Consider the following 61,365-nt stretch of genomic DNA (forward strand, 5'->3'; position numbering starts at 1 on the left):
TTGGCATGAGCTTGTTTGTGCATGATCTTGTTTATGGCTGGCCAAAGTTTAAATTAGAGCAGACTGTTTCAGAGTTCGGAAAAAATATCTCACAGGAATATCCGGTGTATGGGTTCTTGACCACACCGGATAGTCCGATGGTACGGTGAAGTGAGCATCGGAGCATTTTTAATACCGAAGCAAAAATGGAAGCAAACACTGGATAGTTCGGTGTTTCAATGTGAGCACCGGAGGATATCGCCGAACCTTTTTGTTACAGAGAGACTGCAGAAGGGTAGTTTGGTGGATTTGCACACGCCGGATTATCTAATGATGGGCATGAGATCACCGAAAGCTTTCATCGAACCCTTTCTTGCAAAGAGCAAAAAATTTCTAGAACAAATAGTGCTACACTCACCAGATGGTTCGGTGTTCAGAGGCAAAACATACCAGATCATCTGATGTTCACGTTTTTAGTACAATATATTTTGAACTGAGGATTTCTAATTTTGGTTTTGAACTAACTTGGTTTGGAGTTGGAGAAATATGTTTACTTGTCTCCTGATGTGCAGGTGATGGATACAATTTAGTGGTCGATGGCGTGATGATTGGGGCCAAGTGGGAGGTTTGGCACCGGACGATCAAGGAGGTCGAGCGGAATCAAAGGTGATCCTAGCAGTAAATATGGAGGTTAAGCAAATCATGAAACAAAGGATGAAGACGGCGTATTGACAAAGTCAAGTGAAGAGGACGCCGATACAAGTGACAAGACGGACTGAGGGATCGAGAGCGAGAGAGACTTACATGTGGTCAAGATTGTAAGATAGATGACACGTGTCATCATCGGAGTACTCGCTTCAGGTGGAAGCAAGTGGCGACTGGTCACGCTTTGAGAAGCGTGCTAGGGTTTCACGGTTTAGCCTCAAAACCGTGGGAGGACTGGAGGAGTATGTGATACTATTACGAAGCTTGTGTCGAGATGAAGCTAAGGCGTGATGGTGTCGCGGCCGTTCGATGAATGCAAAAGAAAATAGATTAAAATACTTTTGATGCTAGGTAGGAGTATACTATAAGGGAGTGGTATTTAGAGAAAAAGTTAGAAAACTTAGGTGTCAAGTTTACTTAGGCCTAAAAAAGAGAGGTATGACTATGAGAGGAGGGGAACCAGTCATTTTAAGTCTATTGTGTCATACATATGAGAGCTTTGTGCTAGGATTTTAGAGGAGATGAATGATTGCTTAACCTATATATTATGTGAGAGTTTTGTGAGAAAAAATCTTTGTAATCTGCTTAAAATAGGATTGATCTCTGCTGCAATGAAGTTTATTTTTCTTTATGTTATTGTGTTCACCTCCTTCTAGTTTCTCTTTATTACAAGTTTGCAAATTTTTTGTTTTTAGATTTAATTTTCGTTTTGATTTTTGGGCTGAAATTGTAGCACATTGTGAGGTCATTCTTCTTATTGTTAGAGGTATAAAATTTATATTCACACACTTATGTGATGAAGTCTTAAATTCTTTTGTCTCTAGATAATCAACTTGGAGAGTTTCGTTACTTGATATTCATATTTTCTTGTTTCTTTGTAAGTTATGATCTTTCAAGTATTAAAGCACATGCATTAATTTTAAATAGAATCTGTGGTTTATATATTATTTGTGAAGTCGTGTTGTCTCGATTTTTTCTTGTTAATTTTTTATTATTTTTATTTCTACTTAAATTTTGATGTGTGTTTGCTGATATAAATAGAAAAAAACTACCGATTTTATAAGAAAATTTTTGAGACGTATGTTTACCTCTCGATTCGCCAATTTCCTTCCTACGTCCTCCCACCCACCCGCGGCCCTTCCTCCGTTGGATCGATGCCTTCCACGCTAAAAAAATGTTGCCTTCCGCGGCCCTTCCGCGCTGTCGTTGCATGGATTTGAGCCACTGTCCTCAGAATCGACACCCTCTGTACCGCACCATTGTGAGGATTAACGCCTTCGGTGTCGCCGCTGCCGCCATTAGGATCGACACTTTTCGTGTCATCTCACCGTAGTTGCTTGGACTCTGGAGCCACCGTGGGGATCGATTTTAGCAATTATCACTGCTGCCTCCTAGTCTAAGTTTGGCTTCATCGTATAGCAGCACCAGCTAAAAAGGATGGATGCGAAGGTTGGTATAATTAGTTTCCCTATGATTAATAGTACATACACAGGCTGGAAGAGAGGACGTACACCTGCAGACAATCTTTTGGCGAAAACCAATCTGAAGGGAAAGAATCATATACAATGAAGAAAGCCTACATGTAATCTTCAACTTCTGTCAGTCTTGCCGCATCGAAATCGTTCCTTCCTACACGGAGACGAAGAAGCAATGCAGAACCAATGCATAGGTGTATCTTTTAATATATAGGCCTTGGTACTGAAACAATTTTTGTTACCGAGTCGGTTACAACTAATAACATCAATAGGTGCCTGTCTCCGTTTTTACTCGAATTGGTTTTGGAAAAAAAAATCCCGTACGATGTCAAATCCATTTAGTTTTGGAGTTTCTTTTTCTCCCTCTTGTACGATGGCAAATCAATTTGTACCGCCGTTTGAATTGTAATCTATCTCATACTCTTTTCCATATTTTAAATTTTAATTCCGAAATTACATAATTATTAATCGTATTTGATATGGATTCTTTGTTAGATGTTCATAATAATAAGTGAAGCGTCCTGGGTCATCTCTGGTGCTTAAAACTTTATTATACCCGTTTCTAAATCAGTCGCTGGTAAAATCAAGTCTTATAACATGTGGTAATATAGTCATACAACAAAGAAAGTTATGAATAACTCCGCCAAATTAATAATATATAAAGGATTATGCTAAGATTTATAAGAAACATAGTCCACGATATCAAAGTGCACAACAGGATCAGCATGACGAACACACCATTCTACAGGCAACTCGGGTGCAGACACAACTGGGACCTACTCGTCAGCCTCACAGTTCGCGTTGATGAAATCCAGATCTTCCTTCGAAAACACAAGTAAGGGTGAGTACAAATGTACTCAGCAAATCCCAACATTTGCCCTATTACAAGGGATATAAATACATGCATATAGTATAGACAAGAGTAAAGCTATACGGTTGACTTTTGTGAAAAAGCTAAGTTTACGCATGCTAAGGGTTTATTTTCGTAAGACGGATTTTATGAAAACAACATATCGTCATTATTAAGAGAAAGTGGGTTTCAGCCGTGATGAAAGGTCACCAGAGTCCAAGTTTTATTGTTGTTGGACACTCCGGCCGTAGCAACTTACAGTACACTATCGGACCTATTCCAAAAAAGGGAATATCTTGCCCACTCACACTCCAAGGAAACACACGCAACCCACGCTAGTTGTTGTGATCGAACTATCATCTGTCTATAACCATGAACATATCTATTCAAATAGTTTTACCTCTACAGAGTGATACATTTTACCCACAAACTGAGTTTGGCAACATACCACCATAGTGATAGTACGACTCAACAAAGCCATTACGCGCCCATGCATCATCTCACTAGCCGCCTACAGGAGCTAATAAGAGGTTCTTAACCTTTAACTAGGCCTCCAACTAGGTCACCAAGCCTACACCTACTCTATGGTCTCTCGTTGCACTCATGCCTCTGTACGACCAGTAAACTAGCTAGCGGCGTTTAGATTATACCCTGCCCCATATAGGGTCAAGTTGTTATACGGTGAAGACTAGATAGAATATCACACCAACTCGATCCTTAATCGAGCCAAGACAAATATATCTACACTAAGCCTGCCATACTGGCAGCACTTACACTCTCAAAGCATTCCCAGCGGGAACCCTGATTTACCCCTGTTCTAACAGGTTCTCATGTGTTTATCGTTACTCGGTAAACTTTCTCATCCCAACAACTCACACAACACCAAGCTCCAAGTTTCACCCATTTCACAAAACTAAATGTGATTACTCATAAAGTAATAGTAAAGATTGCAACCCTAAGCATACTAGTACAAGACGTTCATCTTAGCGTAAATAAAGTAGCCAAGACGAAGGTCCTAGGGTTACCAAGATTAATACTCAAGTTGATAACAATTAGACTGGCTAATCTACAATAGGTCATAACTAGATCAACAATTTAAATTAAGTCGATAAGTAATACTTCATGCATTTATTTGGTGGAAAACAGTTGCTACGGAATATGGTAATAAAATCGGGGTTCAATATCAGCAACAAGGGAAATAGATTGGAACTTGCTTCCCCGTTGAAGTCCTCGAGGGGGTCATGCTCAAAATCTTACGCTCCCTGCTCGTCCTACTCCTTCTCCTTGAACTCTCCGGTCTCTAAAATACAGACACACTAGCAACACAAACACACAAATAAATACAAACAAAATAAAATAAATATGAAACTGATGGGGAATGATATGATTTGAATTTAGATAAATATCGATGGAAGAATCATATAAATCAGATTTAATACGGAGGGGATATGGGCTTTGGAAGCTGACCAACAAATTAAATAGAGAAAAACAAAAGGGGACAATATTCCCTAGAATATTCCTCAAAAAAAGGATTTGCAGAAAACGAAAAAGGTTATTGTGCTAGGGTATTTTTTATTGGGGCAGTTTACTATGTAACTGGGCTTTTACTGCACGAACGGGCTGTCGGGCTATGTTGGGCTGGGCTACTGTTTACTTGGCCTATGTGGACTGCTCGGATTTGTAGGCCACTAGGTTGTTGCAGTCCAGTATGGCCCAGGGGAGAATGGCACCTGGCCGAACGGGTACCAAGTGGCGCCGCCGTTTGGTCGCCAGCTGACGAACTTGCTGACGGATCGCCGGAATGGCCTTCCCGGCCTGTTCTCAACGAAGAAAGTACTGGGAGCAAGTGGGAGATGAGGGAAAACCATTTCGGGGGTTCCCTAGTTGCGGAGGTGCAGAGGCATGTCGGTGGCAAGCCACCATTGCCGTAGGCCACAGAACATGTGGAGAGCTCGGTGGAGGATGAGGAAGAGGAGGATAAGTGGGGGAGAGGGTGACGGTGGTGCCTGGGATACTCTGAGTGGTTGGATAGCGGCGGAGTCAGGCCTGTGGAGGAGATCTAGAGTGAGGGGTGGTCAGAGCTCGTTGGTAGGGAAAAGATAGAAGAGAGTGAGGGTGGCTTTGTGCGCGACGACCTCGTAGAGAGGGGCGGGGAGACAAGGCAACAAGGGCAGCACAACAACTGGTTACGATGGCGGCTATTTGTTAGGCTCGGGCGCTCGGGGAGCAGAAGAGTCTGGTGTGGCACACGCGTGCGACGCGAGGAGGAAGAAGACGATGGTGCAGGGGGCTGGACCAGCGCAAGCAGACACGGGAGAGAGGGAAAGAGTGGGAGATGGGCTAGGCCGAGAGGGAGAAAACGGGCCGAAGGAAGAAACGAGCCAATAGGGGAAAAGGAAAAAAGAAAGGATGGGGTGGGCTGAGAGAAAAAGGTGGATTGAGCTCAGGAAGAAAAGGGAAAAGGGTTTTGACTTCTGGAATTGATTTGGAAATGTTTTGAACTGATTTATTTTGAACAAAATTTGAAATTCAACTTTTTTGAAAACTGGGATGTTACAATAAGTGGTCTAGATTCATTTCTTTTTTAGATCTACATGGTAATTTCGTGTCCTTGAGAGTAAATGCGTGACTCCTTTTCTCCTTAAATACTAAAATAATGGACTAGCAAGGTAACCTATGCTAATAACGCGGCTATATTCATTGCAATATTTTGTTACTATAACCTTTGATTAACATTAGACTCCATAGCTTTTTTTTTACGAGGTTAGTGTTATTTAGTTACAAAACGCATAAATTAGAAGAAAAGATGAAACTTATGTTAATCGAAGAGAAAATTATTTATGCTCCAAACTTATACCTGAACTATATATACGTATTGGTACGATTCATATACGCTTTGATCAATTGATAAAATTGTGCGTCAGATGTAGGTAACTTAACTAAAATTAGAATAGGTTTGCCTTACTTGAGTGTTATGTATTGCCTGCTTTCTGTTTGATGGGACAACCTTGAGTTACATTGTGCTTCTTAATATATTATATTAGTAAGAATTTTGAATTTTTTTAAGAATTTTGAATTTTTTTCATTATTTTTCATTATGAATTTTAGTTATTGATCAATTGTATTTTACATGGGCTCTTTATTTATGTATTTGATTTTTATAATAATTTATTTTTTTCTAATACTATATTTGATATGGATCTTTCTTTTTTTATTCTAACCCTAATTTTAATTATTATTTATTTTATTTGGACTCTTTATTTATATATTTTTCTTCCCAAACTGTATGGAAATCAAATAGCTATTTTTCATAATTTTTAATTCTAAATTTAGTTATTTATTAATCGTATTTGGTATGAACTTTTTATTTAATCTAGACGGTTAGATGTTCATAACAATAAATGGTCTAATAATGAGTGATCTAGAATTTTTTTATTAATATGGTAATTTTGTAAACTTGAGAAAGAACCTAATGACTTATTTTAACACTCAAATAATAATATAATACTTAGATAGATCACTCACGGTACACATCTTTCAAGTTTTAAACATCTTTCAGTGATGTATATACCCTTAAAAAAAGTTATTCGAAATACACACAGGTAAACAGAATGTCACAGAAATCACGTAGACCGGATGAATCAGACGCAAAAGATTACTGCTCCATCCATTCATGAATACCTACCGGTGAAAACCCCTGATCAAACCGACAAGCATTCATGAATAGCACCCACCGCTCGTCGGTTGCACAGCTCAGACATCTTTACTCATCGTCGCTTTCTTGGTCAGGACTCAGGGGACGATCGATGTGCCGTACTAAACATGGCCGTACATGGCGCCGGCCTCACTCACCATTACTGAACTGAAACCCACCGAAACTGTTTCGACACGACGATCCATTTTTTGCACCATTTTTTTTTACAGCAGTTCATGGCACTCTGATCCTTAACAAAAAGATAATTTTTCTTTACTTCGAGCGAGTGGCCACAGGAATTAAACATCTGCTAGTGAAGACAATTAGAAGAAGGCGATTAGGATAGCAAGATCCACCGCCGTACAGTAGCGTGGTCAGTCGGAGACAACGGAAGCAACCAAACCAGCGAAGCGAAGCTGTGATGAGTGGCCAATGATTCCCTCGCCAAATCGCAACCTCCACCCGCTGAAGGAAAGCCCAAGCAGAAGATGGATTAACCGGCGGCCCCCGTCCATCGCCATCAACGCCCCCGCTGCTGCGCTCGCTCGTCCCTCCTCCGCGGACCACACGCGCTAGAAATCAAGAAGAGAGTGGTAGTAGAATAAGCTTAAGCTGAGCTGCCGTGGGTTGGCAAGGCATCGCTTCCCTTCCACTCCAGTCTCCAGTGGAGCACTTGCTTGCTTGGCTTCCCCTCTCCGCTTCGTCCTCCTTGTTTGTTCCCCTCGCTAGCCACCGCCCACCGGGACGAAAGAAAGCGAGGAATGCAGCCGCTGCGCCACGGCCCGCCGGCCGCCGGCGGCTGGGGCGGAGTGGCTGGGGTGGGCCCAACCACCGTCGACGAGGCATCCATGGAGCGCAGCAAGAGCTTCATCAAGGCCCTGCAGGTGAGGTGCCGTTCCCTGGTTCTTGCATTCCCAGATCCCCCACACGAAAAAAATAATCTTTTTTCCCTTCCTTGTTGTGCTGTTTCTTCGATTGTTTCGTGGATCCGGCGCGTTCTTAGGGATCCGGATTGTTGTTTCAATGTACTTGACGGTGGTGATGGGTTCGTGCAGGAGCTCAAGAACCTGCGGCCGCAGCTCTACTCCGCCTCCGAGTACTGCGAGAAGTCCTACCTCCACAGCGAGCAGAAGCAGATGTGAGTCAGACTCAGATTCCTAAGCCTGCATTACCCAGCTACCGGCATCTTCTTATTGCCAGAAAGAATTGCTCGCATATTACTGCAGCGGCCATGTTTTCTCCTCGTACGATTGCATCTTGCATGCTATCTAGCTCCATTTAGTCATTTGGCATAGGGTCTGAATTAAATTGAAGCATTGGTGCAGCAAGTGTATGAGTAGCAATTACGTATCATAGGTATAGGACGGCTAAGCCACCTTAGGCAAGGACAACAACAAGCGTGAGTTATTGATTTGATGTGGAGATGTGACTAGAAAACAAATTCTACGGGCTAGAAAAGAATAAGGATTTTTGTTATTATCTGGAATTTTGGAATTATCTGACAACTGTCTGTGGACTGCGTACTTGTAATCCATTTATTCCAGAGCTTTGTGATCTCAATTTTGTCATTTCACTGTAATTCCATAAAAGGGGCCGTTTCATATTTGACTGTGCGAAAGAAATTTCAGAGGGATAGAATGTGGCAAAAAAATTATATACTGAATGTCTGAACTGGAAAGTGTAGTGTACTTTTGTTTCATAACACAGCATATTTTGGTAGTTCTAGATTTACTTCTAGTATTTTGACAACTGAAACTTTTTAATTGACATCAGGGTGCTGGACAACTTGAAAGATTATGCTGTGCGAGCCGTTGTCAATGCGGTCGACCACCTGGGCACTGTTGCCTACAAATTGACAGACCTGTTCGAACAGCAAGCTTCTGAGGTTTCAAGTCTGGAGCTGAAAGTTTCACGCCTGAACCAGGTATTGCTACCTACTTATCTGCAATGTATGCAGTATATGCGGATGATACTATGACAAGTAAAATAGTGACCTATCGTCAACTCTGTAGCAAATTTTCACATGCCAAATCTACACGGACAAAGAAGGCCTCAGGCAGCAGCAAATGATGGGAACAAACATAAAACACCACAAGCACTATATCCTACCATGTAAGGGAATGTAAAATTAGGAGCTTATTTACTGTTTGGAAATTACAACATAAAAAGTGTTAAATTTTAACTCTTCATTTTTCTTTGCCAAGCTAGCTACTGGTCATGAAAGAACCCAAGCACACCTGCAAACAGACACTTATCAGGAATCAAAACCTAGACCTTATCCCTCAGGTGGGCCTTCTTCTTTCTTGTCTTTGCTCATGTTGCAGTTTTAATGCATGCTACTCACCATACTAAACAAAAAAGATATGTTAATTTCCTCGGTGCAGCAAAGACCCTTTCCTGGCATCTGGCATCAGAGAACAGCACTACAGGAAACGGACCACATAAACCTACATTTGTGTAAGACTCCTTTCAGTTTTGTTCAGCTTTTCACAAATGGCTTCTTGTTCGTTTGCTAATGCAATGGGGTTATGTACTTCTGATCTTGTTATCTGTCATTTGCTTTTGTGCAGCCTAGGGGACACAGTATCATCTAAACTTGCATCAGGTAGTTTAAAACTTCTGTGTGATAACCATACTGCTATTTAATTTCTTGAGGACATGGAAGAACACGAATGTGGTTTCCCAATTGATCTGCACATATTTTGTTGACTCCAAAGTAGTTTTCTGATTAATTCATGTATTGAAATTGAAAGTTCCATCTGAATTCCGATGTTTCAGGTAAGGAGCGGTCAGCTTCTCCTATGCGCAGACATCTGCAATTGAATAGGAGCACCAGTTCTGATGCTGCACAAAGGATTGGTGCTAAGGTAAATTAGAATCTTATATAAGCCTAATTCATCATAATAACTTAGAAGTGCATTACCCTCATATCCTTGAGATGCACTTCATATGTATATATCTTTTAGTTAAAACTTAAAAAGGCCTCGCACTACAGATTTTGTTTCTTTATGACGCAAATATTTTACAAACCATTGTCTTTATTTTCAGAACCAGTCTGGTGTAAAGGACTTGTCAACATTTCATTCTTTTGACAACCCTAAAGGACGTGCAATCCAAAAGGCTCCTGTTGGTACTAAAAGCATGCTAGCGGCTCTCTTTATCAAGCACAAATCAGCGAAGATGAAAAAGATCACAGCTCGCTGATTAGCGCGCATTGAGTGATGTCACTGTAAATTTCATGCAGGAAGCTTGATATTGTACATCTCACCTGTTTGCGTCCGTTTTCAGCATGCTAGTGGTTAGAGCTGAGTGCCTATTGTCGTTTTCATTTCAAATTCTGTATTATGTCATCTTACTGATGACCAAAATGTAATGATCCCATGTCAACATATGCCTGGTTCCGCATGCTCGCCTTGTAATTCTGCTTGCCAGAAGCTTCGGTTTTTAATATAAAATAAAATGCATGTTGGAAATAGCTTTCAGAGTTGCCATATGATCTTCTGTTCCGGAAGAGCTGTTGCACTTGGCTAAGTTGGCTAGAACGATACGGCTTGTGTTCGTGTACAAAAACATTCCAAGATATGCATACATTCTGGCCAGTGCCAGTGATGTATGTTCTTCATGTGTTGATTACAAGTCCACAAACCTGCTTCATTTTGCACCTACTGAACATGCTAATGTGAAGACCAGAAGCAGGTAGTGTGCCTCATCCATGCTTACACCATATTGTCAACTTTTAGCCGTTCCAACTAGTCAGCAATAAAATCGGTGACTGAAAATATGCTGCAAAATATATTGCATGGTCTCCAATACGAAACTTTGTCAAGTGATTCCTAATTATGTTATTCCAGTACAATGTTGCCTGATTTGATCATTTGAAACTGTTTTACAAACCTGGTTCTCACCAAGAGGCAGAAAACACACACCTCATTCATTATTTTTTGCCTGATATGATCATTTGAAACTGTTCTACAAGCCCTTTTCTTACATAAATGACCAAGACGCAGGAAATATGACCAGAAGGCACACCCCATTAAGGTGGATACATGGCAAATCGTAAAATGAGATGGTAGAAGATGGAAGGGCCAGAAGAACCACCCACCACAGAGCACACGATACGGAAGAGTCATCCCTGATTGTTAACTCGTCCAAGCATAGAAGATCATTGTGCAGATGCCTGACTGCATTCCACATCCGAGTATCAATTGCTCTCCTCCACATTTACAAAGACCATGGAAATTTTCTAAAGCCGTTTTCACATTAAATGCAGGAGAGCCTAAAACATGCGCCGCCGATTTGGAACAATCTCAGGGCTATTATTCTTCATCATGGCAACAAACTCCTGGTAGTTGATTCTCCCATCCTAAGCAGTAAAAATAGGACATGATTTCATGATGGCTGAAGCTTACCAGAAAAGGTATGGAAGAATTTTGTTGATTCATCAAATAGAAATCTCGACTACTAGCAAAACAGGCTGGATCACTGCCTAGGACTCTAGGCGCTTGTCATTAGCTTAAATAATCTTGTTAACTTTATTTCTTAAAAATACTACTATTTTTGTTAATATCCACAATCTAAAGGTGATGATAGAAAATTTGGTATCTTTGGAAATAAAATCTCCTTCAAGGCTTCACCGTCTCCAAGATTGATTTTATTTGGTCCTATTTTGTAGACTTATATTATCCAATATCTTCCAAACAGCGATAATTGAAACTGAACAAATAGCAGGTGGGGTTATTTTACTCACATGATCTGTATCCACTTCAGCAATAATTTCTTTAATTGTTGCCTCGTCACCCATATCATACTTCTTCAGAGCTTCTTCCAACTCATCAACTGTTATGTACCTGTACAGTAATGTGCAAGCAACAAGCTAGTTAATGTAAAAGGTCAAACTTGGTCGATAAGTAACAAAAAAGTAAAGTTACAAGTTAAATTACCCGCTGTGGTCCTTATCAAAATACTCGAATGCTTTAAATATGTGATCCTCCTTCTCTAGTCTATTCATGTGCATTGTTGCTGATATGAATTCAACGTAATCGATGGTACCATTTCCATCGACATCAGCCTGTTCAAGAATGAAAGATAATGAACAAGGAGCTGAAACAGAAAGTGCTGGATCGATCAGACAAGTTCTATCAGAAACGTGGAAGATTCAATTTGATACAAAGTTGTCATACTGACTAAAGTCATATGCTATTTTTAGTTTCTTCCCTTTTCACATATAAGCACACCCACTACAACCATTTTGCACACTACTGGCATTAATGCAGAACAGAGAGAAATAAGCAACTTTCAATCGCCCCACTGTTGCATCACACCATGCCAATAAGAGAAACATACAGAGACAGGAAGAGGTAACTAAAATGTCAAAGTAAAATATTAAGGCTACAAGATATGAACTTACCGCCTCCATCAACTGCCTTAGTTCTGATTCCGAAATTTTGGTACCAAGCTTTGGTAAACCAGTTCTTAATTCTTCCAAAGTTATTGTCCCACTGTTATCAGTATCCAGCGATTTGAACATTTCTTTTAAGCCCACGATCTCTTCTTCTGACAAGTTCTCTGCGACAACCTGATTATAGAAGAAGCAGTGCCAACATGTATCATGTATCGAGGACCGGAATGGTTAGCAAGAGAGAAGAAATGCTTCAAATTCAGAACATTTGGTTACCTTCAAAGCAACCTTCTTAAGCTTGTTCATTGCCCTGAACTGCTTCATTCTACCAATTACCGTAATGTCAAGCGGTTTGTCTGGGGCCTCTCCATCCTCTCTAATCCATGGATGGTCTGTGTGCTTAACGTATTAGATTGAGACACTATGCAGACATCACAAGAATGAATATTCCGTTGCAAACACAGTATAATCAATATTTCTTTTTGGAACAAAAGGCAGTATAAGCAACTTTACCAAATAATAATAAAGTAGGTGCCTAGGCGGTGCACTTCCCAGCATGCACATGAGCATACCAATCTGTACAATATTGCCAACGAATGGGAGAGGTGAGTTTAACAATAGAAACTTACTTAAAATTTCAGCAGCAGTAAGCCGGTCCTTTGGGTCTTGCCGTAGCATTTTCTTGACCAAGTCTTTTGCGCTATTTGATATTGAAGGCCAGGGATCAGATGTGAAATCAATATGACCTTGCAAAACAGCATCAAATATGCCATTCTCGTTCTCTAGTAAAACCAGGGGAGAAATGTTAGGATAATGGCATCAAAATCTGACATATTGATTTAAGAAGCAGCGAAATGTACCGGCCCAGAAAGGAGGAACGCCCGATAGAAGGATGTAAAGGATAACCCCGGCACTCCATATGTCCGCCTCAGCTCCATAGCGCCGTTTCAGCACCTCCGGAGCCACGTAATACGCACTCCCAACAAGATCCCTGAACTGCTCGCCTGCATTAGCACCATCGCCCATTTCAGTTTGAGTGAGCACACCATGACCTGAATTGCTAAATTAAGATCAAAGAGCACTGATCTCTCCAATAGTTAAAACTCGAGGCCTTTCCCTCCAGTTGTTCAACAACAACAAAAGCGCCTGGCTTCTGAAACATTCTGTAACATTTCTTAAGGTTTCTTCTCCAATCTCTCTTTCAGTTGACAATTGACACGATCGATGTCTGTACACCCAGCAGGAGCGTCTAAGGAAGCAAAATCTCAAATTGGCACCCCCCTCAAGTATCAGCACACCGAATGATTGGTCGCTTACCGGGCTTGAAGAAGACGGATAGCCCAAAGTCGGTGGCTTTGAGCGGCGAGTCCTCCCTCTTGTTGAGGAAGAGGAAGTTCTCTGGCTTGAGGTCCCTGTGCATGACCCCCATGGAGTGGCAGCTGTGCACGACGGAGACGATTTCCCTGCACAGCGCGGCGGCGGCGCGCTCGGAGTAGTGGCCCCTTGCGATGATCCGGTCAAATAGCTCCCCTCCCTCGCAGAGCTCCATGACGAGGTTGATGGAGTGGCGGTCCTCGTAGGCTCCCCGGAGCTCGACGATGTTGCGGTGTCCCGTGAGGTGGTGCATGATCTGCACCTCGCGGCGGACATCGTCGACGTCGTCCCTGTGCGCGAGCTTCCGCGCGGCGATGGACTTGCAGGCGTAGCGGCGGCCCGTGGCCTTGTGGGTGGCGAGGTAGGTCACCCCGAACTGGCCCCGGCCCAGCTCGCGGCCGAAGGTGTAGGCCGCGCGGACGTCCTCCATGGGGCGCCCCAGCACGCGGCCCACCCCCGCCGCGGCGCCTCCCGCATCAAGAGGCTGCTGCGGCGGCGGCGGCTGTGGCGGCGGCGGCAGTTGGGGTCTGTGCTTGGGTTTTGGGCGGTTGGGTTGTTGCTTGGGCTGCGAGTTGTGAGGGGTTTTGTCGTGCGATTGGCGGTGGCGGGAGGCGCGGCCGCCCATGGCCGTCGGGATGTCTGATGATTTCTGGAGGTCCAGGCGGGCGGCTGCGGGGTCAGTGGAGTGATGAAGGGGGAGCAGAGCGGAGCCGAGCCGGGGGAGCGGAGGAGGAGGAGGAGGAGGAGGCCATCTGCGACATGATTTACTCGCCTTTTGCTGGTGCGTCGTCTGGTTTGCGCGTGGAGACAGTCGCGACGGGGAACGCACGGGTCGGCGGCCCGGCCGGGCCGTGCCCAAAACCGCGGACCGAGGGGAGGGAGAGGGCAGTTGCGTCGCAGTTTCTGGGCGTTGACGCCTGCGTTGCAGTCATTGGACGCTGCCCACAACCCATACAGACAGGCTCCTGTCACTGTCTGCTCTTTAGTGCAGCTTCACTCTCTCTCCTCTTGTGCTCGCTAACTTTTTCTTCTCTCTTTTCTGCTAAAGTAAAGTAAGTAAATCTCTAATAGACTCTTTAAATTTTACACTCTATACCTCTATATCTCTATATAGAGAGCTTTTTTATTTTTATTTTTCTATTTACTCCAACCGACTCTCTAAATCTTGCTCTAAATTCTATTCACCTATATTTTATTATATCCTATAACTAAAAAAATATTTTTAACTGCTATATTTGCAACAACTATATTTACAACGGTTATATTTTGTATATGTTTGAATTTTATTTTAATTAATAGAAGAATATCACGTGAAATGATAAAAATACATATAAATGAAGCATTAAAAAGTAACTTATTTTTCACCATATAACCTAGGGTTGGAAATAATTTTAGAAATTAGTACATCACATAATAAGAATATTATTGAATTTTTCTAGATTTTTGAGAATTTATTTGAGACACTAACAATTGTTACAAGTTATAAAAGTAGTATTTTTTAGATAATTTTAGTTTAAATTCTACATAGGCGTTTTAGGTGAATCTAGTTAAAATGGGTTGCATATGGATTATGGAACACGTATAACAAAATTCTATGATTTTTAGAGTAACATAAGACTATTTTTGAAGCGGGTCCATGAGTCAGTCTACTTCGTTTTGTATCGAACTGGATATGGCGAGCGTATAGGTGATTGGTGGAAGTGGCAAGGCAGGAGGAGCGGATAGCGAGCGATCTAATTTGGCGATTTCGATAGATAGCCGGTCGGAGACGCTTTTTTGACCGGCTCGGTAAATGTGGCGATAGGGAGCCGTTTGCAGAGTCGGTTGGAGCCGCTCTAAGTAGTAACTTATGTGGATCTTCTTAAAGAATTTGTATCGTGATCTGGTTCCTTACCTCTAACTGAATATAATTATCTTCAATCAAACATAAGTCTTGTATAGATAAAATTCAGAAATAAGATTGTATTCGGTTTGAACTCCCTGTAATATCTCTATAAATTAAAATGAAGGTCTCGTGGAAAGGTTTGCCACAAAATCCTTTTCGTCTAACATGGTAACAAAGCCATAAGACACAGTATCAATCCAATCCACCACCTCTGCCACTGTAAACTCACCTAGCCCTAGTGCTTCGTCAAATCCCAGCCTTAGTCTTCCTCTCATGCCGTCCGGTAATCAGATCAACATTAAGCTTGGCCGTGACAACTATCTGCTATAAAAAACACAGATTATGTCATACCTTTGAAGCTAACAACTCACTGGGTATGTGGATGGCACCAAGGAGTGCCCATCATGGATGATCACGGCGACAACAAAAGAAGGTGCAACTCGGGTTGTTAACCTAGAGTTTCTGATCTGGCATCAACAAGATCAGTTAGTCCTGAGCGCACCTGATGTCTGCGACAACAACACGTCAAGCATGGCTTATCCTAGAGAGGGTGTTCTCCCCTCGATCACGAGCGTGTGTGATGCAAATTCGCATGCAGCTCACCAACTTGAAGAAAAAAGATATATCGGCATCTGAATACTTTAGACAAATGAAGAGATTGGCCGATACTCTCTCTACCATAGGTATGCCGCTTCGGGAAGATGAAATTATCTCTTATGTGTTTACTAGTCTCGATTCAGAATATGAACCTTTGGTCATATCCCTCACCACAAGATCTGAGGAACTCATTCTCGATGATGTCTATGCTCATCTCCTAAGCTTTGAGCACAAGATTGAGTAGCATAACACTGATGTGCAATTTAAAAACTCTGGCTCCTCGGCGAATTTTTCAGCTTGGAATCAAGATCATGGAGGAGGAAGAGGACGTGGCCGTGGCCGCGGTGGTAACCAAAACCGTGGCGTGGCCATGGTAGCAATACTTTTAGGCGTGGTGGTGGTAAAAATGTTCAACCAGCCTGTTAGATTTGTGGGAGAAACAATCACACGGCTGAAATATGCTATCATCGCTTTGATCATGCTTATCAGGTCAACGAAAGACATGCACAGGTTGCTGCTACAACGCCCTCATATCATGTTGATCCAAATTGGTATGCCGATACTGGAGCAACGGATCACATAACCAGTGATCTTGATCGTCTCATTGTTAGGGAAAGATACCATGGAGGAGATCATGTTCAAGTCGGCAATGGAGCAGGTTTTCAAATCTCCCATGTTGGTCATTCTGCTATTAATACTACTGTCAATCCTTTAACCTTGAAAGATGTTCTGCATGTTCCTGAAATTTCTAAACACCTTATATCTATGCATAAGCTTACTAAGGATAACAATGTGTTTATTGAATTTCATCCTGATTTATTTGTTGTTAAGGATAAAACATCGAAGAAAAGCCTGCTCCACAACATATGTGAATCCAGCCTTTATCCAATCAAGACTACCACCATAAGTTCGATCAAATCAACTATGCTCAGTTCGAAGGTCAATAAAGAGCTATGGCATGCTCGTCTTGGTCACCCTTCATTCCAGATAGTTCAGTCAATTTTGCATCTTAATATGTTGTCTTTTGATAGTTAGTTCCTCTCATTCATCCATATGTAATGCTTATCAGCAAGCAAAGAGTCATTAGTTGCCTTATTCATCATCAATTTATGTGTCTTCAGCTCCTTTAGAGCTTATCTTTTCTGATGTTTGGGGTCCTGCTATACAATCTTTTGGAGGTCATAAGTATTATGTTAGTTTTATCGATGATTATAGTAAATTCACATGGATATACTTGCTTCATGCCAAGTATGATGTTGAGAACGTGTTTTTGCAATTTCAAAAACATGTAGAACGCATCATTGATAAGAGAATTAAATGTGTCCAATCTGATTGGGGAGGAGAACACGAAAGGCTCCCTAATGTCTTTGGGAAAATAGATATAGACCATAGAGTCTATTGTCCCTATACCCATCAACAGAATGGTTCAACTGAGAGAAAACATCCACATCATTGAAACTGGCCTTTCTCTCCTTTCTCATGCTAGCATGCCTCTAAAATTCTGAGATGAAGCCTTCTTGACAGCCACATATTTGATCAATAGACTTCCGACTCGGGTCATTGACAATGCTTGTCCTCTTGAATGGTTGTTTGAGGTTAAACCTGATTATTGTATGATGAAAGCTTTTGGGTGTGCTTGTTGGCCGCATCTTAGATTGTATAACAACTGTAAGCTTCCCTTCTGATCAAAAGAGTGTGTGTTCTTAGGCTATAACTCTCATCATAAAGGATACGAATGCCTTGATATGTCCTCTGGTCGGGTTAATATCTCTCGTGATGTTGTCTTTGATGAGCATGTCTATCCTTTCTCTCAACATTTTGAGATTATCTCTTCAAATGATTTAGCTTCCATGACTAGCAGTGTTCTTCTTTGTATTCCAATACCTGCTCTTGTTGTTTCTAAAGTTGGATCACCACCAAATCCCATTGGTAGTACTATTTCTAGTCATAATGATCAACTAACCCATGAAATGTAAATGTTTCTCTTTAATAGTGTTCCTGCAGATGGCTCTTCAGTGCAAGTTGCGCCAACACATCCAATGAAGACACATTTACCTGATAATATTCATTGTCCTAAGAAAACAACTGATGGAACTATGGTCTACTCACTGCATCATGTACAGGAAGAACTTGAGTCACATCTCGACACCATTCAGGACATCAACTGGAAGCAAGCTATGGATGAGGAGTTCACAACACTTCAGAAAAATAGAATGTGGCATCTCATTCCTCCAAGACCGGGTGTGAATATTATTGATTCGAAGTGGGTTTTTAAGCTAAAACGGAAAGCTGATGGTTCAATTGATCGCTATAAAGCAGGTTAGTTGCTAAAGGTTTCAAACAACGCTATGGTGTTGATTATGATGATACTTTTAGTCTCGTTGTGAAGCCTGCGACTGTCCGATTCTTGTTATCATTGGCGGTGATCCGGGGATGGAGTCTTAAGCAAATTGATATTCGAAATGCTTTTCTTCATGGGATACTTGATGAAGATGTATACATGAGACAGCCTCCGGGCTATGAAGATTGGAGATATCCAGGTTATCTCTGCAAGTTGGATAAATTATTATGTGGATTGAAACAAGCACCTAGAGCATGGTTTTCTCGTTTGAGCTCTAAACTTCAGGACATTGGTTTTGTTCCATCCAAAGCTGATGTATCTTTATTCATCCACAAGCAAGGTGACATAAGAATGTATATGCTTATATATGTTGGTGATGTAATCATTATTAGTTCATCAACCACAGCTGCAGATTCTTTAGTTCAACAACTCAGAGATGACTTTGCTGTTAAGGATCTTGGAGAGCTTAATTATTTTCTAGGCATTGAAGTAAAACACAACAAAGAAGGGATGCTACTCTCACAGTGCAAATATATTCTTGATCTCTTGAAGAGGACAAACTTGGATAGTGCAAAATCGGCTTCTACACCCATGACAACAACCGAGAAATTGTCAAGACATGAAGGTAGTCTTTTGTCAGGAGAAGATGTCACAAAATATAGGAGTGTAGTTTATCCTCTTCAATACTTGCAGTTGACACGACCTGACATATCCTATAGTGTGAACAAGGTGTGTCAATTTCTTCAATCTCCAACTGAAGTGCACTGGAATGCTGTGAAAAGAATTTTGAGATATCTTAAGGGGACGGTTTGAGATGGGATTACTTCTTCGAAAATCATCATCATTATTACTGAGTGTATTTTCTGATGCAGATTAGGCTGGATATCCTGATGATAGAAGAAGCACAGGAGGTTATGTTATTTTCTTAGGATCAAACTTGGTTTCATGGAGCTCACGCAAACAACCTAACATGTCATGTTCAAGTACAGAAGCCGAGTACAAGTCAGTGGCTAATGCAACAACAAAAGTTGTATGGATACAAGCTTTGCTAGGTGAGTTAGGAGTATTCCTTCACAGGGCACTATGTTTACGGTGTGATAACCTTGGTGCAACTTATCTCACTGCCAATCCTATATTTTATGCTCAGACTAAGCATATAGAGATAGATTATCATTTTGTTCAGGAACGAGTAGCTCGTAAAGAATTAGAGGTCAAGTTTATAACTTTAACTGATCAGCTTGCAGATGTTCTCACAAAGCCACTGCCTACTCCATTATTTAACAGATTGAGAAGCGATCTAAACATGACGGTGCCCTGTCTAGATTGAGGGAGGATGTTAAAGAATCTGCATTGTGATCTGTTTCCTGATCTCTAACGAAATACAATTATCTTCAACCAAATATAAGTCTTGTATAGATAGAATTCAGAGATATGATTGTATTCGGTTTGAGCTCTCTGTAATTTGTCTATAAATTAACATGAAGGCCTCGTGGAAAGGGTTACGGAAAAAATCCTTTTCGTCTAACAGATTTATCGTTTGTTTCTTTCAGATCAGGCAAACAAAAACACTTCGCCAACCTCGGCAGCCAGTACTGCTGATGCTGTAGCTATTAGCTAGAGTGGTCAGAAAACGTCATTACATTACATTGGTTAATTCAGCGTGAGCAGATCAAATCGGTCGTCAATCTTCGTATCCTGTGAAACCAACGACCCCGCTGCATCCCTGCATCCGCTCGTCGTGGTCGCTTCGATGGAAATCCAACGATGGAGCAGCGTTAAACGATCTCTCCGTTGTTTCTCCAGCTCGAGCGCACGCCCGAGTCGTGACGCCGTCAGCATCAAACGGAGCAGCGCCCACAACCGTCCCCGTCACGAGCGCCTTCCTCCCGTTCGCCAAGGACAAGGCCGTGGCGGAGGGCGCCGTCGCCGCGGCGCTGCCGGAGCTCGCCCTCGCGCCAGCGGAGAAAGACGCGGTCACCTCCGCCATCGAGGTTGACTGGAAGCCGTACCTTGACGCCGAAAGCAACAACGGTGTGCTAGGCTCGCAGAGAGGCGTCCAGAACGGGGTGAAGCCAGCCTCGACCGCGTCGGAAGGGCAGGCTGCGCCGTTCCCGCCGCAGACCAACCGGAAGGCTCGGCGGTGCTGGTCGCGGGAGCTGCAATGCCCTCCAAATCCTCAGCGGTGCCCAAGGTACGCATGCATCTACTACTCACACACATGGAAATCAAGCCTTAATTACCTAGAAAAAAAATACCAGATGCATGCATTATTGTGAGCTAAAGACAAATAAAAACTTGTTTGTTCTTTGCAAAAGTGGCGACCCTGAAGCAGATCCGTGACCTGATGAAGGTCAATGGATTGACAAATGATGAGGTGAAAAGCCATCTCCAGGTAATTACAATCTCATCATCCATAGATTAAATCTATGTGTTGTATTCTGAATTTCTGATGGTGCTAATATCTTGTCTGATAGGATTTGTTAGTTAAGCACAAAAGGGCTAAATTATTAGGGTCCATTGTCCAGCCATAACGGGGAATTGAAGTCTCTGACATGGAGAGCAAAGTGCCTGATGTTCTTTGGCTCGAAGTTTCTACTGGCAAGGATCCCATGGATGGTCTCAGTGATTGTGCGCGCAGATCTCTGGTGAAGCAAATGGTTGCAGTAAGGGACATGTCCAGCATGTTACTCGAATTGTTGGCAATGGAACAAGTTGAATCAAATTAGGCCTTGCCATTGCCATTGCCTAGTTGTTTGTAATGGGTAAGAAGATAAACAAATTCCTCTTCAAGCCTTGCCATTGCCATTGCCTATTGGGATTGCTACCAGTGGAGCGTCAAAGTGGTGTGAAAGCTTGAGTGAACCAATACAGATTCTGTAATGCAATGTAATTTTGTAATGCAATGAGTGGAGAAAAGTTTCATGTTTGTGAATAAAAGATTCTATAATGCAATGTAATTCTGTAATGTAATGTACAGATTCTATATGTAATGTACAGATACTATTCATATTTGTGAATAGAAGAGATGGGAATTTTCAGAAATACTCATTTAGCCTGATACATTGCGCTGTTTTAAATAAACTTCTCTATTTTGGTGAAGATGAACATATTAATGCAAGAAAGCTGCAAGATGTTGGGATTGAATCACTCAATTTCTCACTTTATTGGAACCGATTCACTTGATTCCTCTCTTTGCTCTCTGTCTACCTTGAATCACACAAGCATATGAGAGAACACAATGAACTCAAAACAATACTATATTGATCTCAAAAGCTTCATCACTTGTTACAAAAAGAGGATGTGCTACCATCCTTTTTGGCTGCACTGATCTGCACAAGGAACACCACCATTTGCTTGCATTTCATATTGCTAGTGGGCTGCACTGATCTGCACAGCTAACATTTATACATGCATGCCCTGACTTACCCTTGTTCACACAAGGCTAAATAACTTAAGACCACACATGCACCTATACATATTAACACTAAATCTGATACTATATATTTTGCACACATTATCATTCAAGCTTTTCTTTGTTTGGACATGTGCGGCTATCATGAAACCCCACTTGCTTGCATGTCTTGCATTGGCGTGCCACTTTTTTGTTAGCTTCTTTCTTCTTATTTCTTTGAACATCTTGATTCATCTCTTTCGCCCTCTTAATTCTCTTGCTTCTCCCCCTCGAATTAATATCATTTGGTGGGTGTATGTTGACTTCGGTAGGAATGTTGCATCCAATAAAAGCCTCATATTCCTCTTGCCTAGTCTTCTTAATAGCCGGAACCATATGTTGTAGAGGTGACTCAAGGTTGAACACACTCGAGGTTAAGAACTCAATTCCTTCAGCTGAGTATTTAGCCATTTGAATGAGATCTTCGAACTTATTGCGTACAGTCGAAATCTTCTTTCTCATTGCTGCATCCAATGGATCAGTGGGCTTCTCTTCTAGTGGATTGTCTTGATCATCATAAATACTCTCCCTACAAAGAAAATAAGTGCCATCAGTCATATTAATTTCAGATGTCTATGCAATAATTTGTTGAGCGTATTTCTACCTTTTACACCTTTTCCCCCATCTTTTCATAATGTAGTATGCGGGAAGCTCGTTTTGATTTTCACCTCTCAGTACTAGAATAATATGGCGACATGGAATACCTTTTGACTGAAATAACTTGCATGAACAATTAGCTATCATGGTTTCCGTTTCGTAACGGACCTCCCTAACCTTAGTAGGGCCATCTCTAAGGGACACAACTTTTACATTGCCATCATGTGTAATGCCTTGAACACAACAGCTGTCTCTTGCGGCAATAACTTCACGCTGAAATTGCTCAAACACTGCATATGTGAATACTGCACTTCCTTGTTTCTCCATTGCCCACGGTGTCATAAGTTGAGGTGTCGTATGAATGCTAGTGTTGTCCGCCATCAATTCCTCCTGTCGCTGGCATTCTAAAGCTGTATCAAATCTAAGACAAAACTCAACAAAAGCCAGCTTGCGATGAATGAAACGGTTAAAAAACGAATTTGCACTTTCTGACCTTGACGTGGTTCGAAGAATGCCAGCCAAAGATATGTCCATAAAATAAGCTGGTATCCATGACTCTCGAATGTCAAATCTATTAGCAAACCAGTCGTTCCCTTCTAGGCCAAATTCTGAAATGATAGAAGTCCAATGTGACTCAAACTCAGTCGGGGTTTCTGATCCCCAAACACACAAGTTTATCCTATTCCAAAACTCAGGGTCTTCTCTAACTGCCAGACTAACCTTTTCGGGCACCTTTTCCATTATATGCCACATGCATAACCTATGAACCGTGCTTGGAAGAACTGCAACAATAGCATTTGCTATGCTCTTAGCTTCATCGGTGATTATGAGTCTAGGTGCTACCCCTCCCATTGCTCTAAGGAATGTCTCAAACAACCAAATGTATGAATCAGTCTGCTCATTTGCTAAGAATGCAGCACCAAAAAACACACTTTGCAAGTGGTGGTTGACTCCCGTAAATGGTGCAAAAATCATGTTGTACTGATTAGTGGTGTATGTAGAATCAAAGGATAATATATTACCGAAGTGACCGTAGTTTTTCCTACTTGTTGCATCTGCCCAGAACATATGCACCAACTTACCCTGATCATCTACGACAAAGTCATAGAAAAAAGCTGGATTGACTTCTTGCTTTCTAGTTAGCTGGGCTACAAACATTTGAGCGTCTGCATTCCTAATTTTATACCTTAAGTCACGGTAATAATTCTGTAAGTCTCTTTTGGTGCATCCGACATTCTCGAACCCACCCTCGCTGACTTGAAGGAGCCTATATGCCTGGGAGGTGCCTATGCTTGCTTTGTGGCATGTGTATAGTGTATTCTTTGCCCTCTCACTGACTTGACGATTTGATCTAATCAAATGAAGTTTATCGGGAGACACAAGACCATGGTTGTGCTGTTCAACCCATGAGTCTATATTGTAGGTGTTATCACCGCTCAGCCTGACGAAGATATGCGCTTGACAACCACATCTACTGGACTTCATCTTATGCCTTTTCTTCGAGGGATCAACATTCTCATTACCCTTTTCTTTGAATCCTTCCCTATTGCACAAGAAGCGTTTGGTTCGTACCACTGCATTTTGTAATTTCTTTTGCTGCCCAACACGGACTCCAAAACCCACGTGGTGTGCATAGGACTTGTAGAATTCCTCCACAGCCTCAATACCTTCAAATATCATACCTACTTTGGGCTTCAATTTCTCGTCACATTCAGGTACATAAGATGAATACTGCAGCATAACAAATGAATCGCAATAAGCACATCTTGCAAAAATCACTAAACCAAACAACATATGAAAAATCATAACACTTACACAAAAAGGAATGCTCCCTTTCTTTTTGGGTGTACTTAATCCATCCTCATTCATTAGATGCATTTGCAAGGACTCGAGTGATTCCATCACTGCACATTTAGGCACACGATAAGCGACTTAAAATGGTAACCAAGGAGTATCTTTCACACTTACAAATACCCTTTGTGAAAAATTGGATACGTATAAACTGTCACTAAATTAAGGCATTTAGTAAAGAAACAAAAGATTATGTCAGTTTGGCATGAAAAAAAACATCTAAACAATATGGTACACCATGGAATAAAGTTCTGAGAATAATAATTAATAGTTCATTCAAAGAGAACAGAGAGACAGAATGTTTAGGTGGTTCGCAGTTATGCTTTATCGTTTAATCTAAAAAACTTGCCTACATAAGAAGGCTATCAAATCCACTGTTGATTATGGTGGCCAAATAATAATGTATTAATAACAGCAAACCATGTGGAGCTTCATCGAAAGTGATATACACTGATCAGACACACGATTATATATTCTCTGTTAAAAAATTGACATGATGTAGTAATACTAGGATCCAATCTTGAAACATAATTCATGTGAGTATCCAGCATTTAAGCAACTTGCTAACAACTTCTAAATTATTTGAAGCCCTAGTTATCACAAAAGACTAAATTCGCATCACCAGGCTGCCGTAGGGTTTCCCGCTTCGGGCTGCCGAGCGACCAGCATACCGTTGTTGCTTCCAGCGTCAAGGTACGGCTTCCAGTCAACCTCAGCGGCGGAGCAACCGCGTCTTTCTCCGCTGGCGCGAGGGCGAGCTCCAGCAGCACCACAGCGACGGCGCCCTCCGCCACGGCCTTGTCCTTGGCGAACAGGAGGAAGGCGCTCGCGATGGGGACGGTTGTAGGCGCTGCTCCGTTTGACACTGACGGCGTCACGACTCGGGCGTGCGCTCGGGCTGGAGAAACAACGGAGAGATCGTTTAACGCTGCTCCATCGTTGGATTTCCATCGAAGCGACCACGATGGGAAGAGCTACTTGTGCATAGGGTACGCCCCAACGATGTTCCCAAAAAAAAAAAATCAACCTTTTTTTTTCTTCTCGACCAGTCCGACAAAAATACCTTTTTCCCCCTCAATCCAACTTATGTCAGACTTTAGTCTGTAAATAAGTACACGGAGAGTAGTCCTGCTTCAGTTCCCGTCTATTCTTTCCTGATTCGAGAGCTGCTTTGAACTCTTTGCGAGACTGTGATGCCTGTCCTCATCGACTGATCTGTAAAGCGGGCGAGTCGTTGCTGTCGCAGTCCACGGAGCACGCATACACGGCCGGTCAGAGATAAACAGAGACGCGTCGGGGGATTGGGCCTTCCTTTTCTGCCGACTCGACTTGTGCAATCGACAATGTTGATCCATGTCAATTCTCATCTCTTTCCTGCTTCCTTCCCCTCCTCATAGGCCGGGCAGGCAGGCTGGCAATCCGTTTTGCACTCATGTCAGGGGATCACAGGGGTCAGCAGTCGCGTAGCCGCGGCCGGTGATCCTCAACGCCCTGCCCAGTGTCCCGCTCCCAACTGGCGTTGAGGCTGAGCGAGAGGTTGGCGAGGGGCGACATCCCATGTAGACTCAAGATGGGACTGGCGTTGTACATGAATGTAACTCTGAAAGATGTAGACTCAAGTCTGTCTCAACACATGTACGTGCAGTCCCTTCAATAAACAATGATCTTTGCTCATGGCCTTGCAATCCATTGATAGACCATTAGCTATTTAAGCTTCTTAAATCCAACCTAGAGCAGCGAAAGAAAGATGACTTCAGAGCACACAGCTAGAAGAAAGCAGGTTGCTGACAGTAACTCGTTTTTCTGCTTCAAAGTTCAGACACCATACTTTACAAAGTCTCTGACAGGAAATATGACAAATCACTTCACAAAGAAAAAAAGCAAGATCCTGCTAACAGCAGTCTTGGACAATACATAATGTGGACGCGAAACAATTGTGGCAAACACGGTAAGACATGCCAGGCAATGCCAACACAAGTCGTCTACCCATTATTTATGGTACATGGGACTGGCGTTTATGGAAATTCACGCATCGCGAGATCAATTCCGGCGAACGCGAGACATCATTGCCCTCACCTCGACACCAAATGAAACCCAGGAAACAGAACAAAAGCAAAGTGATCCTCGACGAAAATTGCCACCCTCACATCCAAGTGCGCATGGCAAAAGAAGTTGAGGCACCATTCTCAGAGCTACTGGCAATAACATGAGTTCTTCCGGAGAGTAAAGCTAACAGCCCACTGCCATGGACCCTGCCCTCCAGAAACGGAGCTGTGCTAGACTGCGCCAGAACAGAAGGATGAACAGAATTGTTCAGGCCAGGGTCGCTCCATCCCAGGAAAGCTTCATTGCCGTCGTTCATCATATCCCCATCGCCCTTCGTTGCAGTGACTTTCATCTCATCAGGTTTGGCGTCAGTTGTAAACTGTTTGATTGCAGGACCCAATGAGCCACCACCATGGACACAATGGTCCTCAATTAAAGCACTGTGAGCTGCACACAGACCAGTCTTGCTGCGAGCAAACTTATCACATGGCGACCCACCAACATCAAAGCTCGAGCCCACCTGGCCCCATGAGCAGCGTTTGCCTCCTCCATGTGCCTTGCAGAAATCAGTGCTCCCCTGCGCACTTTTCGCACAACCCTCAAACTTGCATCTCTTGCCACCACCATGGCGGACACAGTATTCCGTCCTCCCTCTAGCACTCTTGGTACAGCCTGAAACTGAGCACCTCTTCCCACCACCGTGAGCAACACAATACTGAGTCCCACCATGGACACTCCTTGGGCATACACCACCACCCTGATAGGAGCAGCGCTTACCTCCACCGTGCCCCTTGCAGAAATAAGTGCTCCCTTCGGCTCCTTTGGTACAACCCGAGAATGTGCAGCGCTTTCCTCCACCATGTGCCTTGCAGAATTTCGTGCTTCCCTGGGCACCCTTTGTACAATCTGGAAACTGACAGCGCCTTCCACCACCATGCGAGATGCAAAGGCCAGAATATCCTTCTGCACTTCTTTTGCAGTTCTCCCTCTGGCACCTCTTGCCGCCTCCATGCTTGATGCACAAGCCAGACTTTCCACGCGCGGCACGCGAACAGCCTTCCTGACTACAGCGGCGACCACCACCATGAGCTATGCAGTGGTCAGTGCGACCTTCAGCGCTCTTCGTGCAACCAAGAAACTGGCATCTCCTACCTCCACCATGAGCTTTGCAATAGATGGTCCTGCCCTCAGCTCCCTTCTGACAACCAGGTTTTTGGCATCGCCTACCACCACCATGGGCTATACAACGCCCAGAGGCTCCTCTTGCTCCCTTTTCACATCCTGGGAACTGACAACATTTAGTAATAGTGTTGCGTTTCTGGGGGTTAGTTACCTCAGAAGTACAGGCAGCTGGGCTTTTCACACTTGCTGTAATGGTTGATGAGACATCTAGAGAAGCCAGAGCATCATCATCTTTTTGAGCTATTTTTGGCAAAGAAAAACTGTAGGTTGCTTCAGAAGCATATGGCGATGAAGCCATAGAATACCCGAAAACCCAATTAGATGGCTCTGATCCTTTTCCTACAATATCTGTCACCGAATGAGGCACCACTATCTCTAAGCCATCACAAACATTCAGTAATGCAGTACTTGCATTGGTCACAGCTGATTCAGGTGAACCAGTGGATAAAGTCAACTGAAGATCCAAGTTTGGAGCACTTGAAGATGGCACATGCCTAGCAACAATATGTGATTTCTTGTGATGATGTACCGTATCATGACCAAGACAAAGATCAAAATTCAGGCCAAGATCCATTGATGACTCCTCATCAGTCTCTTTTACTGAAGATGGAGACATTGTGTAAGCCGTAGAGGAGCTAACCTTGCTGTTTCCAGACGAACTTGGTGAACGGCCCAAACCAAGGGTGAGCAGCGGATTGTTATGACCTTCAACTTCAGTCATATCAACCCACTTCCTTTTCAGTGCTCTTGGATTGACACTAGAAATGCTGGACTACAGTAGCGTGCCAATGGAAGTATCTTTGTATTCAACAGATTGCTGAACTCCGCTCCAGTAACAATGATTGTTTAAGGAATTAATATCACCACCAGACCCAAGGTTTCGGGAGGCCCTGTCCATTCCAATCAAGAAACATCGAGTGTTGTCAACTGTCAACCGAATATGAAATGAAAAGATCCCGCTGCCTGACTTCAAGAAATCAAAACTCTATTGTCATCTACTAGGTTAGGAGTCTCGGCAGAAATTTTTGCAACCTCCACTAACAAAGCCGGCTATATCATCACGATCCATTTCTCGCCACTTTCAAGTATGAAGGGAGAATGACGAAGTTCTGAGCCGAGCTTCAGTTTCTGCAAGGCCCAACAAACCTGCTGGTTAAGAAGCAATAGTAGATCAGAACAAGCTAAGCAAAAACTAGAATCTGATGTGATACCAGTGCTCGATAAATCACATCCCAGTGGACAAACAGTGAATACTAGAACCACAATGATTTAAAGAGAAAGAGAGGTTCCAAGTTTCTTGTAAAACTGTAAGAGTTTCAAGCTACTGCACTAAACAAGTTCTACATGGTCCGTGTAATTCATATTCAAATAACATTTCAATTAGCTACAAGAATTTCAACGCATCTCAGGCTTAATCGTCCCCTTTTTCTAATAACTCTTTCTGGATGACAAGGCCATATTTTATCAAGGCGAGGTGCTTGATAGTGTACATAAATACAAATTAAAACAATTATTTACCCTAATTCTGAGTCATTCTACTCTGTTTATGTGATGTGAAAATGGATAACAAAGGTAACGACTAAGAACACAAGAAAAGGTTTGGTAAAAATGATGGATAACCATGTACATACGAAAAAACAGTTCAGATGCAATAGATCGACAACTACAGTCTAATGCATGTAGCAGACACTATGCAGATCGCACTATACCACTTGCACTGCAAATATTTGACATAGCCACTATCTCATCTGCCATTTGCAGACAATTTCGTTGGTGCAGTACAAGTAAACAGACACTTTATCCCGCGCGTGTAAATAATTTCCCCCACCTCATCTGTCCTTTCTTTTAAAAAAAAAGTATCAACGCTAACGTACCTGTACCGCGAATGAAATTTCCAGAAAAATTTGCGAGGGAAGACAATAACACCTTGACAGTTATGATGAACAAAAAAAGGGGGCGAAGAAAAGCAATTTGGACTGAAAACTCTGTTTCTCAACTAAACTAACCAGTACAACGGATCGAGGACGCATTAAAAGCAATAACCAAGGACGTAGAAGAACAAAAAACTGTTGATTCAAAAAATAATTTTTCACACGCACGGCATGGACACTAACCACAAAACAAACAAGAGAAAAAAAACTTAGCACATGAAACCTTTCGCGCAAACGGAAAAAGAAAAGCTGGCTGGGTACAGATCCGTACGCAATCAACACTCCGTTCAACCAGCAAAGCAACAGGAATTGAGCGGCCACAAAAAGGTTTAGATCTTAATCTAATGTTAAACCGCAAACAAAATAGGACAGTAGAATATCTCTTTCTTCTCCCGTGGGAGAAGGAATTGGTTTCAAAGTTTGAGCAAACTAAACGCAAATCGCATCAAGACGGGCCGCAGGTTGCAGAGATCCTATAGATGGCACTGCACCGTCGCTACTCCGTTCCCCGACACCCCCACCACGAGTAGGACGGCCCGAACAGAGCTTTCGAGGTTCGAGATCCCCTGCGCTTCCCTGCATGGATCCGGCACGGAACGGAGAACAACACATGAAGAGCCGGTGCTCACCTGCGCCCGCCGGCGGAGTGGAAGAGGCCGAATCCGAAGCGAAGCGGAGCCGAGCCCGTGAGGTTGGAGGGGAGCGAGCAGCCGACGGGCGAGGAGGGATGGAGATTGGGGTGGCGTTTGGTGGTTTGGTGTGCGCAGAGAAAAAAAACCGAGGACGCGACGCGAGAGGGGGATATTATAATACGGCGGAGGTCGCCGGTGGAGGGAGAAGATGTGGTGGCGCCGCGGGAAATGGCTGGAGCCACCTACGCGCGGGCGCGGAGAAAAGACGATGCGTTTTGTGGCCGTTCGGGGAAGCAAATTTTACACCATTCTGAAAAATCTTCTTTTTAATGATATATATCTACTTTTTTTTCTTTCTTAATTCAATAGTTGATTAGTAGATAGATAATCAAGATAGCCTTACAAGATTTTTTTTTAGATATAGTTCTAAAAAATTTGCTTTTGGAGTTGAGTCCAGCTCATACCCATTAACTTGTTTTTTATACCATGAAAAAAAAATGATGTTTTAAGTACCACGGAAAAGATGCGATTCATTGGTATATTTTCAGTGATATTTGATGAGCTGCAAATTATTATACCAAGTTCCCTATATTGATTTGATTTGACTAAGTTCCCTAAAAAATGAGTATTTTAAGATTCATCTTGGTGTTATCTGGGAGCGATAAGATGCACACATTTGATTTGATGCGAATAGGTAGTGCGTCCACGAGTTGCAAATGAGGGGGAAAAAAAAGGCTGACGTGTTATTTTTACTGGGTACGGAGAGCAAGTGCGCGAAGCCAACAGTAGAAGGTCCGTGGCCATTACTGTCGCGCGGGCCCGCATGTCCGTGGCACGGGACACGTCCGCGGCAGCGGTTCGCCACCGTCCGTGGTGCGCGCGCCCGTGGGACCCGCCCGCCGTCTTGCTTCCACTGATGATGAGCTGAGCGAGAAAATGCATCCTCTCTTCGTATCAAAAGCCACTCTAATTTGTTTTTCCTCTTTTCATAAATTATGTGATATTCTAATAAGTGGGAATAAATCAAAGCAGTTTTTTTTTCTTTCAAACACGAAATGGACTGGGTCAGATTATCAGATATTCCTCCAATTAAATTCCACATATCATGGTGGTTTGCAATTTCTTTATTCAGGTAAATATAAGTGCATTTAGGTACCTTCTTTTGAGTCTTGACCACACCAATGGCCCGGCTTAATGAACTCTCCATGGCCGCCCCTTTTCCCTTCTTCCTGACCGAACAAATTCCTTCTTCCTGACCTTATTGGTGATGGATGAGGCCGGAGGTAGCCTTAGCCCTCCCTTTTGCCTTTCTTTCCCCGGCCGCATCAGTCATCAGATGAGGAGCAAAGCTTGTGGCGGTCGCCAATGGAGAATCTATCATCAACCCAGCCAATAGTGCATGCTATGCTATGCTATATGCTAATGCTATGACATGTCTCGTACAAGAGCACTCCATCTCGATAGCATTTGTATTTGCATCCTCTTCCTCCTGCTCGAATGGCCAAGTGTGCCTGTACATTTGGTTTTTGGAAGCTCACTGTTCATCCACTCAAAAGTGCAGTACCAATTTTAGCAGTCCTCTTTATGCACACCACTGTTCGGCCTTGCATGCAAGATTTCGACAAGATGACAATGTCAGATTGAATTCACCTGATGTTACGCATCTTTTCGTTACGCCTCCTCACTCCTTTGACCATGCATTTTTTTTTCAGTGCTGCCTCGAATCACTCTTTTCTGCTGTCTCACACTCTTCATGGGCGTGCTAAGCTTTTGCTGTGTTCTCTCTGCAGCATTGGTGAAAGCTTTTGCTGTTTGCTGGCTCAAAAGAAGCACGAGAATGTAGACCTGCAACCGCAAGGATCCTGGACAGCTCGACGCTAAATTTGCTTCCAGAGCCTCGCTTATCAACAGAAACATTGCATTGCTTACGGCTTAAGATTGTGTTATCATACTGGGGCAATGTGATGTCCATGACGATCAGTGGGGGCCCTCTTTTTCTTATAATGTTGCTGTCATGTTAGTTGATGCCCAGGAATCTTTCCTAGCAGACGACGGGGCCTTATTTTTCTCGTCGGTTTGATGCTTGCTTTGCTTTACCTGCTGATCTGCCATGCCACTTGTCGCCTTCTCTTCTCTCTGCCACGATACCGTCAATCCACATGCTGAATTAGCTAGCATCTGAAAATAATAACAGTTACTTTACTGTTCTTAGATCTTCGTTATTTTTAAAAGCTAGAGCAGTACTGTTATTGCAGGGGGGAAATGGCCAGTACCAATGCTACAAAGATCGGTTTGAACTTTCAAAAGTAGATCATATTAGAGGCTGAAAAATGCCACAGAAGACCAGTAACAGGGAACACTGAGCAGGAAACACAAACATGTGGCCAAATCTGGTCATAAACAGGTTCCTGCTGGCTTTTGTAGGAGTGGCCTCTGGCCTCGTCTATTTCCTACCCAATGTAGCATATCAAAAGCAGCACTATAACAACACGAAAGATAGATCATAATGTGACCACCATGGATGATCTCATGGCATGGTTTGTAGCAATGTTTATGGGGTGCTCTAGGCCTAGTTTAACTAGTTATTTAACCCGATGTGTTTTATGGTTTTTTCTTTATTTTTTCTTAATTAACTAAATATGTCAATCTGTGAGATTTTTTTTCTCATATTAATATAATATGCAGCTCTCGTACCGGTTCGATCCAAAAATTGGATGATCTCATGGCTGACCTGAGCCTGAGCCGGTCACATCCATCTCCGGATATAAGAAGCAAATCTTAATACGAAATTATAAGATAGTGCACTTGTTTAGACGGAAAACGACGGTGTTTGACAAGTCTAATCGCCGAGATTACCGCCTTTGTGACCACATGCATCATGCATGATGCCAAAGTGCTCAAGATCTTATTTCCGTGTTCATCAAAGCTGACACATATTTGGTGGGTGCGGTGGGCACTAGGCGTCCCTTTCATGCTGATCTTCTACAAGGATAGAAAGCTAAGGGTTCTACAAAGTGACATCTCGACCACTTGTTGTGTGTGTGGCCTCCTTTCCTTTATGATTTGATGCATGCATTGCAGTTGCAATGGCCTTTTGCTTCATCACGGAGCCACTGTTTCTGCCTTGTCGGAAGAAAGGGTCAGATTCCGTAGGGAAGTTGTTCTGCACAGATGAAATGGGTGGAGAAACAGCTTGAGTTGTGATCACAAACTCATTCTGACCATTTGTTATTAGGATGCCTCTTTGTCACTGTAATTTTTTTATAGGGCCATTACAAATTTACAATGTTATTGCATCTGATGGTAAATTGTACTTGGCCTCTTGATAGTCGCAAGTAATTTTTTATAGGGTCATCACAATGTGCAGTCTGCCTGCATCTTGTGATGTTCCACATGCCAGCAAGACTTTGCACCTTGTAATAAGACTAATCAAACACAAGCTTTCCTACTTTTCGTAGCTTTCTTGCAGGCTTTAGTCTTTAGAGAGAGGGAAAAGGCAGCAAACGTATGCCTTTCTTTTTCTCCCTGAAGTTGACACTAGAATTTAAAACAGACAAGCTCATGAGTTGCAGAGAAATCGTGTGCTAATTGAAGTGCGATTACTGGCGTAAATAAAGTAGCAAAAGCAGAGGACGGACTGAACTTGTGCACTGATCTGGTTGGTGTTCCGGTCAAACAAATACAGGCCATATGGCAAAGTAGTCTATACGCTAGATATATTTTACTGAACGCGGTTACGAGTCACAGAATGTGCCCAAGGCAACAGTTACTCTGGCTAGCTATATTCCAGTTTTCGTTTTGCGATATGATTAGAGATGAGAATCTCAAACATCTTAAAGTGGTATGGTAACAGTCAGTGTTATGTAAGTCTGTAACCAAGGGTAAAAATCCAAAAATAAACAATATATATGACTGTATTTATCAAAATAGATAATATATTGTTGTATTTATAAATTTAACATGTGTATTTGACACCTCATTTACCAAAAATCGATTTTTGATACACTGTACCCAAAAACTACGCCGGCCCCATCATTTTCGGCACACGAGGTGCCGAATATGATCAGGATCGGCTTCCATCGTGTCACCTCGTTGTTGCATCATGTCGCGTTGATGGGTCACTTTGATGATGTCGATGCTTTCGACGTGACTGGTTTGGGTGGTGCTGGATTTTGTGCTAATTACGTCGCGTGATGCCCGCTATAAAGTGGGGAGTGAGGAGGAGGAGGAGAGGCGAGCAGCGGAGCTCAGGCGAGGAGCAGCAGCACAAGGAGAGGAAGAGCAACAACGTGAGGAGAGGAGGAGCAGCAGCGCGAGATCAGTTATAGTAAGTACTTATATTATATAGATAATTAGTACTTAGATTAGTAATAGTAATTAGAGTAAGTAGATTATTTAATATGTTCAATTACATTTGATAAATTATATTAAGTTGATAAATTAGAGTATATAGATTATGTATGTAATTAATATTTAAATTAGTAATAGAAATTAGAGTAAGTAGATTGTTTAATTCGTTCAATTAATAAATTATATTAAATTGATAAATTAGAGTACTTAGATTATATATATATATATATATATATATATATATATATACACACACACACACACACTTAAAAGTAAGTATAGCAATTAGAGTAAGTCATTGTGTATCATACATACATGTAAATAGCTATTTATTACATGTGTGTTTGTTTAGCAGATACGTTATAACTATCCAAATTTATTATAGAGAACGTCTCGTTGTTTGACACGGGAGGCTCATATCAATTCAGAACCGACAGCACATAGAGAGTACAATTGAACTATCTATTGATCTAGATGATCTCAAATCATATGTTATAAGTCTTTTGCGTGTGAACCAATAGTCCTATAATATTGTCGTAGAGGATGTGCGGCCACAACTAGTTCTAAACAGTTCGGTCGTTGTCCGTACGCTGTTCGAGATAATAAGGAACAACGCATGAGCTTTGTACTCACGCATGGTATTGGAGAACATTGAAATGGGGATGTAAGTAAACATAGTATCATGACTGGTGCAAGATGATATAATGACTAGCGTGGAAGGGTCAAGTCAGCATGTGATGCATGAAGAGGAGGGAGAGCATGTCAGGGAGGGCAGTTCCGGTATAGAGGGAACTAAAGTAGACCCTTCTGAGGTAGATGCAGGATACATGGATGATGAAGTCGGTGGTAAGGAGGATGAAGAAGTTGCTAGCAATGATGTGGTGTCGGTGATCTAGTACTTTCATAGTTCTGGGCTGTTGGATTATGCCGTTGTTGAGTATAACATCGTATCTAATTAGGGATTATTTAACTATTTTTGCCACTCTTATCGTGTGCCAATTCAGTCTCTCACTGACATGTGGGGCCACCTGAGTCACTGAAAGTGGGTCAGGGTGTCAAATCTATTGCCACTCAGCTGATAAGAGTGACAAATAGTTAAATGCCTCTCTAAGTAGGGATACCAGAATAGCGACATCTAGGTCGGACAATGGTTTCTTAACCGAGAGGAGGTCATCCACTTTATTAGGAACTATGTTGTAATTATAAGAATAGACCGTAGGTACGTCTGGTCTAACCCTACAAAGTATGAGTTCAGGTGTATCAAACATCCGAAATGTCATTACTTCATACGAGCACATAAGCCAAAATATGAGAACTATTTTATGCTTAGTAGACACACCCCACATACATGCAGCGAAGAGTCTATTAGGAATGTAAGCTACGTCGTTGATGCGAGATTCATAGCCTAACTCCTCATCACTCTTGTTGGCACAGACATATGTTTATCGCTAAAATCCATTATGGAGGAGATGCAGACTAAGACGGGTATGCTGATCAATTAGCACATCGCATGGCGAGCAAAGCAGAAGACATTGAAGATGTTGTTTGGAAGCTTCAAATAGTCTTACAACAATGCTCCGATACTGCTACAAAAGATTGCCATGACGAATCCAAGAACACAGTGTGTCATGACGGATGAGCTGATCAAGCTGGATGATGGGTCATACAACATCACTAACCGATACCTCATTAGGTTTTCTAGTCCTTTGAACAATACATCGAAGCTTTCAGATATTGCAAGCCTGTTGTATGCGTGGATGCCATATTTCTTAGCGGCAAGTACCATAGTAACCTTGTGAAAATAATAGCAGCAAACACAAATAATCAGATCATTCATCTCACGTTTGCAATGGTTGAGAGTGAGAACAATAATAGCTGGTTGTGGTTCCTCACCTCGGTGAGGACACATATCGTGAGCAATAGAGAACACATTTGCATCATATTAGACCGTAACAAGGGCCTTCTTCATGTGTTAGATGTGCTACATGACAGCACAAATCTCTTCATTGCATGACCTGATGTGGAGAGAAGGTGATGCATGTGACACTTGGGCGTGAACCTGTACACAAGGTATCACAACAAGGCTTTTGTAAAGAGGTTCAAAGGGTTAAGTCTTCAGAATCAGCAGGCGAAGTTCAACGAGATGTGGAGAGAGTTAAATAAGACCATTCGCAAGATGATGACAGAGCAAGAAGCATAGAAGGACCATCTGCAGACGCAAATGATGAGGGGGGCAAACTATCATTAGCCGTTCACATGCTATGTTTAGTCAGTGGATAGCAGGAGAGCCGACGGAGCATTGGGCTCTAATCCATAACACTCATGGTGCCATATTAGCACATATCATTTTAATAATCGTATTTTACCTTTTCTTATGCAAAAATCCTTTCTAAAATTATAGTCTCCTATGTTATGCACACCATCATGGCAACGAATATAGCAGAGGCGTTCAACAGTGTCCTAAAGGGTATACAGGGCCACCCATTGTGTGCCATCATTGAGCTTACATTCTATAGAACGGCAGACTACTTTCGAGACAGTGGTATAGCTGCTATGGAGTGCAGCACGTAGTACGCAGATAAGGTGGAGGAAATCATATCCAGAAGGAGAAACAATGCACACTTTTATTGGACTAGGATCTACGACCTGATCAACAATGAACTTGAGATCATGTGCCGCCGTAGGTATACTTCAGGGTATAGCATGGGGGTCGCTGTGCAACAATATCAAATTGGATCTCACGAGGTGAAGTGCACATGCAATAAGTCGAAACTGCATCTATCTCGTGCTCCTATGTCTTCGCTGCTTGCAGGGACATGGCCGACAACGATGGATCATGGTATGTATCATCGTATTTTACGGTCGATGCATTGAGGAGCACATGACTTCCAAAGATGAGTTCCTTCAACATTGGAAGCAGCTACAATCGATCGAGGAGACTAAGTGGGTACCTTATCCCCGAACACGACGCACAGATCCTAGAAGGTCTAGAGCCATGAGGCTGTAAGGTGATATGGATGCAGTAGATGCTGTTGACTGCTTACGCAAGTGCAAAATTTGTAAACAACCTGGTCATGATAGGAGGACGTGCTCGACCTGATAGTAAACTATCAGGCCATGATCGAAATGTATTGTATTAGAGTTATTGCAATTTAGTTTGTATTATGAAGTTAATCGTAGACATGATTTGTATTCTAAATTGTTAGTCACTTATTAGTTGTACTACCTATTTTGTAATATATCGTAATGGTACTGGCATCACATATATGTTCATGTAATATATTGTATGGTACTGGTATCATTATTATTCACGTAATAGCTGTTGTCTTATGTTGTATTTTTTTATTGAAGCATGAATCTTAAAATCATTTTCATGGCTCACGGTAGTCTTCTCGAGCCTCTTCAGCTGCGGTACGACGTGAATCATAGGGGAAGGATGATTTTCACAGGGCAACAGGTACAACGATTATATGTGCTTTTGAATTTCCACGATACTTTGTTACTTACTCAGTACATATATTAGATATCTTAGCAATTGGTTCAGTTACGTGCGAGGAGTGTGTACATGATTAAGGAGTTAGACCCATGGCAGACTACTACCATTCGCTCTCATGATAGTCGGAGCTCCTATGGCGGGCATGTAAGATCTAGGATACCGACTAGAGAGGGTGGATAGACGGTTTTAAAACTAATTGATAAGCGATCGACCAAACTTGTGGAAATAAACTAAAGATCACTAGAGCAATATGAAAACAAACTAAAGATCACTTGAGAATTTTCAAGGTTTGCAATCCTAGGGTGACATGTAACAATTTATATTCTAAAAAGATAAATTGCATAAAGTAAATTGCATTAAAGTAAATAGCTCAAAAGATGACACACAAAATTTATCTCGTGTTATCGATGATTTGCCAATCACCCTTAATCCACTTTGAGATGAGTTCAAACTTCTAACCGCTTCTCTATCAAGTATCCAATTCTCACACGAGAAATGGCTCATACTAAGAAACTTAATTTTAAGCCGGCATAGAATAAGAACTACTCAGTACATCGATTTCACTAGAGTAGCACTTTGCCTCTCCGGGAATGTGTGCTTAAAGCCTATCACAATCACCATCATGGCTCCTTCACAATCCTCTTTGAAGGGCTCAACAGCGCAACAACCTTTAAGTCATCTAGGAGGCGGCAACCTACATGAGTAACAAGTCGATGACACTTGCTTGAAGGATCACTAGTGCCCTAATGCTCAAACTCTTCAAAGTTATGCACTAGATGCTCTCACATGCTCAAAAATATAACCACTAAGCCAAGAGAGGGAGAGGAGAAAGGCAAAAGATCAAATGAGTTGTGGTGAAGTGCTAGCTCCCTCCCTTGAACCAGCCAAGTGACTATATATAGGCCACACTCCAAAATGGGGACCGTTTCTATTAATTTGACACTTCTGCGACACTAGCGATTAGACCACAGGTCAACTGACGGTTAGATCGCCATCCGTTCAACGATTATAAAGTTGTGATGATTACTTCTGACATAGCATGGCAGCCAGACCGCCAACCCTCTCGGTCAGACCACGAGCAAGGAATAGAGTACCAAAACTCTCTATTCCTGGACGATCAGACCAGCCATGCCCGGTGGTCAGACCGCCAGTCGGAGCAGAGGGTCTAAACCCCTCTATTCCTTGGGGGTCAGACCGGGCCGAGCCACGGTCAGACCAGGACTAAAGTCCGAACATATCTCAAAACTCCAAGCAGTCTAGGAGGTGGCAACCTCCAAGAGTAACAAGTCGACGACACTTACTTGAAGGATCACTATTGCCCCAATGCTCAAACTCTTCAAAGTTTTGCACTAGAAGCTCTCACACTCTCAAAAATACAACCACTAAGCCAAGAGACAGAGAGAGAGGAGAAAGGCAAGAACTCAAATGAGTTGTAGTGAAGTGCTAGCTCCCTACCTTGAACCAGCCAAGCAACTATATATAGGCCACACTTCAAAATATGATCGATTCTATTGATTTGACACTTCTACGACATTGGCGGTTAGATCGTAGGCCAACTGGCGGCCAAACCACCAGCCGTCCAATGGCTATAAAGTTGTGATGATTACTTCTGACACAGGCTGGCAATTAGACCACCAACCCTCTCGGTTAGACCGTGAGCAAGGAATAGAGTACCAAAACTCCTTATTCCGGGCGGTCAGACCGGCCACACCTGGCGGTCAGACCGCCAGCCAGAGCATAGGGTCTGAACCCCTCTGTTTCTTAGCGATCTAACCAGGCCACGCCACGGTCAGATTGGGACTAAGGTACAAACAAATCTCAAATATGATTATACAGTGGTCAGACCGGCACCCTTCGATCATACCGCAACACTTGAAACTTGAACAGAACAGCATTTTCTATACAGTGGTCAGACCGCCACAACTCAAAAATACTAAAAGGTCGTCTTTCTTTGGTATCTCTCAAATGAAATTTTCCACTCTATATAAAATACAAGTTTGAGCAATTGTGGCACTTTAGATATATCAAGTAAATACACATCAACCCATCTTAATAGTACGTCACTTATCCTATCAATCTGGTAAATTTTCTTCTCTAATCTCCTTTGACCGGCAAAAGAAAATACCCTGTAATTATACATTTGCCTTGAGCTAGCCATTTTCATATTTTTCACACATGCTTCATCTAGCTTTGCAACACCTTTGTGACTAACATTTTTATAACTCAAATAAACATATTAATCCATAAATTTCTTATTGTCATTGCTTCAGGGAGGTGGCAGGACACCTCTCCCGCCGATTTAGACATCACTGCTCATAGGTCTCATCAACCGGTGATATTCTGAGACACACACGTTCCACTTTTTTTTTGTGAGATGGTCGTAACATTGAGGGACGTGCTCATGCTGACCGAGCTGCCGATCAGGGGCGCCCTGTTAGTAGTTTCACAACCAGCAAAGGAGCGATGAAAGCGTTACATTCATGGCAGATAATTATTTGTTATGTAATACATTTCATATGTTCTAGTGCTATTCATGCTTCATTGACCCTCTGCATCTTTTAGGTTTGGTGTGCAATATGACATGAAGGATGTTGGCATCTCCATGTCTTGAATTCATAGGCTGTCACAGTTCGATCTATGCCCACTAGATGCGGATGAGACTATAGTTATGCAACATTATAAGGTGTACTTATACATCCTGCTGGGAGGCATCATATTCTGTACCACGGTAGATGATTATGTCCCCCTCATATTGTATGGTTAGCAGGTCAGCTTGCGTTACGTCCTTATGAGCCGACATATTACAGTTGGGGATCTGTTATGCTGACTGTTACATACAAGCTGAGATGGAGTCAGCAGCAAGACTATGGTAAATACTCTCGGGTGATCAGTTATTTGGACGTCCTCAATGCCGATATCGTGGAGTGAGATCCATGGCATGGCATGAGTAGCCAAAATTGCGACTATAGGGAGCATGTCTATCACGTCCCAAAATTTTAATCACATGATTAAGCATTCATAATCATTATGGCATTATGTTTATGAGTATTTGTTTGATAACTTGAGTTTAAATATGTTTCAAAAATACTTGGAGGTAGTTTAGAGCCTTTAGAAAATCCCTAAATGCCTTAGAGATGAAGAAGAATAGAAAGGGGAAATAGAATCAAGTTTTCTGCACAAAATTGCTCTTTTGGTCTGACTGAGATTACCTATGGTCTGACCACCAGGGGCAGCCACGTAGCCTTACCACGTAGGCTTCCCGCGATCTGACCGACCCTTCCCTCAGTCTAACCTCCGCACCTCAGAGGCTTCACTTAAGTAAATCGGCCAAGTCTCTCACACTCTCACTCCTTCAACCACACCAAGAGAGATGGAGAGATCACCTCGATGTCTACGATGACCGGAGATCGACAGAGGGAATTTCCTCGAGCTCCCCGAAGACTTCCTAGAGCTCATCACCTTCATCCTCTTCGTTGGAGGAGTTTCTATGCGTATTTCTTCCACCTCAAACCACAAACCACCCAGGAGCCCGATCTCCAAATCAGAGCTTTCACAGAGTGATCCCCTCCAATAAAAGGCTTCCCTACGCTAAGCTGAGATGTCTCCTACCATTTTTTCATTGTTTACAAGCTCTAATCTATCCCTATTCCATTTAGACTTAAGCTTAACTCCAACCTAAGGCTTATCCATGGGGTATTTTGAGTTTAGCTCAGTGAATGTTATCCAAATCACTTTAGAATCACTCCACTAGTTCCACAGAGCATTTTAGTACCCTTCGTGATCGAATGTTTCACCGGAGCCTTCACCGATGGCCTCGCAAAGTGGAGCCAGCAGGGTCACGTGGTCAAACCGCCATCAGGGATGGTCTGACCGCCAGATGACGGTCTGATCGCCGACATACCGTCAGACTGACCGCTAGACACCAAAACCTTCTATAGGCCGACGGTTAGACCACCACCTCTACGTCGGTTTGACCACCAGCCATTCAAGTTTATATGTACTTAGGTTACCTTGCCCGAGGTTTCAAACTTCAGAACCTAATCAGTTGGCGGTCTTTTGTAAATGTTTTTGAAACACGACACTCTATTGCTATCCAATTATGCATCATTTGCATGATTTTTTATTGTTAATTTGTTTATTCAATGTATTCTTGATTCGTTTAGAAAGCATTAAGACTGAAGCATCAGCACCGTAAGTTTTCTGCAGCTCTCTTGCACGTTCGATTGGTTGCCGATCATATCGGAGTTCGTTTGGATGCGGGACAATTTTGGGCAGTTATTTATGGGCTCTCAAGGCTCGGCAGCCCAGCATTTTGTTTGGGCTTTCACATGCCGAACGCGTCATCCTTGCCCTGCCGATGTCGCTGCAGCAACAATGCCGTCAGGTTCTCGCGGTCCATGCTGCCGCCATTTTGTATCAAACGAGTAACTGTTGGAGAAATGCAAGGGCGCCAGAGGATCGATCGGTGTCCATTCTTAGCCAGCTATGGCGTCCTCTCCTTTTGCAAAGAGGAATGCCGAAACCTCGGGAGCTCGGCCCAACAGCGTAGGAGCAAGCAAGAATTCAGGATCGATCAATTCATGGAGCAGCTGCGTCAGGTGGGCGAGGCCCTCGGCGGCATCCACGCGCTCATGGCCTTCAGCGACGACCTCCGCATCAACCCGCGCCAGTGCCGCCTCCTCGCCGACGCCTGCGCGCTCGCCTTCGCTGCCGTCGCCGCCGAGGTCCGCGCCCACCTCCGCTTCGACGAGCGCATGACAAAGTGGAAGCCCCTCGAGAGCCCACTCCGCGAGCTCCACCGCGCCGTGCGCGACGCCGAGGGCTACGTCCGGCACTGCCTCGAGCCGCGGGACTGGTGGGCGCGCGCCGCCGCGGCCACCCACGGCGCCGAGTGCGTCGAGCAGCACCTGCACAACTTGCTCTGGTGCGTCGCCGTCGTGCTCGAGGCCGTTGAGGTTGCCTCAGAGGTCACGGGATCCGACCCAGACGAACTCGCACGGAGGCGGCTGCTGTTCGCCAAGGACTACGACAGGGATATGCTCGAGCCCAGACTCTTCCAGCAGAAGCTTGGCGGGAGGTACCTGGCCACGCATGAGCTCGACGCCAGGATGGACATGGCGTGGAAGGAGGACAGGTGGCTGCTGTCCCAGCTGCTCGAGGAAAGGAAGAGTCTGGCGTCGCCGGAGCCGTTGACGCGGCACGAGCACCGGCTCGCCGACCTCCTGGCGGCGCCTCGGGGGAAGGTGCACGCGGCGTCGGTGCTCCTGCAGGGCGACTTCCACGTGCGGAGGCGCCTCGTGGGGAACCTCAAGGAGGTGCAGTGGATGGGTGAGGCCTTCGCGGTGAAGCATTTCGTCGGCGCCGACGCCGACGCCGTGGGCTCCGAGGTCACGCTGCTCACGTCCGTGGCGCACCCGAACGTCGCGCACTGCCGTTACTGCTTCCACGACGAGGACAAAAGGGAGTTCTTCCTCGTCATGGACCAGCTCATGACCAAGGACCTCGGCAGCTACGTCAAGGAGGTGAACAGCGCCAAGCGCCGGATACCGTTCCCGCTCATCGTCGCCGTCGACGTCATGCTCCAGATAGCACGCGGCATGGAATACCTGCACTCCAAGAAGATCTACCACGGGGAGCTAATCCCATCGAACGTGCTCGTCAAGACGCGGCACGCCGACGCGCACCTGCACGTCAAGGTCGCCGGGTTCGGCCAATCCAAAGTGACGGCGACCAGCCCCAGGCCCAGCCCGAGGGCATCGGCAAATGCAAATGCAAATAACGCCAATGTCAACCCTTGCATCTGGTACGCGCCGGAGGTGCTCGAGCAGGAGGGCTCCGGGCAGCCTTCGGCCAAGTGCACGGAGAAGGCCGACGTTTACAGCTTCGCGATGATCTGCTTCGAGCTCCTGACCGGCAAGATCCCGTTCGAGGACAACCACCTTCAGGGCGAGCACATGGGCAAGAACATTCTCGCCGGCGAGAGGCCTCTGTTCCCGTTCCAGTCGCCCAAGTACCTCACCAGCCTCACCAAGCGGTGCTGGCACGCCGACCCGGCGCAGCGGCCAGCGTTCGCGTCCATCTGCCGCGTCCTCCGCTACGTCAAGCGGTTCCTTGTCATGAACCCGGCGGACCAGGGCCAGCCCAACGCGCCGGCACCGACGCCGCCGTTCGATTACCTCGACATCGAGGCGAACCTGCTGAGGAGGTTCCCGGCATGGCAGGGGAATGCGGCGCCGCGCGTCTCCGACGTGCCGTTCCAGATGTACGCGTACAGGGTCATGGAGAAGGAGAAGACAAGGGCGATCCTGCAGATCAACAGAGACAAGGCCTCGGACTCCAGCAGCGACGGCAACTCGCTGTGTGGAGACGACAGTGGCATTGGGTTCGGGACGATGTCGCCGGATGCCGACGCGCTGTCGGTATCGAGCCGAAGCACGACGCGGTCGCTGCCGGACCGGACCAGCAGCAGGAAGGCGTCGCCTGGGAAGCTGGATGGCAAGGTCACCTCCAGGCTAGCAGGCAAGCTTCCTGTCCATGTTGCTCCTTCACTCCATTTCCATGGTTGACCTACTGTGTAGGATGATGCTATGGAAACGGTGCTGCAGGGCCGCCGCAGAAGTCGAAGTCGATGGGCGTGGTGAGGCCGCCGCAAATCGCCAGGCGAACGCCGAGGATAAAGTCCGACGGCCATCTGAATTCTGCCGTGGTTCCTCCATCGCGGCGGCGCATGTCCAGCGGGGGGCATGCTTCAGACTCCGAAGTAGCCTAGGATTGAGAATGCATTTGGGTTGTATTTCCATGAACTTATTTATTATTATTAGACCATTGCTTGTGACAATTGCTTTACAAATATCAGAACAAGTTTGAAAATAGAAGTACAGCACGTCCGGAAAGTGTGGCATTTCTCCGGTCAAGTAATGTAAAGAATTAATCAGACTAATGTTCTACGAGTCGTAAACAAGCGACAGACGAGAAACAGGAATGCAAGAAAATGCATATGCATAGACAACATCGACCAGTCACCACAATAACCAAACATTTGAATTGACACATCGAATAGAATCACTTTTGTCATATAAGCAAACCAAACGCTTGAAAGTAAAGTGAGACAGAAAATCATTAGAATCAACTATTAGCAGCACACAATACTGCTTTAAGTTCAATATCGATACATCAACATCGAGTAAGGCAACAATTTATCCTGAAGCCAGTAGTAGGATATATCAATTTAGGATATGACTTTATGAGTAAGGCAAATGCTTAAAGCTTTACAGCCAACTTATTATTTCCCCATGATCCAGCAACAATTTAGGACCTGAAGCCAGTAGTAGGATATATCAACCTGTGCTGAGAGGGCCTCCTTATGCTGAATGGAGCCGCAGTCATATCCTTCTACTCGCCCTGCCTACAAAAACAGAACTCAACACCTACAAAAATAGCAGTTGATAACGGCCAGCACTAACACCAACTCAGTCTGATATCCTCATCTCTACTCCTAGCACATCCTTCACAACTTCATAAGTGACAAATGCAATGGCAATCGAGGGCACCACCTGAAACACAACGCACGGGCAGAATTTTAGAAACAACAAACAACGTTCAACAATTTAGCTTATAGAAATTAGAACTTTTCATTAGAAAGATTACCTTCACTGAATTTGGCACAAGACCCTTGTACAGAGCACCGAAGCCTTCATGACGAACAGTTTTCCTGAATGCATCAATCATGCCATTGTACTGGAGTGCCTCTTTGCTTTGTCCAGTAATAATAGAATCAGCATGGTTCCAACCAACCATCTGCATTCTTCTCCTGATGACATCAAGAGGATACGCAACAGTCTGGCCAATAGTTCCAGCCACAGCTCCGCAACCAAGCCTCGTAACTACATGCAACTCGTTGTCATTTGCAAGTCCAAATAGATTTGTCTGGAGTATCCAGTCCTTAAGGGACTCGTATACAGCAAAGTTGAGGCCAACATACGGAACCTGCATGAAGATGACAAAGCATAAAGTGGTAAGCGCTCATCAGCAAGGTGCAAGGCACAAGAGTATAAAGTGATAAGCTAGTTACAAGAAACCTACTACTCCGATCACAGATGGAAGCCAGCCTCTGTACAAAGCACGGAAGCCTTCTTCACGGTAGACTGTACCCAGTGCATGAAACATACCACGGTACTGGTAGGGAGACTTGTCTGTCTGCATATGTGAGTTCAGAGTCAACAAAAAAGCAAACGAAATGAAATATAAGTTCATAGCAGCTTATAGATAGCTACAGTTAACAGTCTCGTGGTGCTGGAAAGCAATGAAAACCTCACAGTACCTGAACAGTAATCCTACCCCTAACCATATCCATCGGGTAAGTAGCAGACATGGCTATTATACCAGCACAAGCTCCAGCTCCAAGGCGCAAAACTGGAGTAAGCTGAGCATCCTCTGTGCAACATAGAAGTGATTCAGAAACTTTTATCAATTTCATATGACAATACAGTCAAACATGAAACCAATTATTTAATTTCTAGATCATGCATGTAAGAAATAATTTTGCAGTACAAAGGGCATCCAATTTGCAAATGGTGATATCATTGTGAGTGAAACTTTTGAACTGTGTGTAATCTCTAAATGTCAATACATAGCAAATAACAAGTAATATGTGTTTCGAGGAGTTGCAAATGGTATCATGGAACTGAACATGCAAAACCATGTTTTGGGCATGGTATGGATGTATAGTGCATTGTGAACTGACCGAACTAGCAAAAGACGTGGTGATGAGTGCTGACATTGGGCACACAGAGGTGCTACTAGTGTTCTACCTATTTTCCCCAGTATATATGCAATCCTGAAAAACGTTAGGTTCTGTGACCTTTAGCTACATAATTGACGAGTTGATCAAGAAAGAAGAAGACACTTTCAGGCTAAAGTAGTTGAGAAACCAAGTTACATAATGTTTTCAGCCTTAAACCATTGCAAGAATGACAGAGTTGGCAACAGATGAAAGACACGTATAAGGCCATAAGAAATGAAATTTTGTAGATGCCTACAAGACATTCAATAGAACTCCCAATTCATGCATTAGGGATGTTCTCGGTTCCTAAATCCATTGTTCTCAAAACATTCACAAAAGTGCAAATAGTGCTTAGAAGTAAGACTTAGGTAAAACCAAGCTCCTATGCAACAAGAGAATCTACCAACTGGGATCTGATAAAAACTAAGAAGATATACTTAGATCTGATAAAACAAGTTTCCTATATCATTGTCACAAATTTCAACTAAAGATTTGTATAAAAAAATGTTTTTTTAAAAGAAACTCTTTGAAATGACAGTACCCTATATCGTAGTTACTGACAGAACCTGTCAATATTGTCAGATACATTAGCCAAAATTTTACAAAGACAAGATCTCCTCTAATTTTTTTTCTCACAAAAAAAGGTGAAGACAGTAGAGCTGTCACTGGAAAGGCCTGTGCAATAACATGATGACAAATCTCCACTAGGAAATATACGAGTATGCAGGAAAACTAATTTGTTCAGTGACATAATGGCAGAAAAGGCATACCATCCCCAGTCTGTTGACGGTAAAACCACAAAATTCCCCTGTGAAAAAAAGATAGAGAAAGGAAACAACGAATTAATATTGATTTGCATGACATTTAGAACATATGAACAGTGAAATAAAAAGAAAGTGCTTCTAACCAATTTCAGGACAAAATAGTTTGATCGTGCAGCAGAAAAAGGGTCTGCAAACTACAGATACCAGGTAGGTGGTGGCAGAACAGGAAAACGTAAGTCAAGAGTAATTGCAAACAAGACCATACTTTGATGCCTGCTCGTAGCTGAAAAATTTCACGGCAGAATTTGGAACAATCCTTGCACAATTGGTACCATTGCCCTTGAAAAGTCCACGGAGGCCCTCGGTTCTCCATATATACTTAAGACCTTGAACTGTACCATTGTATTTGATGCTGTGAGGATTTTGAACCTGCATAATCAGTGCAAGATGAGTGAGAGGTCAAATCCACGTAATTTAGACACACCCATCATATCTGTGCAAACTGCATGAACACACGGGCAACTTTAGCAACCTTTTAACTAGGGTTGAGCAACAAATGCAATCTCTTTAACTTAACATTATATCTCACAATGCTTCACTTTCCACAACCAGAGCAGTCTATGTGCACCAAAAGGGAATCATTCTCAAAAAAGCTACACAAAGAAGGCAAGCTACTTTACTTGCATTAATAATAAAAAGTAAGACAGGTCTTGCAATTAGAATATATAAAGCATATAAAATACATTGATACATTGAAATGGTGGAGATTTAATTTGCATACTGTGTCCATGTCAATTAGTATTGGGTTGATTAGATCCATGCCATTATAAATTTATCGGTTTTGAAATATACCACTACAAAGGTCGAAATCAGATCAGCGCCATTATAATTTCTCTCTAGTCTGAAACATGCCATTGATATACGTATTTTGCATGTATTTTACATGTATTGGACATAAATGCCCTTATCTTCAACCTACCATCTCTCCCTTACCTTTTCTTCCTCCTAGCCAAACCAGTCCATCCATCAGTCGCCGGCGAAGGCCGCATCTGGCTCCCTGTCCCCATCTCCCTGCTGCTCCTCTCCTCGTCCGGCGCAATCTCCCCTCTCATGGCCACTGTCGTCCACATCGTGGATGGCCTCGTCCCTCGTCTTTGATGTCCTCCACCGACCTCAACTCCCTCCGCTAGGCCGTGGGAAGCCGAGGAACCCAGTGGCAGCACCACGAAGCTGGCCGCGTCGGTGGACTCGCCGTCACCGCCGTCCACATTGCACTCCTCCTCGGCCCCTGCAACCCACACCCTAGCGCCGAGATGGCGCTCCTGGCGGCACAGTGCTAACCATGGCGACGGCATTGGCTGGCCTCCTGGCGGCAAACAACGTGGACTGGGATAAGTAGCAGGAGCATCAGCGCACACATGCAAACCTGTTCGAGGCACTCACAGCCGCTGGAGACGACCGAAAGGCGGTCTACGACGGCGTACGGCGACAGCTGTACTGCAGTGGCTCGGTACAGCGCATCGGCCTGCTCAAGGGCATCTAAAGCATCTACGCAGGCATGCGAACTCGATGGCGTGCCTCTTGGCCGATGGATCTGGTCGGAAGATAGCCGACGACGAGCACAGAGGTGGCGACAACGGGGGGTTCACATGGACGGGCACGCCGGCGTCGGGCCAAAGCCAAACTGGCGCGCGCACAAGGAAGAGAAGGGCGTGGGGAAGCTCACCGTGCACTGGGTTGGGCGGGGAAAAGCTTTGCAGCGACGGTTTGTCGGCGTGGCCAAAGTGAAGCCACCGAAGTTGGGGAAGAAAGCGGCGGCGCGGCTGTGCTGCTTTGCTACGCTCGGTTGAGAAGGAGAGAGGAAGTAGAAGGCTTGCGCACGAGAGAGAGTGAGGGAGAGATGTCAGGGCACCACTGTGATGCACGAGCTCATCCAAAACTCCGAGGTCGCCGACGCCGCTCGCGTACGCCAGTCATGCCACTCGGATTTGGACCTCCCCTATCCTGATCCACTAGGATCTGGTTTGTCCTGGGTCCTCCAGAGAAAGTGATGGTTCACCGGAGGTGGACTTGGTTGGTGGCGACCATGGCGGATGGGGAAGGGACTGAGGAAATGGATGGGCTAGAGGAGAAGATGAGGGCATTATGGTCCAATTTTTTTACAAAATGGCATGTTTCAACTAGACACCGAATAATAATGACATGTTTCTAATTTCAACCTTTGCAGTGGCATATTTCAAAACCGGAGAATTTATAATGGCATGGATCTAATTAGCCATAGTATTAAGCTAACACTAGCATATGTTGAACCGACCAAAATAAAATGCTATTACCATATTAAGCAGGGAAATACTTCACATACTACTACAACTCCCTTAGAACCCATGTTTTTAAGCCCTTTGATTACCACCAAATGATTTGAGCCATGTGATCCTGATTTGTAAAGGAGTTGTACAAAGTGGGTTGTGTATATAGTAGTGCTACCGTAAAAAGAAGAATCTATGAAAATCCATTAGCCCCATTATTCAATAATCATGACGCTAACAAGTCAGTAGATAATAGAAAATCAAGTACACAAGAAATTCACCTGAAGCAAGATTTTCAATCGTTCAAGCGGGGCAACAGCAGTACGAGACCTGTGTAAAGTATAAAAATAAAATGATTCAGAATCATAAATAGATACGACAATGGCAACATTTTTTAGCCAGTCCTAACAAAGTAAGACAATATCAAGTCACCATAGTCTTTTACCAACCAAACATATATCACATAAATTAAACACTAGTAGGCATTTAGTGGCTCAGATTAGATGATGACAGATGACAATAGGAAAACAAAAAACACAATATTCACAAATGCTGAGTGCCTCGAAATAAAATCACAAAATGGAAAGTAATTGGATATCGACATCAACAGGTAAACTGAGTTGCAGAGAATCTGTGGTGAATCATTCTTTTTTGAGGTAGATTTGTTGGCTACTAACAAAACCAAACAGACACATCAAAATGTCCAAAATATTACAAGTTATTTAATACTCCCTCCGTTCAGAAATTGTAGGCGTATTTCTTTTGGCTAAGTATTCGAAGTTAGATTTTGACTAATATTTTCTCACAAAATATATCATTTATAGCTACAAAACCTATATAGTGTGAAATCATTTTGGATTGTGGAGGTAGTTGCATAATTTTTATACACTAGACATTCTTATAATTTGATTCAATGTTAGTAAAAAGTACACAAAGTTTGACTTTTCCAAAATAAAATGCGCCAACTATTTCTGAACAGAGGTGTAACAATAATGGAAAGTAACAAAATGCATAAGTGACAAGCACTGAATTTACGCTCATAGGGGTGAGCAAGCCAGTGTTAGCTCGTCCACCATTATGGCAATTGGCAGAACACAAACATTCATATGGAACTGAACCTTTTCCGGTGGAATCTGTCTGAGCAATTAATAATAGATCATCAGCAAATCAATGGTTCGCGTGGTTTCCCAGCGGATCAAATCAACATATGAGTCAACGAAACGAGATCTGAGTGGCTAGCGTGTAGGGTTTAAGCCCTCGAATCCAACGCAGATCACACGCACCGCACCAAACGATCGCGCTTTTATTGAAGCCACGTCAACCACACACGCATCACAAAACCTACCGGCACGGAAATCCTCAATTCCCTAAACCTCGGCCAGCACGATGCCAACACGGATCAAACGCCAATCTAATAACAAAACCTTAGCGAACCGAATCCACTCCGGCAGCCACCCACTGACTGAGGCACATGAAGAGAAATCCAAATCCGAGAGGAAGAAGACGACGACGAAGAGAATCAGAGTGGGGATTGAACTCACACTCCACCGGCGACGCCGCCTGCGACTAGCGACTTGCAGATGGTGAGGACCTGGTGGCCGGGCCCCTTGACCCCCTCCCGCGCGAGCTTGGCCTCCTCCGCCAGGTTCACGATGGTGGTGACGGCTGTGTCGCCCCTACTCTTCCCCACCACGTCCTCCGACGCCATCTCTCCCCCGCCGCGCGCGCCCCTCACCGCCCGGATCGCCAGGAGGAGGACGAGGTTGGGGTTTCGGTGGCGGCGGCGGCGGGATGGGAGCGAGCGAGCGTGTGCGGTGAGGGGGGCACAGAGAGGTGGTGACTATTAAGCTACTGTATTTCGACGAAATGCTACGTTCACGCGATTGTACAGTAGGCTCTGTGTCAATGCACGTGGGACCAGCAACGGGATGTCGGTAAGGTGGGTCCATCTTGCAGTGACAGTGGAGTGAGTGGGTGCGTGTCGCTGTTTCGTGGCTTTGTAATCTTTTGTGGGGGAGGTAGCGGACGGGGAGATCTCGCCGTCGTCCCCGCGGGATCATCCTTGGGATGGACGACAGGGGCCCACATGTCAGCGGAACACGCAGAGCAGTGGATTAGCGAGACAGGAGCTTAACGGAAACCTAGATCCTTCGGGACGGCGTTTTTCTTTTTTCCCCTAAAAAAAGGCATATGAAAAATGCAGTCAAATTTTGACTCTCCAAGAAACCCTGAAATGAAACCGAAATTCCCGTGGCATTGGATCCATCCATCCATCCATCCAGTTGCGCCAAGCGCTTGCGTTCTCGTTCACTAATCAATCACAATCGATCCATCAATGGTGGGCCCGAGCAACAAACAAGCTCCTCTGGTCTGGACTGCGCAACTGCAGTCTGGATCACGGAAAATGGGGCCGCCGTCTTCTCTCGTCGGCGTCTAATATTCGTGGACCGGAATGCGTTGGAATTTTTTTATTTTTCTCAATATTTGTAAAATTACATGTTTGTTTTAAAAACTTTCAAGACTAGCCTATTATCGTCTGTTGACTCACCAGAGTAAGGTCTTACTTTATAAATGGGTGAGCATCATTTACACATTTCATATCATATTTTTTGTTGTTTAATTTTACAATATAAAACTATCGTCGAAATGATATCGCTTATTGAGCCACATCATCATTCATGATCTAATTGGTAGGTAGCTAGTCACTCGGTCACCTCATTATACGTATACTCCTATGACATCTAATTCACCTCGTTCACAAATAAGGTTGTTAAAGTTATAATTATTCATGTTCGTAGGAACAGGAACGTCATACAATATGTCATAATCAGAAGCTTCGATGATCCGAATATCATCTCGCTCCATAGTGTAATTAGAGAAGGGATTTGTTCCACCTCGTCTACCTCGTCTGTGCGTTCAATCGGATTATCCGATAACTCAACAGCGTCTGATTCATCATTCTCGTTACTTTCCCCTCATCAAACTCTTCAGCATCGTCCTCCTCCTCTTTTGCGTACCCCTCACCCTACATCTCCCTACTTCTCTCCATATTCTTTCATAGCACAAGCAACATAGATGGCCAATTTATTCTCATTACATCATATAGGTATATTCTCCATACTTGATTTTTTCTGAGCAAGTATACCTCCCAATATACACCATATCCCATGCAGTTAACCACAATGCTAATGATCATTTGTTGAACTTCAGGGTCTATTTTAAAACCTCGTATCAACTAGCCATATAAATGCCCAACACTTTTCTGCATAGATCTAAAAATACCATTGTCCATTAACTCAAAGATCGGTAGTACTATCTTTTTTAGAACATAAATATTTCACTATTTCCATAAAAATTCACAAAACAACCGCTTAATCGACATAACTGCCAACCATCAACATAAAAACTCACCATTATATTCCAAGAGAAAAAAATACATACATAAATCTACATCTACAATAATACAGGATTGAATAAAAACACGATCCAACATTTAATCTATATTACAACCAAAAAAAATCCAAATCATTACATCAAAAACCTCTAAATTCTACACCTATTACCTAAGTTTTATCTATAATATATCTAAATCCTACATCTAATACCTAACATATGTCTAAATAATACATCTAATTACTAAAATATACGTACAAACTAAATCTAATTGCTAAACTATACCTAACCTTTGTTTTAAACTAGATATATATTTTAACCTACATCTAAACTCTAACGTATGTTAAAATCTAAAAATAATGATTATCCTGTCGAATCTTAAAAAAATAAATAAAAAATCTTCAACAAGACTTCGCCTCCGATGTCCCCTCTCTCCCTCCCCTCCTATCCCCCCCCCTCTCTGCTTCTGCTCTGTTCCACTTCTCTTGGCTGGCTTGTGACTCAAATAACTTGCTAACGTCAGTCGAGAGCGTGCGATGAAAACAAGATCTCGCTCAATAATAAGCGACACATACACGTGACCACCAGATCACCACCATTATTAAAGTTGGTCCAATTTAACTATAGAACTCATAAGATATCGCTAATTCATGGGTGAGATTTTACTCTCGCAGTCTCGCTTGATGAAGGAACAAACGGGCATGTAATTTCAAGGCCGGCAGCAAGTGTTTGGGCTGCAGACGAGTAAGGTTGACAACGCGGATGGACCACATGACAGTAACTTGCACGTTCCACAGAAACGGGCTGAAAAGGCCCAGTGGAATAATGGTACGGTTTGGATTGGACATAATAATGCAGCACCCAAGGGTCAAGGCCCAAGACACTACTGTAGAGACTGTCCCTGTTTCATCATTCAAATGGGAGTACAGTACGTAGGTAGCTAGAAAGAAAGAAAACATTCAAATGGGAATCTTTTGTCGCCCGTGCCAACATGTGATTCATGTGACTACCAAGCTTGGACTCACAGGCCTGCATACGTGTAATTGTCGTGGATGGGTGACCAACAGCGACAATTATTTGACAAATATATGCTGGGCGTGCTTGGTGCGGTGCCTTGGGCTGGTGTGTTTATGCCCACTTGCTCAGTACCAGATAGCTCCATGTTTCTATACATTTAATCTTCTTTTAAAAGGTAGACATGAATCTTGTTTTGGAAGGAAAAAAAAGAGAGAGAGAGGCAGACGTGATGTGCTGCTGTTTCTGCACCACCTCCGTGGTCCGGATAAACATGTGGCCGTTACCCTTTCGAGTAGTGCTGTACCAGGAACCAAGTTGCAGCCAAACCTTTTTTAAAATCGATCCGATCGATCGGCTGATAGATTTCAGATCTGGCGACCAGCCTGACGTTTTGGTTACAGAGGAGTGAATGGGCAGGCAGGCAACAGGCAGCAGTACCACACTTGCTAGTACTGCACTGTGCTGTGTTTGGCAGCTCTGGTTTGTCTGAGCTGCAAACAGGAACATGCAATTTTTCAGTACTACAGTGCAAGTGGCTCCTTGCCTGCATCCTCTACAGTTTTTGCTGCAGGGGGCCGGGGCAGAACCGTCCGTGGTTGCTTGCAGCCTGCCCTGGATTTGTACGCTGCAGGTAAGCATCACATCGAATCTGATTTGGACGCCTTATTCGCGCATTGAAAATGACGCATTTGTGCGTACGGGACGGCCATTTTGCTCGTCCTTTTTTCCCCTCATGGTCCTTTGATGGTGCATGTTATGCTGAAATTGTTTTTCAGAAGTAAAAAATTAAGCACGCGGAAGCTTCTTCAAGTCTTTTAAAGAGCTAGCTTAATGGTTCGGTTTCATCGTCGCTGTCTCTCTTCATAGAGAAAGAGATTGAGGCAGTTGAATACGTAAAGCTTATTAGCTTCATAGAGAAAGAGTATATTAAAAAGGTAAGGAAAATAATAATTACTACATAGCTAGTTATAAGTATCGTCTTATCAGTGTCGTTTTAGTTAAAACCGGCACTGATAGGGTATTAATATCGGCTGGTAGAAATACTAAGCATCAACTCGTTCATTCAGATAAAAAATAGCACTGAAAACTAGTATAAATACCAGTTAGTATTATAAACCGATATTGATAGTATGATCGGACCTGAAATCTTTATGCAATGAATTTTTGGCTCGCACTGGCGTCCTCTTGGCTCAGTCACGACTCAAGCGCGTCCTTATCCTCTCGGTCTCTCACCCTCGCGACCTCACTCCTCGAGTCCTCACCCCCATCTCTCTCTCATCCATTCTCTCGTTCGGCCTCCTCCCCTCCTGCCTCCACCAGCCTCCCCTCCAGCCTCAACTCCTCTGGCCTCCTTAGTTCTACAGTACGATGTCGTCCACCTTGAAGAAGTGTGGTCGATCAGCGGAGGCAACACCGGAAGAAGCGTTGTGGGCACCACTGGCCTCGTGCCCCGAAGGAGCGCCGTCCCGTAAGGGCGTCACTGGCCGGCGGGTGCTGCCGAAGGACGGTCTGTAGCGCCGCCACTGGCCAATGGCTGGATCTACAAGTCCGCGTGGCTCATCGTTGCCCTCTACCGGCGGAACCACCAGATCTAAGCGGTGTGGTCAGGGGGGGTACGCGGCCAGCTGCCGTCTGCAGTACGGTGCCACTGTTGGGTGTGTCGCACGACCGACCGGAGGGGCTATTACTTGGTTTATGTTCTTGCAGATTTGTCAGAGGTTGTCGAGTTCTTGCCGGTTAACGTTCGTCTTGTAGAACTAAGGTGCTTGATTATGTTAGAGGTTGAGTTCTGGAGACTATATGAGATGATTTTGATTGTGAGATATGTCTATATGCATGAGATAAGTCGATTTGAGTACAACGGCGGTGGTAGGTGGCAGGAGGACGATGGTGGTGGCGGCACAAACGACAGTCGAGTCGGCTCTTTTGAGTGAGCTCATTTATTTTTTGGGCTCGAGAACACATATCAGTGCCAGTTTGAGGCATAAACCGGTATGGAAAAGAACTTTTAGTGTCGATTCCAGATCCACCACTGATAGTCACTGACTAAAAGTACCGAGTAAAGAGTGTTAGTTAAAAAAACGACAGTGAAACCGTTTTTCAACCAGCACTAATATATAATTCTATAGTAGTGAATGTCACATATAATTTTCTCTGAAAACTTTGCTAACAGCTTGCCTTCGAATTAGCCGTGTCATGCAAGTGAAATTGTCACAACATCTCCAACAATACAATCAACTACTAGCTACACGAATGGTTCATGTCACATGTAGATAATACAATAGACTACCTCTTAAATGGATTAGCTATAGCATGATATTCAAATTTATTTAAGATTCACATGTGATAAAGTGCATTAAAATATGTATACGTCTCAGAGAGCTACTGGTAAGTAGTTAACTTTTCTCTCTCGTTAATTGACTCCCTCCTCGTAGGCAAAAATCTACAGATTCATGCCGTTGGATTCTTCATGGTAGTAATGATAAATGATGACTGACACAGAAGTGGGCACGCCAGTTTCCTTTTCCTGTTTAGCGTTAGGTTGTCTTTTCAAATGCATACTTCGGTTGCTCTTGGCCTCACTCGTAGCTAGGTATTGTCGGCCATGATCGAGTATCAAACAAATCATGTTTCCTTTGAAAAAAAAACTCCAAGCCAAAGGATTATGTCCAATCTTGCGGTCAACTCTCTTTCACTCTCTACAAATTTCGAATGTGTGTGTGACTGCATGCACGGTCCTACCTAAACCACAAAAAGATTACGTGCATGCGCAATAAACACGATCGAACCCGGCCTTGTGGACACGGCAATGGCGCTAGCTCGCCTTGAGCCATGCATGCATTCATGGATTTTTCAAATGACAAGCGTGTTGCAGCATGCATGTGATAATGTTTCACTGGCATGCATGGAAGGCCAGGGGGCCAGGGGGCAGCAGAATCATCAGTGAGATCGTGGATCAGGCGTGCATGGATGATGCTGATGTTTAATTTTGTTGACCAACACATGTGGTGCTGCAAGGGTTGATGAAATTCTGATCCGCGGTGTGACGGGTGAAAGTTCAGCTCAAATGCGGCCTTCTTTTTTCCAAATAAATCTCGGAAAAGACACGAGATTTAATGATCTTCCCGGTTCCGATTCCTAGCATTTTCCGAACCGATCCATGCCGCCATCGTTTTCTTTTATTGAAATAAATCTCCCGTTTATGGCCAAAAAAACTATTTTCTCTGCACGACCCTAAATACCGGTTTTAAATTACAGTTTTTCTTTCGAAAATTAGTTTGAAATGAAACAGCTTTTTCTCATGTCTCACGTGCATAAATAAAGTAAACCTTGTGTAGTATATATAAGATCAAGTTGCATTATGTTAGTGTAAACACACCATGCAACTTGTTTGCCTTTTAGAGCATGTGATAAATTCATCTAGCTAAATTATATTAAATAGTGACATTGGTCAGATCAAGCTCGGTTAGTGAAAAATTCGAAGTTAGCTTACTGCCTTTGGTCTAAAAAAATGGTTTATTGTCTCTTCAACAAGTCAATCTCATGTGTTGATTTCGTGTGGGTTAAACTTTTTGCCTCATCTCTTGGACGCAGTACGGCCACGATCACCACGCATATCATTGAGCCGCAAATAATCTACCGGCCCTTTAGATATATCAACCCCTAATAAAAAATACCTTTCTTTTGTTGACCGGGCTTTGACTTTCATGGTTGTTGGATTAGTCATCTGCTTGCTATACTGTGTGAAAAAAAGTTATTAATGACAGATAATAATCCTAACCCGTTACTAATGACTAATTATTGACTAGAGTTAATAATTTGATAGGTGACTCGAAGTGCATTCGGTAAAACGGACATAACGCGAATACCATCATTATTGACCAGAGTTAGTCATTAGTGACGGATTACAAGTTAACCCGTCACTAATGATTGGCATACAAGGATCGGTCGTTAATAAATGTATCATTAATGACTGGTCTAGAACGATCCATCACTAATGAATAGTCTTGGACGACTCGTCACTGCTGATATTATCATTAGTGACGGGTCACAACTTGATCTGTCACTAATGACTAGTCTAGGATGATTCATCACTGATGATTTAATCATTAGTGACGAGACACAACTCTATTATCATCATTGACGGGTCATATTACGACTCGTTACTAATGATCACTCTTCAGTGATGAGTCTATATATGATCCCAATTAAAATGAATATTAGTGATGTGTCTTTAATAGACTTGTGATTAATAGAACATTAGCCGTCACTTATGTGATGTTACTTTGCTAGCTTTTTATGTAGTGCTAGCACATGTTCATACAAAAAATACAAGGGCTTGATTGGATAATTGGCTACGTACTAGCATTATTTATCTGAATAAAGCCATGCACTAAATTACGTAGGTAGTGCATGACTTATCGTCGCTGACTTGTACAAATCGAGCCAGGCCTTGAACGTGACAGTAGTTGATCTTTGCACGCGTAGGCAGCAGCATTATTCCGAACGCTACCGGAGAGGACAGCTGGGCGTGGAAGAGAGGTCAGGTCCGTACAACGACGGCGAATAAAGCGGCCGCACGGGAACAGTCCAACTGACCGACTGACCATGCAAGTTGCATTTCGCTCGCAACTGGGTCTGGCCGGCCGGTCGGTTCATGGCGTGATTCGGAAGTTACAAGCGACGGATTTAGTTGTGACTTATTACTTAACTTGATATCAGTGTCGGATCAAGTTATGACTAATTAATAATGATGATATTCACAGATACTTAGCTCACTAATATTTTTTTATTTCTTTATTTTTTTCTTATTTTATCTCACCTCAGTTGTACTAAAATAGGAAATATATATTATTTTTGCTCAAGTTTAATATAAGGGTAACCACTATGGACACAAATATATGTTTTCAAAATGGTGCAGAAACTTTCGAGGATGATAACTTAATCTTTTAGGCTATTTTTGGGCTAAAAAATTCCTCAAGCCTAACAAAATAGGGGAGAAACAGATATAACCTTTTCTATAGATGTCTATAGAGTAAAAAAATTTAAAATCCTAGTCCGTATGCAAAAGTTATATCCGTTTTGCGGAAGACACTCTAGGTCACATAAACTGAAAACCAGTCATCAGTTACTTGTCATAAGTGACGTATCACGGTTATGACCCGTCACATATGATCTTCGATGAAAAAGTTAAAATGATAAGATCTATGGCTCTCTTCAGAATGCACGCATGGTGAGATGGTATGGGGGTTGTGCGCGCGAGGGAAGGTTGCGAGTTTGATTACTATGGAATGTATAGTATAAAAATAATTTGAAAAATATTAAGAGACACGTAGCGATAATGATATCTTATGTGTTAGGATGAGTTGGGTGAATTTTTTTGACTTTTTTTTAAAAAATATGAAATATATATATCAATTATAAATGACGGGTCACAGTTATGAACCATTATTTATGATTTTCTTTAGTAATAGATCTTTAATCGTCACTTATAATTAGTTATAGTGACATGTTTAAAGTGATATTGTTTCATAGCTGTTATCACCTACCGCTTATGGTATTGTTTCACGTGGTGGCCGGCCTTGCCACATCCACATCTGATGTGCATGCGTTGCCACTCCGCTGAGTGTTCCTCTGATGGAGGAGCGAAAGTAAAGCCCAGGGCTCGAGCTCCCTCCTTTTGCACTAGTAGTACATGGTCTGGCCTGGCCTGGATTCCATTACCAGCGGCGGCCTCCATCGACCTCTATCTTGACAGCCACAGGTGACCGATCGACGACGACGTGCACGGCGGAGAAACCCGAGGACGAAGGTGACATGCAACGGCTGGGATTAGAGACTAGAGAGACAGGGCCCCGACACCCGTCACAACCTCCCTTGCCACTACAAGACATCGATCACTGCTGCAACTATCTTCGTATGTATAGTTATTTTCTATTTCCGGCAGGGACAGAGAATCATATATGCCAATTAAGTGAAGTGTCAGAGTGTGCACATTAATTGAGTAATACATGCAACTAGTTAGCTAGGTAAATTCAAGCCAGGTAACCTTGCATGTTGGTTACTCGTCACATTGCTGCTGCATGTAAATATATATGTACTCCAGTTTTCGTCGTCTGAGAAGGAAAGTCTCTCATGTTTATAGTGATGATGATGCAAGTGGGATTTTATCTTTTCACCAATTTGCATTGGTTACACGGTAGTGCAGGTTGCAAAACTACTATAACGATTGACAAAGTAACGCAAGGTAAGTCGTAGTACTAATTGTGGTGGTTAGGCATACCAAAGGAACAAATTAGATGTTAGGAAATTTAGCCCTACGAAAGTGACGATGCACATGAAATCACATACAATACAAGAGGCACACTATTTGTTAATGAGATTTAGCTAAAATCTATATTCCGGAATATAACTATGGACGTTTCTCCTATAGTTGCAACACCGTTCGCTTTTGGATCCCGACAGAACTGTCGCCGCCCTTGCAAGCCTATCACTATACTATCATGGCTACAACATCATCTCTTCTCTCGTATTTATGAGAAGACAAGTAAAGAAGTCATATTCTAATATGACCATATACTGCTAATAGACTCCAAATTTAATACATAATCAACTCATTATTTGACACATATTCAACATTAACAACAAAGGGAACCGATTGGTATTTGGGAAAAAAGAAATGTTGCACATACATCATGGGTGCCAAAATAGCGAAATATACTTTTTATATAGTTCATGTGTACATATGTCGATCTTTAAGTGATAATACCATGGTATGTATTCTCAGTGGAAGTCAGTAAACTATACATGCCATTAATGGAATAAAGTCATGCACGGTTGTAAGCGAGTAAACCTGGAATTGACTCTACTCAAGTTGCAGTTACACTAGTAGAAAAAGATTTATATAGGTGGTTTGGAAACTTCGTGTGAGAATCTTATTTAACTGTCAGTGAAAAAAGGTCTGTACAAATCAGATTTGTATAGATGATTTTTTAACCGTATATACAAATCATTTGTACAGATGACTTGTTATTAGAACCATTTGTACTAAGTTTTCTGAGTAAAAAATCTAAAAATATATTTTTCTACCCACATCAGCCCCCTATATTATTATATAGACACGATCGCAAGTCACACGATTTTTCACGCGAGATACCATGAGTGCATTTTCTAGGAGTCGAACCTGCAACCTCTAACCTCGCGCGAAAATACCACGAGTACTAATAATATAAACGGTTCTAGTTTAGAACTGTTTGTACTGTTTCTTTT

At 43.3% G+C, this 61,365-nt stretch overlaps 5 protein-coding genes, 1 long non-coding RNA gene and 1 other non-coding gene across 9 annotated transcripts; 4 read left to right on the forward strand and 3 right to left on the reverse strand.

Annotated features, from left to right (window-relative positions):
- The first annotated feature begins 7,054 nt into the window (after positions 1-7,054).
- On the forward strand, positions 7,055-10,178 carry LOC133884956 (probable protein ABIL4). Its single transcript, XM_062324570.1, has 9 exons — positions 7,055-7,587; positions 7,759-7,841; positions 8,477-8,627; positions 8,716-8,815; positions 8,912-8,989; positions 9,088-9,160; positions 9,274-9,308; positions 9,482-9,570; positions 9,752-10,178. Exons 1-9 carry the CDS (start codon positions 7,465-7,467, stop codon positions 9,905-9,907), a joined length of 888 nt encoding a protein of 295 aa, XP_062180554.1. The 5' UTR covers positions 7,055-7,464; the 3' UTR covers positions 9,908-10,178.
- Positions 10,179-10,472: 294 nt separating this feature from the next.
- On the reverse strand, positions 10,473-14,353 carry LOC133884955 (calcium-dependent protein kinase 15). Its single transcript, XM_062324568.1, has 8 exons — positions 13,419-14,353; positions 12,962-13,105; positions 12,731-12,883; positions 12,378-12,493; positions 12,111-12,278; positions 11,644-11,771; positions 11,451-11,550; positions 10,473-11,066 (listed from the first exon to the last, which is right to left on the reverse strand). Exons 1-8 carry the CDS (start codon positions 14,098-14,100, stop codon positions 10,980-10,982), a joined length of 1,578 nt encoding a protein of 525 aa, XP_062180552.1. The 5' UTR covers positions 14,101-14,353; the 3' UTR covers positions 10,473-10,979.
- A 1,695-nt stretch (positions 14,354-16,048) lies between these two features.
- LOC133885958 (small nucleolar RNA Z247) lies at positions 16,049-16,187 on the forward strand. Its single transcript, XR_009903290.1, has one exon. It is a non-coding gene; the product is annotated as a small nucleolar RNA Z247 (small nucleolar RNA).
- A 3,837-nt stretch (positions 16,188-20,024) lies between these two features.
- On the forward strand, positions 20,025-21,322 carry LOC133885586 (uncharacterized). Its single transcript, XR_009903241.1, has 3 exons — positions 20,025-20,489; positions 20,614-20,690; positions 20,773-21,322. It is a non-coding gene; the product is annotated as an uncharacterized LOC133885586 (long non-coding RNA).
- Positions 21,323-25,982: 4,660 nt separating this feature from the next.
- On the reverse strand, positions 25,983-30,274 carry LOC133884957 (uncharacterized). 3 transcript variants are annotated; one of them, XM_062324573.1, is made up of 3 exons: positions 29,986-30,274; positions 28,458-28,553; positions 25,983-28,315 (listed from the first exon to the last, which is right to left on the reverse strand). In XM_062324573.1, the coding sequence occupies exon 3, from the start codon at positions 28,144-28,146 to the stop codon at positions 26,341-26,343; it is 1,806 nt and encodes a 601-aa protein (XP_062180557.1). In that variant the 5' UTR covers positions 28,147-28,315; positions 28,458-28,553; positions 29,986-30,274; the 3' UTR covers positions 25,983-26,340. The 3 variants fall into 3 exon arrangements, with proteins under 3 accessions (XP_062180557.1, XP_062180555.1, XP_062180556.1); XM_062324571.1 differs by having other exon boundaries at positions 28,458-28,571; XM_062324572.1 differs by having other exon boundaries at positions 28,458-28,574.
- Positions 30,275-42,302: 12,028 nt separating this feature from the next.
- On the forward strand, positions 42,303-44,603 carry LOC133884960 (uncharacterized). Its single transcript, XM_062324576.1, has 2 exons — positions 42,303-44,395; positions 44,440-44,603. The coding sequence occupies exons 1-2, from the start codon at positions 42,415-42,417 to the stop codon at positions 44,601-44,603; spliced, it is 2,145 nt and encodes a 714-aa protein (XP_062180560.1). The 5' UTR covers positions 42,303-42,414.
- A 330-nt stretch (positions 44,604-44,933) lies between these two features.
- On the reverse strand, positions 44,934-51,525 carry LOC133884962 (mitochondrial adenine nucleotide transporter ADNT1-like). Its single transcript, XM_062324577.1, has 8 exons — positions 51,228-51,525; positions 49,968-50,016; positions 47,646-47,809; positions 47,387-47,424; positions 46,155-46,267; positions 45,917-46,030; positions 45,482-45,820; positions 44,934-45,387 (listed from the first exon to the last, which is right to left on the reverse strand). The coding sequence occupies exons 1-8, from the start codon at positions 51,392-51,394 to the stop codon at positions 45,304-45,306; spliced, it is 1,068 nt and encodes a 355-aa protein (XP_062180561.1). The 5' UTR covers positions 51,395-51,525; the 3' UTR covers positions 44,934-45,303.
- Between the last annotated feature and the right edge of the window lie 9,840 nt (positions 51,526-61,365).

This window comes from Phragmites australis, chromosome 11 (assembly GCF_958298935.1).
Source record: "Phragmites australis chromosome 11, lpPhrAust1.1, whole genome shotgun sequence".
NCBI classification, from domain to species: domain Eukaryota; kingdom Viridiplantae; phylum Streptophyta; class Magnoliopsida; order Poales; family Poaceae; genus Phragmites; species Phragmites australis.

Excerpts from the sequence above, each read along its gene's own strand:
- LOC133884962 (XM_062324577.1), bottom strand. The coding sequence starts at position 51,394 with ATGGCGTCGGAGGACGTGGTGGGGAAGAGTAGGGGCGACACAGCCGTC. Across the intron at positions 47,810-49,967 it reads GATTGAAAATCTTGCTTCAG|GTTCAAAATCCTCACAGCAT; the intron begins GTGAATTTCTTG and ends CTGATTATGCAG. Across the intron at positions 46,268-47,386 it reads CCGTCAACAGACTGGGGATG|AGGATGCTCAGCTTACTCCA; the intron begins GTATGCCTTTTC and ends TATGTTGCACAG.
- LOC133884957 (XM_062324573.1), bottom strand. The coding sequence starts at position 28,146 with ATGACTGAAGTTGAAGGTCATAACAATCCGCTGCTCACCCTTGGTTTG.
- LOC133884956 (XM_062324570.1), top strand. The coding sequence starts at position 7,465 with ATGCAGCCGCTGCGCCACGGCCCGCCGGCCGCCGGCGGCTGGGGCGGA. Across the intron at positions 8,816-8,911 it reads CAAGCACTATATCCTACCAT|CTACTGGTCATGAAAGAACC; the intron begins GTAAGGGAATGT and ends TTGCCAAGCTAG. Across the intron at positions 9,309-9,481 it reads ATCATCTAAACTTGCATCAG|GTAAGGAGCGGTCAGCTTCT; the intron begins GTAGTTTAAAAC and ends CCGATGTTTCAG.
- LOC133884955 (XM_062324568.1), bottom strand. The coding sequence starts at position 14,100 with ATGGGCGGCCGCGCCTCCCGCCACCGCCAATCGCACGACAAAACCCCT. Across the intron at positions 13,106-13,418 it reads ATCCGTCTTCTTCAAGCCCG|GCGAGCAGTTCAGGGATCTT; the intron begins GTAAGCGACCAA and ends GTGCTAATGCAG. Across the intron at positions 12,884-12,961 it reads CGTTCCTCCTTTCTGGGCCG|AGAACGAGAATGGCATATTT; the intron begins GTACATTTCGCT and ends TGGTTTTACTAG.
- LOC133884960 (XM_062324576.1), top strand. The coding sequence starts at position 42,415 with ATGGAGCAGCTGCGTCAGGTGGGCGAGGCCCTCGGCGGCATCCACGCG. Across the intron at positions 44,396-44,439 it reads TCCTTCACTCCATTTCCATG|GGCCGCCGCAGAAGTCGAAG; the intron begins GTTGACCTACTG and ends ACGGTGCTGCAG.